Source organism: Pinus tabuliformis, chromosome 2_2 (genome assembly GCF_031772625.1).
Source record: "Pinus tabuliformis cultivar Carrire ecotype Pingquan chromosome 2_2, CPIR1, whole genome shotgun sequence".
NCBI classification, from domain to species: Eukaryota; Viridiplantae; Streptophyta; class Pinopsida; order Pinales; family Pinaceae; genus Pinus; species Pinus tabuliformis.
The window spans coordinates 646,171,507-646,243,595 of NC_142300.1; the positions used below are offsets into that span (position 1 = coordinate 646,171,507).

At 40.1% G+C, this 72,089-nt stretch overlaps 1 protein-coding gene across 1 annotated transcript; it reads right to left on the reverse strand.

Moving 5' to 3' along the window:
- Nucleotides 1-29,327: 29,327 nt before the first annotated feature.
- Nucleotides 29,328-56,299, reverse strand: LOC149194280 (histone acetyltransferase TAP1-like). The gene is made up of 5 exons (XM_089407438.1): nt 55,660-56,299; nt 31,654-31,753; nt 31,377-31,477; nt 31,066-31,159; nt 29,328-29,702 (listed from the first exon to the last, which is right to left on the reverse strand). The coding sequence occupies exons 1-5, from the start codon at nt 55,672-55,674 to the stop codon at nt 29,623-29,625; spliced, it is 390 nt and encodes a 129-aa protein (XP_089263564.1). The 5' UTR covers nt 55,675-56,299; the 3' UTR covers nt 29,328-29,622.
- Nucleotides 56,300-72,089: the final 15,790 nt, after the last annotated feature.

Sequence of the window (72,089 nt, forward strand, 5' to 3'; positions counted from 1 at the left end):
GTCATATAACATAGTTTTTGCAGCCCCAACTATGGTTTCTAGGTGAATCCTGGCCATATAACATAGTTTTTGTAGCCCCAACTATGGTTTTTTTTTTTTTTTTTTTTTTTTTTTTTTTTTTTTTTTTTTTTTTTCGCTCTGCTACCCCTTCCTACTGTGGATTATACGGAATTATCTATTCTCTCTTGATGCCTTCCTTCGCACAAAAATCTGTGAAGTCTTTATCAATATATTTTCCATCATTATCTAAGTGAAGCACCTTGATCTTCTTCCCAATCACATTCTCTACAAGAGCCTTAAACTCTCTGAAACAATCGAAGACCTCACCTTTGGTATTCAAGAAGTAGATCCAGGTTTTCTTGGAATGGTCATCAATAAAGGTGACAAAGTATTCGGCACCGCTGAGAGCTCTAGTGGACATCGGGCCACAAATATTTGAATGTATAAGTCCTAACACACCATCTTCCCTATTGTCACTTCTTGGAAATGTCGCCTTAACATACTTCCCAAGTACACATCCTCTGCACACATCATCGTGTTCTGTGCAAGCTTCTGGAACCCTTGTTACTGTTTCTCTCAGCATTCTGAGTGCTCCATGGTGTAGATGTCCCATTCTCCTATGCCGTAACTCATTCAACTCCTTTCCAATGCTATTGTCACTGCCTATTAGTTCCATTGGAGAGTCGAGCTGCAACCGATACAGTCTATTACTTCAAACTCCAATTTGTCTTACCTTCTTCCAGCTTGGGTGTTTGACATACACTTTCTTCCATACAAAGTGAATATCATACCCCTTATCCTATAACTAGGATACTGAAATCAAGTTCATAACCAATCTTGGTACATGTAATACATATGTAGCACTAGTGCTTGCTCCAGACTCTCTTTGAAAATTTGTGGTACCTCTCCCGCTAGAGTACATTTCGTCCTCTTTCCCATAGTAATCATGAAGTCCATCTGCTCCTCCTTGTAGCTAGAGAAATATTCTTTAACCCCTATCATGTGAGTTGATGTTCCACTGTCTATATATCAGGGACCTTGTGAAGTTGATCCTGACAAGCAAGCAAATTTGTCCTCCAACCTGGAAGACAAATCTAAAGCCTCCTGAATGTAAATTCTTCCCATGGTCATGCTGAAAAATTTATAGCGTGTTATTCATCTTTCCACCCGATGATGACTTCGCTCTATCAAACTACTATAAAACCCTCAACATCCAACCGGAAATATGCCCAACGAAAAGATCTAAGTTGCTCCCTTTTCTTCTGGAATCACTCGATCTGGAAAATCGAATTTTTCTGCCTCTCTGCTTAGAGAAATTGAACTTCCTCAAGCAACTCGACCTGCCTAGCAAAGGACTGCGTTGCTCTTGGGAATTTTAGCCTGCTGCTCTTACTAAACAAGGAAATTCCTTCTTTCACTTCTGACCTTCCCAACTGATCAATCAAGCTTTGATACCATGTAAAATTTTATCTATTGCAGCAATTGGAAATTATTCTTCTAACTGTAAAATTAATTATGCATTTTATTTGCTATTGCAAACAATGAATAAAATCACAACTGCAATTTTCAACATAAAAATACTGCGGAATATATATATATATATATATATATATTGGAAACTGTGAAATTTTAGCACACGCACAAGAATTTTGACACATTAATTTTTGGATAGTTATCCCTAGAAAAACCCAATGCAGGAAAACTAGTGCAACAGATAAGGGTTATATTATTATTCTTCAACAGCAATTATGAGTACAAAAATTTAGATGCTCAATTGGCAATCTAATCTGACGAAAATACTGACAAAATTATTGTGAGAATTTTCTCTGACCCCACAGTTAATTTATGCCCCTGAAATCATATTCTTGGCCTCACGATGAGCCTCCTGCATCACCCTTTACGCAATTCTTGTGGGGATTTTGACCTTCATTTATTTGCTTCTTCCTGGAACTAGAAAACTTCCTCCTAGATTGTTGCTACCCTCCTCTACCACTTGCTAATCACCCTCTGGCTCTATCTTCTCTGTTGAATCACTACCACTGAGAAAAAAAAATTGTTTGGGTAACTGAGTATCTGCATTGGTGTATTATCCATCTACCCATCGACTTCTTCTTATAATCCTTTGTTGGAGCACCAACGACCAAGATTAAAACATAATCGATGGCCCAGATTAATTCCCTATTGATTCATGTAAGTTTCTAGATGATTCTCACCTTATCTCAATTAATATTGATTAATTAACCATATTCCATAAGTTTAGACTTAGGAAATATTTTAAAAACAGTTAATAATCTAATTAAGATACTTCTAGGCGAAATTTAAACGATTTTTGGGTTCTGTAGGTCTCATGTATTCTAGCTTCTCCACCAAGTTTAGTGGCTAGAACACAACTGATGCTACAAAAACTAACAAATACTAGTTACATTTCTCAACACTGCCTCTTAACTAAGCAAGTATTCATAATTGTTCAATTAGTACAAGGTTGACCTCAATTTGAAGTGTTCAAGAAGAGCACAAGAAGCACAACAACATTTACAATGCTAGGGATACCCTGATTGCCAAGGTATCCAACACATCAAAGATCCAAGTGTCATGACACTATTTTTATACACTCATGTGAGGATTTAAGATACTAACAAGGACTGAAGTGCTATCCAAACATATGCCACTATAGGTAACATTAGGCTTCAACCTTAACACCAACCCTCAAGGATCTAGGTATCATATCTAAGGTTGGAGCTCCATAAGACCAATGATACCCTCCCTCACCGGGATCTAGACATCATCAAAGGTCGGTCAAGATGTCCTCTAAGTACCATCAAACAAGAAGTTTTATGGTACTTCATCTCTCCCTCTCAATCCAAGCAAGCTTGTTGAATATACAAAATTTCTTAAGGAGATGTCCACACAACAACTACATGTTCAATTATTAGAACATCTACTAGATTTTCAATCCTAATCAGTATCAAACTTCCAATATATATGTTCTTATATGCTAGCATGAAAACTTTGGGGTCTTCAACTATTCCGACATTTCTTATCCAAATACATCTTGATAGAAGCTTCCTTCTTCAACTTTCTTCAGTAGCACCAAACTCATACTCAAACTTTTTCAAAACATCCAATTCTTGTTCTCAACTTTATTAATCACAAAGAACCATTTTGTGGTGCTTTAGCCATTCTCCAATCTTACTCTTTTTTCAAGGTCTTTACTATAGATGTCACAATGTGCCCTTCCTCTTAACTGGGGAGATATATACTTTCTTTTATCAAGTTTATTCTCTTTAGGGTCTTTCTTTCACATCGTCATGTCTGTTAGCCCTGAGGTTCAGTGCTGACTTTTGGAAGATTGATAAACGGCTCGGTCTATTCTACTACTCTCCAAAGGGGCCCCACCTGGGCCACTTTCCCCTTTTCCTCTCTCCCCTCTCACATTTTACTCTTCCAATTTCCTAAATTAACCTCTAACCCCAACAAAACTCCCCTTTTTGGCCTTAGCCCCAAGCGGAAAAGACCAAAGCACCCATAAAACCCTACCATATGCCTTTGCGCGCTCATAACTCATCCCGCCTTCCCTCCACCATTAATCTTCTCCTGCCGATCCAACGGCCCACGTTCCCCCCGATAAAGGAAACCTGCCCGATCGGCCTCCACCGTCAAATCACCCCCGCCAGATCTAACGACCCTTGCTCATATCGCATGGGGAACTAGCACGAACAATACCCACGCAATATGGGCGGTTTCTCTCTCTCCTCTGCCGCTATGTGGCAGCGGATAAATGGAATCGCGCAACTTCTGACACTTACCACTTACCGCCCGATACCAGCGCGATGAAAACCGTTACCACCTAGATTAAACCACCCCGCCCGTTATCGCCCACACATCTTCGCCGCCCGATAACCATCTGATCTACCCGCTCAATATCTAACGGCTCGGACACATCCCGCTCTCATCACGATCGCTAGCCTCCGTCGAATGATCTCCACCATACATCTCTTTGATCTGATGGTCACCATTCACGATCATCCTAACCGTTCATCTGCCCATGCATTCCATACCCCACGTCCAGTCAATTACCCAACGGAGAAGACGATCGACTCTGTTAGTATGGCGACACTCTGACCCTGAAACAGAATTGAAGAAAGAGTATGGCCAAAGGAAGAAAGGACACAGCACGACTCAGAAACTGAATTTAACAGTGATGGAGCTCCACTGCCATGATCAATCCAACCACCTAAAGGAAAACACAGTACCAGAATTTCCCAGGTTTTCACCAAGGAGGAAGCAACTGTGTTCAAAGACGCTATCAGGCAGTTAATGGTGGTTGGTGGTCAATTAAGAACCCTCCATCCCTAAACGGTTAAGGCCAACGTAATGTTAAATTATAAATAGCCAGAACAAAGATGTAATCAGGGTTGGTATTTGATGTAAGGTTCAACTTCTAGAGACTGAAAACACTCTAACTTGCAGCGTCTCATCTTCATTTTCAGCGATGCAAGCTTCTTTTGCTGTTACATGCTCACTATCCATTTCTTTCCTGTTCTAAACTTATACCTAGAATGTTTTATTCATAATATCTTCTATGCCTAATGCTAGATAATTGTCATCTTATCTCTGTATTCGTAAATTGGATGTGTTGTCGAATAGGTCACCCAGGTTTCTTCTGTATCTAAGGCCGGGTAGCTATCATCCTACCTCTGCCTTGATATATTAGATTTGCAAGTTTCTTTACTAGTTGCAGCTGGCCATCACATGGTTGTGTGCATCTGCATGCGTGGTTAGTATTCTCCATATTCACCTATTTCCCTAAAACTGTTGAGCATTGGTGGTCTAAAGCCTTGTAATCTGAGGGTGTTCATGCATGTCTGGAGTAAAAACAGAGTAGAAGTGGTTATCTGGGTTGAACCAAACCATCATCCCTTCCAATAGATTTCTACAACAATAAGTTGATTTTATATGTTACCAGGGATCTTCGAGGTACAACCTAGGAGAGTTTCCTGGAGTGCTAACATAATTGGCGTTGTTTCTGGGGAGAGGAGATTGAATCTCAACTTCCCTGGGAAACGAAATAGATCCAGCTTTGATGATACACAAAGTCTGGACACATTTCTGGTTGTAATCATCTATCTGGCGACTCTACTACAGGCCGAAACCCTTGGTGACTCCACATCACAGTTCTGGCTCAGTTTGTGAGGCACACTCGGAGAAATCCTCAGAAATCACCAGCTAACCCAGTACCTGACCCTGAGAGGATTGTTAAGCAAAGAAAGACATCACGAAAAGGAGCATTAGGATCAGGTAAACCTAAACAATCTTATGCATCTCTGCAAGAAAGGCTCGTGACAGAGTATATACATGTTGAGAATTTAGCCTCTAGCACTAGAAGTGAAGAAAAATTTTCAGAGAGTCATAAAGCTCCTTATTCTTTAAGTCCTCCTTTAGATCTTAGCCCAAAGGAAACCTCCCCTCCAGTCCATCAGATTACTTCAACCCTGTCAGTCATTTCTCAGCTTTCTATCATTCAGATTGCCAGCGCTCTTTCATCTAACCCAACCATGGCAGGCCCACAAGCACCCCCTAAAATGGAAAGAATCATAGCTGCTAGATATGGGCCCTTGGTCTTGCCTACTCCTTTGAATGTCATGCATGCAAGAGAATATCATAAATACATGCCTAAGTTCACTGGGGCAATGGGAGTAACAGCAGAAGAACACCTCGAGTCATTCTATAGATATGCTGATAACCTAGATATCAGTGAAGATGATGTATGGATGAGAGTATTTGTCCAAAGCCTAAATGGAGAGGCTAAAAAGTTGTTTAGAGAATTGACCACTAGGTCTATAGCAAACATTGAGGCCTTAGATGATGCGTTTCTAAAGCATTGGGGGGATAAGAAAGATCTTCTCTATTATCATACTGAGTTTGGCAACCTCAAAAGGGAAAATGGGGAGTCATTCTCTGATTTCAATAAAAGGTTCAACCGCATATATAGCAAGATACTAGCTGAAGTGAAACCTACTCCCACCTCTGCCAAGCTCATTTATGCCAATGCCTTTGATTCTGATTTCTGTATGCTATTTAGAGAAAGAAGATGTGCTTCTCTGGCCGAAATGCAAGATGCAACATTGGAGGTAGAATCCAATATCATGGCTGCAGAGAAACTTAAAGGACATGATGATCGAAGGAGGCAGAGGGGTGAGTCTTCTTCTTCTTCATCTTCAGACCCCAAAACAGACAAAATGACCAAAATGATAGAGTCATTGGTTGCTGAAATCGCCAAGCTAAAGGTTGAGCAGATTGCAGGGAAAGGAAGGAGCCCTAATACATTTGCTCCTAGAACTCCAAATCCATACAGGAGAGAAAACGAACAATTGTAGATCATCCAGAGGGGCAAAGAGGCCAGTGAAGAACAGAAGGTGAGAACTCCTTTCCAGAACATAGTCATGGAGGAAGAGTAGTTTGATGAAGAGGATGAGATCCATTGCATGGAAGACAAAGGCAGTGCTTCATTTTTAACACTAGTTGCCAATGACGAGTCATTACTCAAAGACCAGACCAGCCAAGAGTGGGACAGAGAAGTTGTTCTGCAAACTGAAGATCAGCAGAGATATAACCTAAGGTCGAGGATGAATAATGTCAAGGAAAGCCCTACACAAAAAGCTATTGTCCCCACATAGCAACAGATTAGAAAATAGAAGCGACCAATAGCTAATCCCATCATCCTCAAAGCACCAACTCAAGAGGTAAGAGGCCCTGACAAGTCCCATTCCCCTTTCAGTTTCGAATCAGAAGTCCAGAAGTTGAAAATATACGTACCTCTGATAGAACTAGTAAAGAGTGAAGCCTTTAAGAAACCCATCCTTGATGCCCTTGAGCTCAAAGCCGCAGAAGCATCCAATGACTATGTGAATTTACAAGATAACAAACCTGCAGTGGTACTTAGCCCAATGACTGAACCCTTTGATGATAGCTCCCCATCCTATGTCTCCTTGACCATTCATGACAAAATCATTCACAGCTGTCTACAGGACACAGGTGCCAGTCATAATCTAATGCCCAAAGCTGTCATGGATGAGTTGGGCCTTGACATCACCATACCATATCATAACTTGTTCTCTTTCGATTCCAAGAAAGTGAAATGTCTAGGGTTCATCAAAGATCTAGCCATCACCCTAGCTCAGCTACCCATGAAAAGCATGATGATGGATATTGTGGTAGCAGATGTTCCCCCTAAGTTCGGCATGCTACTTTCCAGAGGATGGATTAAGAGGTTGGGTGGGACATTGCAAAACGACCTGTCCTATGCCATTGTCTCTATTTTTGGGGGAGAAAGCAGAATACTATACAGGGAAGCCCAGCTAGCCTATATCATCAGTCATGAAAAGTATCTCACTAATCATCCCGTTTACGCTGTGGAAACTGATTTTGGAGCGTGTATTCTCCAAATTGAAGAATCCCATAGGGCCTCAGTGCAGCTCAAGAAACCAGTATGCCAGTTCATGGAGAAGGAAGGGTCACAGTTTTGGGATATGTTCTTTGATGGAGCTTGCTCTAAGGAAACTGCAGGAGCAGGTGTGGTGCTAGTATCCCCAAAACAAGAAAGCATACATCTGTCTTTCAAGCTGACTTTTCAGATCACTAACAATATAGCAGAGTATGAGGCTCTGATATTGGGCTTAAACGTTGCTAAAGGGATGGGAATCAGAGAGATAAAGGTGTTTGGAGACACTGACCTCATCATTCAACAAGTGAACAAAACATTCCAAGCAAGGCACCCAACGCTGAAGGCGTACATAGATGAGATATGGAGGCTCAAACATTCTTTTAGTAGCTTTTGTATCTCATATATTCCTAGAGTCAAAAATCAGCGTGTTGATTCCCTTGCTGTGTCTGCTAGCATGTTCATCCCTCCCATGCCCCCTAAATTGGCTTATGAAGTTCAGGTAAAATATAGACCATCCCTGCCTGATAATGTTAAATACTGGAAAGTTTTTGAGGATGATGATGAAGTCAACAGGTTTCTTCAAGTCATTGAGGAATTCTCTGAAATGAAAATTGATCAAGAGAATGAAGTTGTGGAGGAACGTCCTCAGTCCCAGCTAAGAAACAAAATTGGTCAGGACAACATTATGCAATTTCCCAGTAACTTTAGAGAAGTTGTTTGACCATAATGATGTGCCTTATAAGACTGCCTAAAAAGAAAATGAGTCTGCAGTCCATAGACATAACATAGGGAGCCCAGATCACCCAAAGTACATAAATCTGTCCACCCATTTGTCCACTGCCCAAAGCTTTGAATATTGCACCTTAACGAAGCAGTTTGCTAATGTCTTTGCCTAAGAGTATAGTGACCTCAAGACTTATGACAAAAACATCATTCAACATAAGATTCCATTGGAGAAAGACACCATTCCGTTCAAATAGAAGTTGAGACCCATAAGCCCTCTACTACTCCTTTTAATTGAAAAAGAAATCAAGAAATTATTGGTTGCCAAGGTCATAGTTCCCCTAAGGTACTCGAAGTGGGTAGCCAACCTGGTAGTTGTGAGGAAGAAAAGTGGGGAAATCACGCTGTGTGTTGATTTCAGGAACTTGAACAAATTCTCCAAGAAAGATAACTATCCCCTACCCAAGATGGAACATTTGCTGCAGAAGGTTTCAGGGGCTAGAGTCATGTCTTTCCTAGATGGATTTTCAGGGTATAACCAAAGTTGTTGTACATCCATAGGACCAAGAAAACACTGCCTTCACTACTCCTTGGGGCACTTTTATGTACTCCAAGATGCCCTTTGGACTGATGAACGTTGGGGCCACCTTTCAGAGGGACATAGATATAGCTTTTGTAGGAGAGAAGGACAAGTTTGTCCTCATTTACCTAGATGATATAACAGTTTACTCCAGCAGTCATCATGATCATCTGCAGCATTTGAAGAAGGTGTTTCTGAAGTGCAGAAGGTTTGGGATTTCAGTAAATCCTAATAAGTAACAATTTGCTCTAGAAGAAGGCAAGCTTCTAGGACACATTGTTTCTGCTACAAGTGTCAAGATTGACCCAGAAAGAGTTAAAGAAATACAGACTTTGTCTGTCCCAAGATCAAAAAAGGATATTCAATCCTTTTTGGGCAAGATAAACTTTGTGAGAAGGTTTATTCCCAATTTTGCAGAACTGGTGAAGCACATCACTTCCATGTTGAAAAAAGGATCAGAGATAAAATGGACCGACCCAGCAAGAAGATCTTTTGAAGACATCAAAAGAGATATTATAGAAGCTCCCACTCTGATCAGCCTAGACTACGGCAAGGAGTTCCATATCTTCTCTTTTGCTTCCTGTGATACCCTTGCAGCAGTCCTGTTGCAGAAAGACGATGAAGGTACAGAGCACCCAGTGGCCTTTTTCAGTAAAACTTTAAGGGATGCTAAACTGAGGTATGACATTATCAAAAAATAGGCTTATGCTCTTATCAAGTCCTTGAACACATTCTGAATCTACATTATGCACTCCAAATTAATTGCCTATGTACCCTCTGCCTCAATAAAAGACATCCTAATGCAGCCAGATGTTGATGGAAGAAAGACTAAATGGATTGCAAAGCTCATTGAATTCAACATAGAACTGAAGCCCACCAAGCTTGTCAAAGGCCAGGGCCTTGCTCAGGTGATAGCTGAAGAAAATTGCAGAATGCTGGACATAAATTGCATAGGCACAAATTCAGATGTTGGACAGACAAGAGAAGCAACAGTGGAACAAGGGCAGAACCAGTCTTTGGCTGAAAAACTAGCTTCTTGTGAATGGTATTCTAGAATAGCTCAATTTTTGTTGAAGCTAGAAGTTCCTCCAAGCCTTAGTTCGAGCCAAGCCAGGACCGATAAGCTCAAAGCAGCCAAGTTTTTTATTCATGAAAACTTGCTTTATTGGAGGGACCCATCCGAAATCCTCATAAGATGTGTGGACAAAGAGCAATCTGTGGAGGTCATGCATCAGTTCCATTCCAACATTTGTGGAGGACATCATTATTGGAAAACCACAGCCCACAAGATCCTGAGAGCTGGGTATTATTGGCCCACTCTATTCTCTGATGTGTTTTCATTTGTAAGATCTTGTGACAAGTCCCAGAGGTTTGCAGGAAGGAAACTGTTGAAATATTTGCGCTTGAAGTCAATACATACCAGTGGCCTTTTCCAGTAGTGGGGTTTGGATTTCATAGGGGAGATTAATCCACATTCCAGTGGCCAGCACAGATGGATTTTAGTAACCACTAATTATTTCACCAAATTGATTGAGGCCATCCCCACTAAGAAAAATGATCATCAAGTTGTCATGAAGTTCTTGACAGAAAACATTTTCACCAGGTTTGGCTGCCCAAACAAATTGGTTACAAACAATGCAGCAGCTTTCAGGGCAAAATAGTTGGTGGACATGTGTGACTCAATGGGCATTAAACTAGTGCATTCCACCTCATATTATCCTCAAGGCAATGGCCTAGCAGAATCATCAAATAAAAGCATGGTAAGGATAATCAAAAAGCTGTTGGAAGACAACAAAAGGAGTTGGGATTCCAAACTGAAGTTTGCATTGTGGGCTGACAGAGTGACCACAAAGAAGTCCACAGGGAATTCTCCATTCAGGTTGGTATATGGCATTGAGGCTATTTTCCCAATTCAATTGACCCTCCCTGTGGCCAAATTCTTGCAAGAAGAGCAGAATGAGTAAAGTGACATGGCAAGGAGAATCAATCACTTGGCTGAATTTCATCAGATCAAAGATCAATTGATTGAGAAGTCTGCAGTACATCAAAAGAAAATCAATGAAGCTTTTGACAGAAAGGCAAAGATGGACAATTTTCAGGTTGGTGACTGGGTTCTCAAATGGGATGCATAGAAGGAAAAGAAAGGCAATCATGATAAATTTGATGCTCTCTGGACAAGACCTTTTGTCATCTCTCAGGTCCAGGGGAACAATACTTTCATGCTGCAAAGTGTGGAAGAAGAAACAGTTTCTGATGGCCCAGTCAATGGGCAGTTTTTAAAAGTTTATTTTGTTTAAGGCTCTCAGGCCTCAACATTGTAAATATGTTATTTTTACAGTTTTAGTGTAGGCTTAAATAGACTCCATGCCCAACGGAATACTAGGCAATGTTTCTGATCTTGTTTTTATGTAGAAGGTAGTGGTCTATGGTTCTTGAAACCTCATAGGGAGGATTTCATCCCCAAAAAGAGCCAGTGTTAGCCCTGAGGTTCAGCGCTGACTTTTGGAAGATTGATAAAGGGCTCGATCTGTTCTGTTGCTCTCCAAAGGGGCCCCACTTGGGCCATTTTCCCCTTTTCCTCTCTCCCCTCTCATATTTTACTGTTAGTTTTAGGTATGTTCTATGCTAGAGCAATTTATTTAAATTTTCGCAGTTAGCAATCACATCAGCGTTAAGATAAACTGCAGATAGAACATAAATATAAATCGTAGAAGACAAGCCAAGACAAGAGGACACAAGATGTGGCGTGAGCCAGGGACAAACCCCACAATGTGGGGAAACCCATGATCAATTCTTCTTTTATGTTCTTCAAATTTCAGCAGAGAAAAAGAGAGAGAGATAGTACGTTTACAAAAAAAGTCAACACTTTGACTTATTTAGATCTTGTATAGATCATTTTGTATTTTGTATAACGATGAGATCAGTTGAAGACATTCTACTTCTACTAATTCTCCAAGGTGACTCCTTCACCTATCATCGTGTTGCATCTAGTTCTCATGTTGTACCATTGCATACTGCACCATGCTGCACTAATCATGATTATCATCATTCTGCCCATGTCCATGATCTTATCCATCATCATGCTATCCTTTACGTCCATGATCTGTACCATACATGTTTTGCCTCTCCAAGACCAAGATATCAATCCTCCTTTTTGTTTCTTCTAGGGTCATCCTCATTGCAGCACCATTGAAGCTATTACATCATCACAGAGATCCTCACTGTTGCTTCTATATGTACAAGGACTATTGAGAGATAAGTCCACTAAGACCGTGTTCCTTCTTATGTTGGGATTGTCTCTGGGATCATGATACCCATCGAGAGACAACAAGTTACAGTTCTCACTGAGGTTTCATATTACTGTACTTCTATTTAACCACAAGTGCTTGAGCCATTGTACTTATCACCGAGACTGTTATCACTGCGGTGACACCATCCACTGCTTCATGAGTTTGTGACTGCACCTTAAACCCAAACTAGGTGCAGTCAAACCCTATTGTGGCTCCTTTCTTTGTGACTATGGCTCCTGTGGGTTCCCTCTTTATGACTACGGCTCAGTGTGGTTCACGTGGCTTCTCCTTTATTGACTGTGGCTAACTGCGGCTCCTTAATACAACTTCATGCCTTGATTGCGGCTCCCCTTTATGATAGCTTATAAGTGCCTCATGAACAGCGTTCCATGACTGCGTTGAACTGCGTGTAACTATCACCATAGGGAGGATTTCATCCCCAAAAAGAGCCAGTGTTAGCCCTGAGGTTCAGCGCTGACCTTTGGAAGATTGATAAAGGGCTCGATCTGTTCTGTTGCTCTCCAAAGGGGCCCCACTTGGGCCATTTTCCCCTTTTCCTCTCTCCCCTCTCATATTTTACTGTTAGTTTTAGGTATGTTCTATGCTAGAGAAATTTATTTAAATTTTTACAGTTAGCAATCACATCAGCATTAAGATAAACTGCAGATAGAACATAAATATAAATCGCAGAAGACAAGCCAAGACAAGAGGACACAAGATGTGGCGTGAGCTAGGGACAAACCCCACAAGGTGGGGAAACCCATGATCAATTCTTCTTTTATGTTCTTCAAATTTCAGCAGAGAAAAAGAGAGAGAGATAGTACGTTTACAACAAAAGTCAACACTTTGACTTATTTAGATCTTGTATAGATCATTTTGTATTTTGTATAACGATGAGATCAGTTGAAGACATTCTACTTCTACTAATTCTCCAAGGTGACTCCTTCACCTATCATCGTGTTGCATCTGGTTCTCATGTTGTACCATTGCAGACTGCACCATGCTGCACTAATCATGATTATCATCATGCTGCCCATGTCCATGATCTTATCCATCATCATGCTGTCCTTTATGTCCATGATCTGTACCATACATGTTTTGCCTCTCCAAGACCAAGATATCAATCCTCCTTTCTGTTGCTTCTAGGGTCATCCTCATTGCAGCACCATTGAAGCTATTACATCATCACAGAGATCCTCACTGTTGCTTCTATACGTACAAGGACTATTGAGAGATAAGTCCACTAAGACCGTGTTCCTTCTTATGTTGGGATTGTCTCTAGGATCATGATACCCATCGAGAGACAACAAGTTACAGTTCTCACTAAGGTTTCATATTACTGTACTTCTATTTAACCACAAGTGGTTGAGCCATTGTACTTATCACCGAGACTGTTATCACTGCGGTGACACCATCCACTGCTTCATGAGTTTGTGACTACACCTTAAACCCAAACTAGGTGCAGTCAAACCCTATTGTGGCTCCTTTGTTTGTGACTGTGGCTCCTATGGGTTCCCTCTTTATGACTGCGGCTCAGTGCGGTTCACGTGGCTTCTCCCTTTATTGACTGCGGCTAACTGCGGCTCCTTAATACAACTTCATGCCTTGATTGCGGCTCCCCTTTATGATAGCTTATAAGTGCCTCATGAACAGCGTTCCATGACTGCGTTGAACTGCGTGTAACTATCACCATGACTTGCATTCCATGAGTAGCATATATATCTCTGATTGAACAACATATGACCAGCAAGTAAATATCTTCTCTATTGTTGTGTATATATATGTTGTCATCACCTACGCATATATATATGTCTTGTTGCATTGTTTGCCTGCATATATAAATATATTGTTGCAGATAGGTCACAGTGTATCACTGTCCATTGACCAGCATACACTGTTCATTGACCAGAATATACATACATCGTATCACCCCAGCGTATATATGAACTCACATATCTCTTCATAAATTGTGTATAAGTGTTGTGTGTAACCACGTTGCCAGATCCACTATAGATTAGGGCCTGCATGTATATCTATGTTCTGGACAACGTATATCATGACTGCGTTGATGCGTATCTCTTCATGAACTGCGGCTAGGTTTTCCAAGAACAACGTATTACTTTTCTTCATTGTTGTGCGTATTTCCATACCTGACTACATTTCCCGTATAGACTATGGGTTCCATATATGACTGTAATTTAGGGCTTTGTTTACTACGTTTCTTCTCCAAGTCTTGTAGGCCAGCGTATTACTCTTGGTGTCTCTCTTCTACTCCAAAAACCCAAGACGTGGAGAGGAGGAGATCACTCAAGAATGTGTATCCAAATGACATCAAATCCTCATCTATTTATACCAAAAACGTATAGGTTGAATAGACATGACGTTTGGGCTTCTAGGACCTACATAAGAGCTGGTCGGCTTGATAATAATTACATAATCAAAATAAATTCATATCTCCATAAATACTTATCGGAATCGGATGATCTTTGGACCAATCCTACACCTCTCGATGAGAGGGATCCAATAAAAATATCAGCTACCATAAATTAGTTGACGCACATGGAGTTTGGCCCTAGTTGCCAATTTAACACTCCCTCTCAACTAGGGAGAACTCCATCCGTTGTTCTATATGTCTAACTATACTATCTCTGTCATCAGTGCCTTGCACTGCTCTGCCCAGCTCTGCTCAGCTCTACTCAGCTCTGCTGGCTCTGCTCTACTCTACTCAACTCTGTTGGCTCTGCTCTGCTGGCTCTGCTGGCTCTGCTCTGCTCAGCTCAGCTCTGCTGGCTCTGCTCTGCTTAGCTCTACTGAACTATGAAGAAGAAGAATTGATCGAGAATGTCTCATATCATTCTCCACTGACCCAAAGTCAGTTCCAGAGTGTGTACCACTGGTCCCAGACCAGTCTCAACCGACCCAAAGTCAGCGTCATAGTGGGTACCACTCCTACAACTGGTCCCAGACCAATATCGCAAGCTCAGAGAGTGTACCACTGGTCCCAGACCTATGTACCACTCTCACTGGTCCAAGACCAGTCCTGCACTGACATGAAGTCAATCTCAGAGTATGTACCACTGGTCCTAGACCAATCTCAACCGACCCGAAGTCAATGTCATAGGAAGTACAACTCCTACCACTGGTCCCAGACCAGTGCATTGATCCTAGATTAATGAAGGTCATCCTAGCATAAGGAGTACAGTAGATACCACGATGCATCCATCGGTACTACTATGGTCCCTATCCTCAATTCCCTGCTCGTTGATCAGATGAGAGGTACTTCCCATGAGTCCCAGACTGCATGGGTAAGATGCCTTGACAGGAGAACTTAATCAATCCTGTCCTCACAGGAGAACTAATCATCCTGCTACAATCGCCATGGAGAACACATCATCCAGGCCTCACAGGAGAACTAATCATCCTGCTACATTTGTCATGGAGAACACATCATCTAGACCTCACAGGAGAACTAATCATCCTGCTACAATCGCCATGGAGAAGACATCATCCAAGCCTCACAGGAGAACTAATCATCCTGCTACATTTGTCATGGAGAATACATCATCCAGACCTCACAGAAGAACTAGTCATCCTGCTACATTTGTCATGGAGAACACATCATCCAGACCTCGCAGGAGAACTAATCATCCTGCTACAATCGCCATGGAGAACACATCATCCAGGCCTCAAAGGAGAACTAATCATCCTGCTACACAGGATAGCGAATCATCCTATTCCACAAGAGAGCGAATCATCTTATTCCACAAGAGGGCGAATCATCTTGTTCCAGTGCACACCACCAGGGGAGGGTGAGTCACCCTGTGGTCGTATGTTGCTCTAGGAAGAACCGCAAGCCCCCAGAGCTCCCAAAGCTTAATGTATGCAACATGGAGGACCCTTGTACAAGGGTTTCTTGACGACTCCAAGTCGTTTGGTTAAATCACAATTTTGATCTTTCCCTTGGGCTTTGACAAAGTGTATCGACCTGTACATCATCTTAATGCGATGGAGCCTCCTTGCTCATCGACTTGCCATATCCCAGATAAGGTAGTATCTGATGTCTATCTGTTGGAGCAATCGGTGAATACAGGATTCCTCAATAATCGAATCCCACCTCTGGTTGTTACAGAGAATCACAGTGGTATGTGTACAAACAGCTCACTAAAGAGCTTCCCCAACCAGGCAGCATCTTACAAGATCATACTCGTAGATATGTATCCGATCTCGGTGGTGCTTATGACAACCGACTTCTGCTTCCTGCTCATCCATGATATCGAAGCAGAATCCAAAGAGAAATAGCACTAAGAAGTGCTCCAGTGATCCTCCACACTACCTGCCCAATCAATATTCGAATAATCATGCAGTTTCATATTTCTGGCAGTGTATCTCAATCCATGAGAGATTGTGCCCTGAAGACATCTCAGAAGATTCTTGGCACCAATCCAGTGAGGCTCAACCAAATATAAGCTCCTTGCAAAACATATGTCCGGAATCCAACTCCCTCTTACTTCTGCAAATGAGAGGGTCTACAACTGTCAAAAATAGTTCATCCGCATAAGATGTCGGTATGAGAAGTCTATCATCTATAGCCTTCAGATAATGGTTTGGATTGGTTTCACTCAGTGAATCTCAGCTTCATCAAACAACTATCAATTCTCTCATACTACGCCCCGGGTGTTTTGCTTCAAGCCATAGAGGGCTTTCTTCCACCTGCATACATGAGATTGCCGTTCATGAATCTCAAACTCCACGGGTTGTTTCAAACCTGTGGACCTGCTACATGAGGGGGATGGTCCCCTTGTAATATTTTCCTTCGGTACATCTCAAACATGTACTTTCTTGCTCTTTTTGAATTCAGGCTTCCCTGTCACCATCTGACTCATAGACCTCCGGTGTTGTGTGTCAATGGACATGATCTCCAGTGGACTTCCTATAACTTAATACAACCCTGAACCCAAAAGCATCTTTGAAAATTCTATTTTAAAACACGTACTTTTCCATCGACGAATGCCACCTTAAAACCTTCGACTTCCATTCCCGGGGTTCCCTGCTTCCTTGAAGGGTCGACCGTGTCCTTGATGACCTGCATCTCTGCCATTCAGACACTTCTTCATATAAGGGCCGCTGCATCATTCTAATAACATTTTTTGCTTCAACTTCACTCTAGGTGAATTATGAGGAACCCATTGATCCTTCTGTCTTGTCCCAACTATCTTTGGTGATTGCTCTTTCACTCTTGCTTGGACATTGTCTTCGCCTCAGCTCTGATACCATGTTAGTTTTAGGTATGTTCTATGCTAGAGCAATTTATTTAAATTTTCACAGTTAGCAATCACATCAGCATTAAGATAAACTGCAGATAGAACATAAATATAAATCGCAGAAGACAAGCCAAGAGAAGAGGACACAAGATGTGGCGCGAGCCAGGGACAAACTCCACAATGTGGGGAAACCCTTGATCAATTCTTCTTTTATGTTCTTCAAAGTTCAGCAGAGAAAGAAAGAGAGAGATAGTACATTTACAATAGAAGTCAACACTTTGACTTATCTAGATCTAGTATAGATCATTTTGTATTTTGTATAACGATGAGATCAGTTGAAGACATTCTGCTTCAACTAACTCTCCAAGGTGACTCCTTCACCTATCATCGTGCTGCATCTGGTTCTCATGTTGTACCACTGCATACTGCACCATGCTGCACTAATCATGATTATCATCATGCTGCCCATGTCCATGATCTTATCCATCATCATGCTGCCCTTTATGTCCATGATCTGTACCATACACGTTGTGCCTCTCCAAGACCAAGATATCAATCCTCCTTTCTGTTGTTGTTGGGGTCATCCTCATTGCAGCACCATTGAAGCTATTACATCATCACAGAGATCCTCATTGTTGCTTCTATATGTACAGGGGCTATTGAGAGATAAGTCCACTAAGACTGTGTTCCTTCTTATGCTGGGATTGTCTCTAGGATCATGATACCCATCGAGAGACAACAGGTTACAGTTCTCACTGAGGTTTCATATTACTATACTTCTATTTAACCACAAGTGCTTGAGCCATTGTACTTATCACCGAGACTGTTATCACTGTGGTGACACCATCCACTGCTTCATGAGTTTGTGATTGCACCTTAAACCCAAACTAGGTGCAGTCAAACCCTACTGCAGCTCCTTTCTTTGTGACTGTGGCTCCTGCGGGTTCCCTCTTTATGACTGCGGCTCAGTGCGGTTCACTGTGGCTTCTCCCTTTACTGACTGCGGCTAACTGTGGCTCCTTAATACAACTTCATGCCTTGATTGTGGCTCCCCTTTATGACAGCTTATAAGTGCCTCATGAACAACATTCCATGACTGCGTTGAACTGCGTGTAACTATCACCATGACTTGCGTTCCATGAGCAGCGTATATATCTCTGATTGAACAGCGTATGACCAGCAAGTAAATATCTTCTCTATTGTTGTGTATATATATGTTTCCATCGCCTGTGGATATATATATGTCTTGTTGCGTTGTTTGCCTATGTATATAAATATATTGTTGCGGATAGGTCACAGCATATCACTATCCATTGACCAGCATATACATACATCATATCACCCCAACGTATATATGAACTCACGTATCTCTTCATAAATTGTGTATAAGTGTTGTGTGTAACCACGCTGCCAGATCCACTATAGATTAGGGCCTGCGTGTATATCCGTTTTCTGGATAGCGTATATCATGACTACGTTGATGCGTATCTCTTCATGAACTGCAGCGAGGTTTTCCAAGAACAACGTATTACTTTTCTTCATTGATGTGCGTATTTCCATACTTGACTGCACTTCCCGTATAGATTGCGGGTTCCATATATGACTGTAATTTAGGGCTCTGTTTATTGCGTTTCTTCTCCAAGTCTTGTAGGCCAGCGTATTACTCTTGGTGTCTCTCTCCTACTCCAAAAACCCAAGATGTGGAGAGGAGGAGATCACTCAAGAATGTGTATCCAAATGACATCAAATCCTCATCTATTTATACCAAAAACGTATGGGTTGTATAGGCATGACGTTTGGGCTTCTAAAGCCTACATAAGAGTTGGTCAGCTTGATAATAACTACATAATTAAAATAAATTCATATCTCCATAAATACTTATCGGAATCGGATGATCATTGGATCAATCCTACACCTCTCGACGAGAGGGATCCAATAAAAATATCAACTGCCATAAATAAGTTGATCCACATGGAGTTTGGCCCTAGTTGCAAATTTAACATTTACCCTTCCCATTTCCTAAATTAACCTCTAACCCCGACAAAACTCCCCTTTTTGGCCTTAGCCCCAAGCGGAAAAGACCAAAGCACCCATAAAACCCTACCATATGCCTTTGCGCGCTCATAACTCATCCTGCCTTCCTTCCGCCGTTGATCTTCTCCCACCGATCCAACGGCCCACATTCCCCCCGATGAAGGCAACCTGCCTGATCGGCCTCCACCGTCAGATCACCCCCGCCAGATCTAACGGCCCTCGCTCATATCGCACGGACAATACATGTGCGATATGGGCGGTTTCTCTCTCTCCTCGGCCACTACGTGGCAGCGGCTGAATGGAATTGCCAACCTCTTACACTTACCACTTACCGCCCGAAACCCGCGCGATGAAAACCGTTACCACCTAGATTAAACCACCCCGCCCATTATCGCCCGCACATCTTCGTCGCTCAATAACCGTCTGATCAACCCGCTCAAGATCGAATAGCCCAGACACATCCCGCTCTCATCACAATCGCTAACCTCCGCCAAATGATCTCCGCCAAACATCTCCCTGATCCAACGGTCGCCATTCACGATCATCCTAACCGTTCATCCGCTCAGGCATTCCATACCCCACGTCCAGTCAGTTACCCAACGGAGAAGACGATCGACTCTGTTAGTCTGGTGACAATCTAACCCTAAAACAGAATTGAAGAAAGAGTATGGCCGAAGGCAAAAAGGACACATCACGACTCAGCGACCAAATTTAACAGTCATGGAACTCCACTACCATGATCAATCCAACCACCTAAAGGACAACACAGTACCAGAATTGCTCAGGTTTTCACCAAGGAGGAAGCAACTGCGTTCAGAGACGCTATCAGGCAGTTAATGGTGGTTGGTGGTCAATTAAGACCCCTCCATCCCTAAACAGCTAAGACCAGCATAATGTTAAATTATAAATAGCCAGAACAAAGATGTAATCAGGGTTGGCATTTGATGTAAGGTTCAACTTCTGGAGACTGAAGACACTCTGTAACTTGCAGCGTCTCATCTTCATTTTTAGCAATGCAAGCTTCTTTTGTTGTTACATGCTCACTGTCCATTTCTTTCATGTTCTAAACTTGTACCTGGAATGTTTTATTCATAATATCTTCTATGCCTAATGCTAGATAATTGTCATCTTATCTTTGTATTAGTAAATTGGATGTGTTGTCGAATAGGTCACCCAGGTTTCTTCTGTATCTAAGGCCAGGTAGTTGTCATCCTACTTCTGCCTTGATATATTCGATTTGCAAGTTTCTTTACTAGTTGCAGATGGCCATCACATGGTTGTGTGCATCTGCGGGTGTGGTTAGTATTCTCCATATTCACCTATTTCCCTACACTGTTGAGCATTGGTGGTCTAAAACCTTGTAGCCTGAGGGTGTTCATGCATGTCTAGAGTAAAAACAGAGTATAAGTGGTTATCTGGCTTGAACCAAATCATCATCCCTTCCAATCGATTTCTACAACAATAAGTTGATTTTATATGTTACCAGGGATCTCCGAGCTACAACCTAGGAGAGTTTCCTAGAGGGCTAACAATGTCATCAGAGAACTTCAACCTTCGAATCATTATTCCTTCTTACTTCTCATTGCAACAAGATCATATACTAATTAATATTGTCATCAAATTTTTTACAACTTCCTCCTTCCATCATGCTCAACATCAATTGTATTATATGAGTTGTCCAAGGTGGAGTTTGGCCCTAGTTGCCAAATTTAACATAGATCAATTTTCTCCTTTGCCTCTTTGAGCTTCTTAAATTGTCCTTTCTTATTGACATGAGCACAGTAGGCATTTGAGGTACTTTCTTCAGTTTCTTGTTTACCTTCTATCATGGATAAATGAGCTTCTTCTTGTATATAGGCAAACCACCTCTTTGAAGGATGGAGAGTTCTTCCAACTACTAATTCCTACTGCAAATTCATTCCACGATTTTGGAAGTCCTGGAAAGGCAACAATTACAAGTTCTTTCTTTGGGACTATCTCATCAATTTCTTGAGGTTCATCCTTTATAGGAGAAATTCTTACAAAATAGGAAGGCATTGTATCATCCTTTGTCATATTAACTACTCTCAGCTCATTCCTTAGGCTTGCCACTTACCCAATACTCTTGATCATAAACAGCTTAGAGAGGGGGGCATACATATTTATTGAGGAGTCTAGGGTGGATACGTAGGGAATCAAATTGTCTTCGACTCCATCCACAATTAAGTTTGTGGCAAGAATATCAATCTCCTCGTATTTTTCCTTTCCAACTTCATTTGCAGGTTCCTTGACTTTTCCTTGAACAAATTCCAATACTTTATTCTTAACAAGGATGAGGTCCATCCTTGTTTTCCAAACTCTATAGTTAGATGCTCCTTGAAGCTTGTTCTCAGATATCATTGATGAGGCCATATATGTACTCACTTGAAACCTTTAATTCCCATCAAGACTTCCTTCCTTTTATTGAATAGACTTCTCTTCTTCTTATGATCTTCTTGACAACTTCTTCTTTCCTTATGATGATGAGAGCTTTCTGATCTTACTAGCTGCCTTTTTACCTTCTCCGTCACCTTAGCTTTGATACCATGTTAGAAAATCAGAAAGATTTCCTCTAACTTGATAACTACTTGTGATTACTTGGTGATCTTTATTAGATTCTTGTACGTATTCTTTTATCTTCTTGCCATCAAGCAACTATCAAAACAAAATATGAGGAAAAACACAACAGGGACACAAGATATAGGCTCTCAACCAAGGCTAAAACCCCTCCTCTAGGGGAAAACCCAAAAATTCTCTTATTTTCCTTAGAACCAAATCAAATGAGATAACCAAGACCTTTGACTAGACCAAAAGACCTCCTTCAGCCCACCAAGTCAGCCTCCCAAGATGATTAGCCAAACACCAAAAGTCAACTCATGTTAAACTGCTTCAACCCTACAACAACCTTAGATCTCGACCCTATTATAGACCTGCAACTTCAGCTCTTTTTCTGCAACCCAGAAACTCACACATGTGAGCCAGAAACAAGAGGAAAACAACTTCTTGACTTCGCTAGGGATCCTCGTTCCTTCACTAGGGTTTATTCTACCTCTTCTAGGTATTTCACACTTCTTTTCTCCTCCTGCTACTGCAGATCGAAACTTTCTTGATGGATGTCCAAATGAGGTTGTAAGATTGTGACTATAAATTTTCCAAGGCATTCAAAGTTTTTTTGGGTATGTGTTGCTAACTGTGTGGATGTTGTTATGATAATCCCTTTAAAATGTGTTGTTGTAGCAACCAAGTTTGATTTCTATTTTTTTCTCAGTGATAAATACCAGGAGAATCCAACTTATTCCCAACCACTGACTATTTTATTTCATTTAAGCACTTAAAGGTGTTGGAACATATATTATCTTTAGAATGAGTGGCCAATGCATATAATTTCTACTGATATTTAATCTCATAAATACATCAATTGAGGATGTAGTGGAATCTGGTCTCCTATGGTGGCTCAAATGGGTCACAGAGAATATTTGCAACAGCAGATAACATGCTTTCCAACCACAGTAAATACAACACGTGAAATATATAAAACTTCCACAGGTATGTTCAACAGTGAGAGATGGGTAACGTGGGCCCTCAAATTAATTTATAATCCAGCAGTTATTGTTCGTGGTCCCCACCTGTACAACACGTCCACCGTTTTGCTGCAATTACTTGGGACATTGATGATAGAACCCTTTGTCACCCCCAGCAAAAATGAATCGGACCACTCCAAGCCTACACATCCTTTCTACAATACACATAGATTGTTCTGGAAGGTGTTCACGTTTAGAAGAAGACAAACTGCTTGGCACGCTCAGTAGTGATCAACACGACCCTACCTTGAGTGTGGTTGGGCTCCACGGTGTATATACTCTGCCCAGATTTCAATTTGTAGCCCCGGAAGATGTCTACACGACTTTATTATGACATTAGGCAGGCCCCACAACTATTTCACTCATGTTTGTCACCAATAAGCAGCTCAAGAAGCAATGAAACTCGGTTTTGTGAACTATGTTTCTGTCCCAACAACATAATGTATAGAACTCGGCCTCCACAGAAGTACAATTGTGCCACCTTGCTCCTAGTCTTCGAACTGGTGAATAAAGAAGGAACTTACTCTTCCAGAATTAAGGAAACTCGAGTTATTATGATAGAAGCTCATTCCTTGTGCACATCTATCCTCTCGTACTCCCTTTCCTTAATGGCTTGAATGACAGAATGGAGGGAATGTCTTCCCATAGTGTTGCCTTTGATTCAGATTTTCGGGTAGCTTCCCCATCTGCAAAAGAGATATAGAAAATACCAAATAACTTTTAAAATCAACAAATAGAACTTGGATACCTCATTTTTTCTTGCAAATCTCGTTCTCCACTGAAGCTCTACGGTGAAATCTAAGTGACTTCACTCTCAAACTAGGGGGTCTCACTGCAACACTGAAGTCTGTTATGGCAACTAGGGCTCCAACGCCCTTAGCTTCCTCTTCCAACACTCTCCAAGAGCTCTCTCTTCAAACTCACACAATGCATGAATGAATTAGAGTCTCCTCAATTCCCTTCTTTAATGAGTTTAGCAGTCTTTTCATCTTCATCTTTCCTTTTGTCTTTTCATCTTCACCTTCCCTTTCTCTGTTTATTATTTTTTTTCTTTTTATTAAATTCACTTTTATAGTCACTTTATGATACTCCACTTTATAAAGTTAAAGTGACATCCATCTTGCCTAGGAAATATCATCCTTTCTCCATCTTTAATAAAGTCTCCTTGTTAATTATTTCCAAAATTACAAAACTCCTAAGTGATTTTACATGCACAAAATTTGGGAACATTACAGACGCCCTGCCCCCTCTCCTCCCCAGACCCCCACCAAAAATTGCTTGTCCTCAAGCAATTGGCATTGTATTCCTAGATCCCACACATACCTAGGAAACTCTAGTTATAAATGATCCAGAATCTGCATATCTATCCGAAGATCCCAAATCCCCCTGTTGAATGCCTTTGCACAACTGAACCCCATCTGGTCAATAATTTCTTGTATTGATGAACCCATTCTACCTACTGGAGTAGTTGTTCTATCAACATTCATCGAAGTATCTGCAAATGGAAGTTTGACCAGTTTCAAATGGCCCTTTTGTTCAACCATTAACATGTTAGGCAAAACACCCCTATTACCTTCTACATCTCTCTGGTTTTTTTATGATGTTATGCTCAATGGTGCCTTTGATCTTTAAATCTTTAATGCTTTCAGTGATGTGACCAATATCTCCATGGGTCCTATGTTCAAATTCCTTGTTTTCATCCGTCAGTGAAGAATCAACTCCTTGATGCACCAAAGAATTATTGATGCAATGCCATTTCTCTATTTTTCTATCAGTCATCTTCTCTGAGTGGATTGCCATTTCTCTAGGGCATCTAGATTGTATTCAGAAATTTACTGCCAATAATAGAAACCCTCATATATGTTGCACCGGTTTTCCCGCATTGGTTTTTGCAGGGACTATTGTCCAAAACAAGTGTCTCAATGTGATTGTTCATGTGCTGGTGTTTCTCTTGCTTTTCTCAGTTCATAATTTGTGAAGTCTGCAGCTGAATCTATTTTGATATTTACTGAAGCATTGGTAAATAACTTATTAGTGTAAATAAGTAGGAGAAATAAATCAATCACTGCAGCATAATTTTTTCACACTTCGTCCTTGTTTATCAAACTGAAATTCTTGGGAACAAGAAATTCCCAAAACTCATTCGTCTTTTACCTTGGCACCTATTTGCTAACACATGCATGAAATTATTGAATTCCAATGCCTCCTTTTGTTGTACCCATCCAGTTCAGTGTCGCTAAGCAATCCATCATTTTATGGTACGTGTTTCCTTTGTAAGAAGAATCTAATAGATCAATTATAAGTTTTTTCTTTTCATTAATAGCCTTGGGAACCCATTCATCACTGTTTCTACATGCCGGCATAACCTCAAAATCTGCAACCGGTGTCAATCGTCCAACTTGATCTGCTTTCCTTATTACAAGATTGTTGAAGGAGATGCCACTGTGCACATTATCTCCTGCATCTTTCCCTATTGGTTCTTCAGATAACAATGGTTTGTCCCTCCAAAATCTATTGGAGACCTTCTTTGTCTTTTGATTCTTTTTCAATTGGAATAGGCTACAAAACCTTTTAAGTTCTTTTTTAGCAAACAGCTCTGGATCATGCTCAATTATCCTCTTAACAACATAGTCAATTGGAGGCACATAATCATCTGATCTTCTTGATTTTAAATGAAGAAAACTATAGAGTTTATCTACAATAGGATTCAATGTTAGCTCCAGTTCCATTGCCTCCTCTCTTCTAGGGGGCACCAAGTCAATCATAACATTGCTTGTGTTAGATATGTTGGGGGTCAAAATACCAAGAACAACATTTGATTGTCCTTTCCTCCACATGCACGCAAAATGGAAACATTATTTGTCGTTTGCATTGCCTTAGCCACTGTAAAAATGGCCACGGTATTACATGTTGTTGCGATAAGAATATTTGTATCTCTCATATAATAGTGCCTCAGAATGTTTGATGCATTTGTAAAGCCCAAAAGCTTCAGGCCCTTCTCAGGCTTGAATTTGAGTGCTTCTTCTTCTGCTGCATATGATAGAAGTGGTTCATTTGTAAATAAAAGAATATGATCCATGAGGCTTCCCATGATACCTGAGGCCCAATGTTATAGACATCAGTAGACAAAAATTAATTTACTGCTAGGCCAATTCTGCCATTGTCTATCATTCCAATTCTGCTCATGTAACTGCCAATGGTACAAGAATTGGAAAAAGCCTCTTTCATAGTTTTGTCCTTCTTTAATCTTTGGGCAAGTGTCATGTCATTCTGTAGTGGAATTGTAATAATTTCTTCGACAATGATGGAGCAATCTTCAACATTAGTGCCATCCACATCCCATACATGAACAAATGGTTGACAAACTAAATCAACATTTTCCTGGCGAAATTTGATCTTTTATGTTTTTCTGTTGTTTGTCAAATAATCATCTATGGGCTTGCACAGTGCTTCATCACCATCTTGAGGATGATCTCTGGGGAGGCCAACTTAATATCCTTCTCCACATTCTTTTGGGTTTGTGGCCACTGATTTATCTTTGAGTCTGCAACCTTCCTTTTCCTTTCTTGCTTTTTTTGACCAGACCCAAGCCTCTATATTTTTTGTCACTTTAGTGAAAGCTTGACTGTTATTTTCGAATTTTTGAGTGGGAAGCATTTCTCTTGGTTACCTTTAACCTTTAATTTCGGTCCTGGAAATTTTCTCCTTGATATCACCCATAACTGGCCAGAGTCATGCTATGGTGTCATAAAATGGAGGGTTTCCCACAGGTTGAGCCAAGATTAGGTCTTTGATATCACTGTAAGATTATGACTATAAATTTCCCAAGATATTCATAGTTTTTCTAGGTTTGTGTTGCTAACTGTGTAGATGGTGTTATGATAGTCCCTTTAAAATGTGTTGTTGTAGCAACCAAGTTTAATTTCTATTTTTTCAGTGAGAAATACAGTCATAAATACCAGGAGAATCCAACTTATTCCCAACCACTGATTATTTTATTTAATTCAAAAACACTTAAAAGGTGTTGGAACATATATTATCTTTACAATGAGTGGCCAATGCATATAATTTCTACTAATATTTAATCTCAGAAATACATCAATTGAGGATATAGTGGAACTTGGTCTCCTGTAGTAGCTTGAATGGGTCCCAGCGAATATTTGCAGCAGCAGATAACACCTTTTCCAACCAGAGTAAATACAACAATGTGAAATATATAAAACTTCCATAGGTACATTCAATAGTGAGAGATGGGTAATGTGGGCCCTCAAAAATTTTTATGATCCAATAGTTATTAGGGTAACATGGGCCCTCAAATAAATTTATGATCCAATAGTCGTTATTCGTGGTCCCCACCTGTACAATGCCTCCACCCCTTTGCTCCAATTACTTGGGACATTGGTGATAGAACCATTTGTCGCCCCCAACAAAAATGAATCGGACCACTCAAACCATACATGTCATTTCTACAATACCCATAGATTGATCTGGAAGGTGTTCACGTTCAAAAGAAGACAAACTGCTTGGCACACTCAACAGTCAGCAACACGACCCTACCTTGAGTATGGTTGGGCTCCACGGTGTATATACTTCGCCCATATTTCAATTCGCAGCCCCAGAAGATGTCTACATGGCTTTATTATGACATTAGGCAGGCCCCACAACTATTTCACTTGTTTGTCACCAATACGCAGCTCAATAAGCAATGAAACTCGGTTCTGTGAACTATGTTTCTGTCCCAACAACATAATGTATAGAACTCGGCCTCCACAGAAGTATAATCGTGCCACCTTGATCCTAGCCTTCAAACTAGTGAAGAAAGAAGGAACTCGCTCTTCCAAAATTAAGGAAACTAGAATTATTATGACAAAAGCGCATTCCTTGTGCACATCTATCCTCTCGTATTCCCTTTCCTTAATGGCTTGAATGACAGAATGGAGGGAATGTCTTCCCATAGTGTTGCCTTTGATTCAGATTTTCTGGTAGCTTCCCCATCTGCAAAAGAGATATAGAAAATACCAAATAACTATTAAAATCAACAGATAGAACTTGGATACCTGAGTTTTTCTTGCAAATCTCGTTCTCCATTGAAGCTCTACGGTGAAATTTGAGTGACTTCACTCTCAGACTAGGGGGTCTCGTTGCAACACCAAGTCCACTATGGAAGCTAGGGCTCCAAAGCCCTCAACTTCCTCTTCCAACTCTCTCCAAGAGCTCTCTTTTCAAACTCACACAATGCACGAATGAATTAGAGTTTCCTCAATTCCTTTCTTTAATGAATTTAGGATTGTCTTTTCATCTTCGTCTTCCCTTTTGTCTTTTCATCTTCACCTTCCCTTTTCTCTCTTTATTATTTTTTTTTCTTTTTATTAAATTCACTTTTATAAAGTCACTTTATGATACTCCACTTTATAAAGTTAAAAGTGACATCCAACTTGCCTAGGAAATATCATCCTTTCTCCTTTAATAAAGTCTCCTTGTTAATTATTTCCAAAATTACAAAACTCCTAAGTGATTTTGCATGCACAAAAATTGGGAACATTACAAAGGTCAAATAGCACTGCTTTTATAGTCATTCTGTAAGGTCGAATTCCTTCAATGAGGCCGACTTGACTTGAGAGCAGACCAACTTGGTGGAGGAGGCATAAATGACACTTTAGACTCAAAAATAAATTTATTTCTTGACATTACAAAGGGTCTATTACATAATGACAAAGGCAATGATAGATGACACAAACCCTAGAAGCCTTCAATGGAGGCTTTGACCTAGAAACAAAATAAGCAAAGCATGAAACCCATGCTTGTAAATGAATTTCTTTTATAATAATTTTTTCTTTTGACAAATACATTACATCATGACTCAAATATAATTATAAAGACAATACTAGTTACATTTATCAACACAGTGCACACTTGCGGTGATATTACAGTCTTAAAATACTCATTTGGAATTGAATATATCTTTTTATATTGATTCTTAGCATTAATGGTCTTGATTAACATAAAGATTAACATTAATGGGAACCAATTTCAAGGCATTTTGTGATGGAATCAAACCCATAAGACATCACACAGAAAATAGAAATTCGGGTGATTTCCATCCACCGGCATATTTTAATAGTGTTTTCCCCCTTTCAACATTCATTAAAAATGGGGCATTGTACCCCTTGAGTGGAGAATTCATTTGCAAGAATAAATCATCTTTGCTTCCACCATCTACCACTAAACGCAGGTATTTTGGCACAAGTGACTTGATGTGTTTTATGTCTATTATTTTAGTTCTCCTGATCATTTCATTGATAATTTTCAATATAATTTTCCATCATATATGCCTGTGTGTATATGCTTTAAAAACCATGTTTCCCCCTTTCATACAATTTTTGGGGGTACTACATTTCCATGTTGTCAATGTTTTGGAAACCTGTACATGTTTTTAAGTGTCATATAGCTTAAGCCCATGGCCTTTAATGTGAAAGAAAGTATCATCTAAAATCCATGGCTCAGATCTGTTACACACAATATTACAACTCTGGCTAATATTGCTATAAAATCAATGATATCTATTGAATGATAAGAATGCAATGGAAAGATACAGCAGTCTCAACTATTGAAACCTGCATTTGGACTTATACTTACAAGTGATCCTCAAAATTTAGTCCGCTGTAAGCTTAATATTACTATACAACAGAAGCTAAAACTTTGGATACCAAAACATGCCCTTGATTCCTTCTGGGTCAGCCTCGAACCCTAAATTCCGATAAAAATCTACTACTGTCAAAAAGAATAGGCATACATTAGAAGATGATTCATGAATGAACTATCGTAAACTTTAGTAAAGTTTTAAGCTGTTGATTACAAACGTAATTGCATTTTCAATATTAAGAAAAGCCTAAACTGACAAAAAATGACAAAACGAGGAATGGATGAATAAAGAAATTCTCAATTCATGAATGAACTATCGTAAACTTTAGTAAAGTTTTACAGTATTGATTACAAACGTAATTGCATTTTCAATATATTACGAAAAGCCTAAACTAACAAAAAATGACAGAGGAATGGATGAATAAAGAAATTCTCAAAACTATTATTTGAAAAGCAGAAATTCACATCCTGTACTTCTAGTAAATGGAGAACTATGAAATGGGTACAAAGGATTTCTAATATCTCAGACCAATGATATACAGAGAAAACGGCATGAAAAGTAGAAGCTCTGAAATGAATGGCATACAGAATGCACAAGATTTGTAATCAAAAGTGTATATGGCATTAATGGCATGGATACAGGTAATGAACCATAAAATGCAACCTGAGAGGATGCTTAAAGCTATCATGTTACTAACAAACCAAATGATTTGTCAAAAAATTCCTTCATTTCAGCCAGCAAAGTTCATAGTTTTTCAAGTGAGCTTTATGTCTCATTATGGTACCCATCAGGCACTCATCATGTGACCAACACATAGGTATTAGCCATATGGTTGATTTGGCAGGTAGAGAGAAGCTAAAAAGAAGGATCAATGAAGGTGAATAGCCAATTCCTTTTATGCATGTCAAATGTAGGAGGCTCAAACTAGCAAATTCTGAGGGATTGCCCCATTGTTTAACTTTTATTGCATACGACTACTAGGCTTCTACTTGATTTTCAAAAGTCACCTTAATGTCTTCTGCCTTCTATGCCATATTGAAGCATCATATTCATACATATAAATTTTTCTGGTGGTTATAATATAGGGTATTATCTCATGCCCATAAACTACCAAGGAATAGGTCACTGAGACTAGAGAGTACAATCAATGGCTACAAAACTGTGGGAGTGTCATGAAAAGTCCTCGATGCTAAAACTAAAAGCTGACGCAACAAAGATATACAAGACACCAAATGCCATACACTAGACCATATATACATCCTCAAATGACATTAATTGTACAATTTAATTTTGTAAACAAGTTAAAAAATAGAAGGCATGCCTGCCATAGTGCGAGAGTAGAAAATAGTGATTCTTTTTTGAGAGATTGCCTAAACATGCATGGACATAAATAAAACTAAAACTACATTCCATTCAACATCTAAAACAGTCGTTTGACACCAACCACAATGTAATAAAAATCATGGATTCTCAAAAACTTCATGGATATACCTTGTGCATCAGCAAATAAGGTTATATTGCCAATATCCCTTCTGAGCAATGCACGTATCATTTGCTCTACTAGAGCCTTCCCAAGTCCCTGACCCTGGATGAAATTATCCCATTTGGATTGATCAGAAAATTACAGAATGCAGTTCTACAGAAAATGCATCAAGTTTGCAGAATGGGAGCCATTTTATCTTTATAGTGATCTTAACTCCTCAGTGACTTCATTTGCCTATATCCATAAATTAGAACACATTGAGCATCACTTCAATATTGTCTCTCTTTTAACTATTAAGGTTGCACAAAACACTTATTACCTGATAGCGAGGATCCACTAGAACATCCCAAATTGTAGCATTGAATGCATGGTCTGAAGTGGCACGAGCCATGCCTATAAGTTCCCGTTGTTCCTCACCATCTGTTAAATAAAAGATTGTTTACATGCTAGTGTTGTCTACAAATGAAGTCAACGAGTACAGTAAAAATAAAAACATTAGCAAGATAAGCAGCATAAAGGAATTTTCAGTAAAATTGGCCTCACTCAATAAAATGGATTTTACATGCTTAAATAGAGCATACAAAGAGATCAAGCACCTGAATCCGGTAACTGTCTGATCAAATGCAAGGAAGCTACCATGTAACTATTTTTCAATGCTGCTTCTACCTTTGTTAGTGGTCTCCTTGGCCAGCCTACCTGCTCTAACCACACCCCAATCATTGACAAAAGCATCATATGTACGCAATTTGGAGCTAAAAGTTGAAATTACAAGGATCAAAATTAATTCAACATCCATGAATAGAGCTACAATAATGATAATAAATAATGTGTGGCTATCACTTTGTAATGCACTCACATAGCCTTCTTGACTGTATCAGAAAGAACACTTTGAAACCCTTACCTCTTAAGAAGAATAACAAGTCAGCCCCCATTCATGAACTGTTGTGTGAATTTTCTAGGCAATTTGGGATACTAATGGTAAGGATCTTCATTGCATGGCCAATGACGCCTTCTCCTCTGGCAATCGGGCAGCCTCTCTCAATCAAAATGTTATCAAGTTGATTCTAAAGAATCCATCACAAGACACTATTTAGTATTGGGGGATGGAAGCCCATTAATCTTTTCAGAGTCTCCTACAAGATTTGGCTGATGCCCATGCTCTCCAAATGCGAACCTAATCTGCTAAGGGTTATGGTGTGGAATATGAAGAGTCATTGGAGTCCAAGAGACCACTTGGAATATGAAAACCAAGGGTTATTAGACATTGTATAAAAATGTATATCAATGTGAATAATACGCATTCAACAATTATATTAATTTGCCTATCCATTTGCATGTGTGTTTCACATGGTATCAGAGCAGGCGAATTCCCTCCCTCCTCAAGTTTGAGCCACTGGATTTGTGGCTTCTTTGTGCATGTCAGTTTGGTCATCAGTTTTGCATTTCATGAATGTCCTGTCAGCTAAATTCTAGCTGTGATTTCTGCCCAATTTTGTAGCATCTCTGAGAAACATTCCTTGCACATTTACACTGTCCTGTAGAAATGCACCTGTTCATCCTAGCTACCAAACACACGAGCCTGTCATATCTGTGTCTGCACAGTCTTGAAGAAGAATATGCCTCCATCTCTACATCCCTGGAATTTATGCAGCTTAAAATGACTCCCGGTTCAATGGGAAAGAGATTTTGGGGTAGGTAGAGGCTTCCAATATTCCATTCTATTCAGTCCCAAGCTTTTGCATACCTGCTCTGGTTAGTTCTGTGTCACTCCTGTGGAAATTTTCAGAGATCCTCCATAGTTAGAAACTCTCCAGTAGAAAGCTCGTCACTGCCTCTCTCTTCATTTTTTATTTGATCGTGGAGTTGTGTGTCATTATGAAGGTTATTGGAGAGGTTAGACCGCGAGGGACTGATGCAAAGATCACTTGATTATAATAGTAATACGCACACTAAGCTTTTAGTTGTTGATCTACAAATTCAATGTTATGAATAAATATATAGGAAATAATGTAAAATAATGTAAATGATAATAATCATAAATAATTTTTAGTTAATTAGTAAATAGGTTGAAGAGGCATGTCTAAATGAGACATGACTCCCCATGAAGAGACACGTGCTTGGTATATAAGCATGTCTCTCATTCTCATAGTAAAATCATATTATTCGCACATTGTCCAAATGAAGAGGAGGCATCATGTATTTATATGCAAATGTTGAGGATGAATAGATGTGATTGTTGGGTTTCTGAGCCTACATGAGTTTGCTGGCCGACCTTGACAATTTGTCCATAATCAAAATAAATTCATAATTCCATTTGTACATGTCAGAATGGGATGATCTTTAGATCAATCCTACACCTCTCAGAGAGAGGATCCAATAAAAATATCAACTTCCTCATCTTAGTTGTCCAAGGTGAAGTTTGGCCCTAGTTGCCCTAGTTACAAGTTATATTTTCACACTTGCTCTTCTTGGATGAAATTGGAGTTTCTTAATGCATTATGATGTTTGGATTTTCTCTATTGTTTTTGGAGCTTCTATTTTTGCGAAGATGATGAATGGATATACTCTGGTCTCTCTTGTAAGTGCAATTTAATGATATTTTATCTTCTTATTTGTCTAATGCATCGAAATTTTATCATTGTTCTTGTACATACCCTAAATGATGCGAAAGTTTTTTTAAGTCTTGAATGATCGATATATTGCATGCGTTGCTTAGTAAGAGAGGGAGTGAATGTTCCTAGAGGCACTGAAAGAGGTTAACAAGCCTTGAAACTTAATCTTGCAAATCAAAGTATAAATCCCTAATGACCTAGTTGTTGCATTTGGAAAGGCTAGCGAAAGTCATCTAGGGCTCCTTAGCATATGAAAATTCAAAATCTAGGTGTATCTTGACTCCATTAGGCCCAAGAGACAAGGCATTGATCCTCACATTCCTTTGGTGGTCAATACAACCTCCTATTTTCTTCCTTCCTTCCAAAAAAAAGCCATAACCCTAGTAGGCTCCCTAGGGCATCATACGAATTCCATTGTAGCCATCAAAACTTGATGAATTTGGTCTAGAGTTGCACTAGTGAGTCCTCAAGATATCCTCTAAGTTTTAGGACATTCCAACGGTGGAATCTCAAGATATCCCAAGTCCTAGCTTGAAAACCATTTCCCTAGTTTGCCTTTTGGTTAGTGGCTTCAATAGGATCATTGCACTCAAATTCCAAAAGAAAGGCATTCCTTTGATCCTATTCTCCTCACCATCCTAGTCAAGTCCATTGATTGTTGTTCAACCTCACACCCTTGACTTAGTTTGGGTTTGTTGTTGCCTCGCTTGCACACCTGGTTAATGTGGGAAAAATCCTCAATCCCACAAGGTGTGACTTGGTGGCAAACTAAGAGAAGGGGTTGTCACCTATTCCCAACTCTCTCCATTAAATCTCTGTCCTAAGCTAAGGGGGTGGTCCCTAATGAAGGTTAGTAAATGAAATGTGAGTTTCTAGGAGATTAAGTTAAATGGAAAGCTTATCAACAATAGTAAATTGATCCCACAATATGAACAAGTAAAGAAATATATGAGCAACTTTCAATAATTCATTCAAGAAAATATGTCATCATAGACCAATGCTTAAACAATAAATTGCTCAAAGTAAATAACATGCATTTGCTCAAATGAAAATGGTTACAAGCGATCCTACAAAAGAGACAATGTTTGATCAATAATGAAATATCACTTGAAAGATGGAAATATTGAAATGGTGTACTTGTAAAGAAATGCTCAAAATAACAAAATAATACCATTCAATAATCATGAGCTAAACAAGTACATGAGATAGTCATTTAACAAGTAAAGTAAAGATTGTAAATAATACCATTCAATAATCATGAGCTAAACAAGTACATGAGATAGTCATTTAACAAGTAAAGTAAAGATTGTAAATGAAAGATCCACACTACTTGCAAAATTCTATTTTGAAAGAAAGATAACTTGCAAATGAGATTCCACAAACCAAAGAATATTACTTGCAATGAAAAATAAAGATCGTACTTGTTAAAGGAAAGTAAACAATATCAATAAACTATGAGGCCATCCGTCATGACAAGTCTATGAGATAAATAGTATTGCAAGTAAATCTAAAAGATGTCCCAAGTTGATGAAGTTAAAATGATATGCAATCTATCTAATGTGGAGTGAAATTATCTTTGTAGATTTTAAGCTAAATGTCTATCTAGATGTAACATTTCTCTCAATTGCTTTGAAACAAGTCTCTAATGTGAGTTGTGGAGGGGCACCCAAGAAAATACAAATGAGGTTGTATTAATGACACCCAATGTTGCATGAAGCGGGGACGAAATAGGGATGTTTTTTGGAAGTGGGGACGCGGAAGCATCATTTTCCGAAAATCTAGGAAGCGAAGCGTCTGCTATATATATATATATATATATATATATATATATACACTCAAAACAAACATCCCAAATACCAAATTAGTTGTAGAAGACATGAAAACATGCATATTTTTGCATAAATCAAGATAGATATGGCATCCATGATTCCATTGTAGTTACTGGTATGTACATCAACCATCTATATTCTAGCAATTACAAACATACATCAAATTTTTAAGCATATTATAAAACATAGAGCATATTATGATTTATCTAGCAAGTGAGCAACTATCAAAATTTGTCATGTCCAAAATTCAAATAATAATATTTACAAAATATGTCACTTGGTCACCGCCAAGACAAAAAAGGTTCAAATTCACAAGCCTACAAGTCTAATGATTAATCTATGACAAAAGTAGTAAATTGTGAATATATCTACTAATCTCTCCTCCTTCCACCACGAAGAGAACGTGGCGGCGGGCCTCCACGTGGTGGCAATGAAGAAGATGGTGCCTGTGGAAGTTATGGCAGTGGCACTGAAACTAATGAAGATGAACCCCCTGATGTTGGTGTTGAACCATGGAACCTAGGAACCAAGGGACCAGATGGGGGTGGCATCTTAACAAGATCATCATCATCCTGGAATTGCTCAAAAAATTCATACAAAAAAAACATTAGTTAACAAAAAAATAAAAAACATGAATTAGAGAAATGCTTTATAAGGAAAATTCATACCACAATGGACATACCTAGATAAGAGCATCCTCTAATTGCCTAATCGCAACACTCCATCCTCCAAATTGGGCTCCTCTAGATTCTTGTCCCAAATGTTAAGGTCTTTATTAGTCTTTGCATCATCACAGTAATGGGACAACAATCACAAGTTGTAATGAACATAAACCGAGCTCTCTGCCCGGTTTAAACTCAACCTATTCCTTTTAACACAGTGGATGAAAGAATAAGAGCTCCAACACCTCTCTGCAGAAGAAGTGTTTACCACCTGTGAAAGCACCCGCAACGCCAAACTCTGTAGAAGTGGAGTAGCCCCTCCATGCATGTTCCACCACTCAAGGGACGAAAAAGTCTCTCGATCTCTAATTGCATGCATGCTCCCAAATGGACCAGTGTTAAGCGTATAGTTGCTCAACTGTCTCCGTACCATGGCAGCCTCCTCCTCATCAGGGATTAATTTACTCAATGCAATCATATATTTTTTGTGAATCTCTTGATCTTGGTGTGGTTTTCTCCTACTTCCGCCCCCCCCAGGTGCTGGTGTTGAAAGCCATGATAGATGATAGTATTTAGGTGTCAAAACATATGCTAATGCATGCAATGGAACATTTAGCATTTCCCATCGGGTTTCCACCTCTGCGCGAATATAATTGTACAAGGTGATATCTCTAGGCTCAACAATGTCTTTAATCTGCCCCAACATCCTATCCATTTGCAATTACACCTCCCCAATTATTGGTCAATCTGAATCTCCAAACTTGATCATGTAATAAATTGGTTTGGTGAATTGCAAAACATATTTAACCTATGACCAAAAGTACATGTCAAGAATAGTGTCCTTGGCTACATTAGCACCATCTCTATCAGTGTTAATTTCATCCCATGTTTTAGCACACACCATATTAGTTAAAGCTTGTATCACCTTCACTATCTGCCTAAAGGTGAGGTAATAACTGGCAAATCTTGTCTTTGCAAGTTTAAGCAACTGCAACTTGGAGTAAGTGCCATAGAAGTAGTTTACCCTTGTATGCCCTGTGATGAATTTAATGAGTTGCTTCCCTTTCCTATAAAGCTCATTAATCCACCCACATTCTTTATGCTTCACAATATCATGCATCAAAAGGTTCAATGTGTAAACCAAGCACCCAGACCAAAAGATGTGTGGATGAGTACGCTCAATAATTTTTCCTACTGCCTTACAATTTGATGCATTATCTGTGATCACTTGAACCACATTATTCAAACCAACATCTTTAATTGATTGCAATAGGAGATCTGCAATGTTTTGTGAAGATGCACTAATGGAGGAGGAGTCATGACATGTAATAAATATTGCACCACTAGCAGAAACACCAAGAACATTTATCAAATGTTGGTTTCTAATATTTGTCCACCCATCTGATACAATGGATACCCCACAATCTACCCACTCATTTGTAAAATGTGTCAAAGCTCTTTGAACCTTTGCTTTTTCTCTTTCTAATAACATTGTTCTAGCTTTCTCATAGTTGGGGGACTTGTATCCTTTTGGGGCTTCATTGATGGCCTTTACCATTTCATGCCAATAGGGAGAGCGAAGCACATTGAATGGTACACCGCAAGCACAAAGAAATCAGACTATCTTTCCATCCACATCATCCCTCCCAACAACATTAAGGAAATCCCCTATTGTTCTTTTACCTCCAGAGCTTCTAGAAGTACCATGAGGAGATGAGCTACCAAATCTAGAGGTTGCACTTGATTCAGAATGAGTTTTTTGTTTCTTTCTTTTTTGTTGTGCAGTGTCCTCTATTTGGATGTATTTTCTTCTTTGTTCAAATGAAATGTTTGGGCAAATTTGTATCCCCACAACACCCTTTTTATCATCACTATCCATCACCCCACAAAGATGCCTCCTCACACGGGTATATGAACCACTAAATGGTTTTCCTCCATGACAACCATGAGGGCACAAAAATTTGTAGCTTCCACCACACTTTCCCCCTTCAAGTTTGGTCACATAGTTCCACAAGGGTGTTAATGTAGCTTTCCCCTCTAGTGTTTCAGTTTCCCCTTCAGGTTCAACTTCATCCCCTTCCTCTTCAAACCCTTCCTCCTCATCATACATTGGGTCACTCATATTGGGACCACTGTCCTCTTGTGCTTCTTCCCTTCTATTCCTACTCCCCCTTGCCATCATTAAAACCAAAAGTGGAATGATACATAGAAGCCAAAAGAACACCATCTTGGAATATGGATATAGGTGGTGGACAACCTGCAAGTAAATGAGCAAGTAGAAACAATGGAAAAGAGTAGGAGAGGGAGGAGAAAAATACAAAAAAAAATGTCAAAAAATAAGGGAGTTTGGGGTTTGCACTTACCTCTTTAGCTCTTGTAGATGAAGTCCTCCAAGCTCCTACTCCAAGCTCCTCCTCCTTCTCCTAGCTCCTCCTTCACTCCTCCAAGATCTCTTCTCTTCTCCTCTCTTCTCTTCTCTTCTCTTCTCCTCTCCTCTCTTCTTTTCTCTTCTCCAACTCTCATAAACTGAAAGTGAGTAAATGAGGGATGAATGGAGGCTTTGATCCCTTCATTCCTCACCCTAACCCAAGGTGGACCCACCCCCAACAAGCCAACTCACACAAAAATGAAAAATTAAAATTAAAAAAACAGTGATTTTTGGGCCGCATGGCGGAAATAAACATTTAAAAAAGGAAGCGCGTACGGAATCATACGCGATTCGTACGATGCCCTCCGAAGTGCAATGCTTCGTACGACCGAAGCGTCATATGAAACGTGCTTCGGACACACGCTTCTAGAATTTCCAGGAAGCGTGTTTATCAATTCGAAACGCATCTTGATTTTTCCGAAGCGCGTTTCGGACGGCGGTTCCCCCACACATCCGTACAGATCGTGTTTCGGGGTTTAGATCCAAGGGGAACATTTCCTGCAACACTGATGATACCTCCCTTGGAATATCCAACCACCCGATGCCTCCAGCATTGCAAAGATTGTGGCTCTAACAACTGCAAGGTCACCATGTTAACCACAAGAGAGGGTCTATGTTCCTCAAGTTTGAGAGAGAGGGGATCCTAAAAGTCTTTCAACCAAGCTTATGCTTGGAGGTAAATTAATTAGAGATGCAAATTAACACTAAGGATGCATAAATGAGATGCATGTGAACATTAGTATTTAGAAAGAAATTGTAATGATAGAAAAATTCTGTTAATTTATGGTATGTTCTATGCTTAGAGTAGTTTACTTATTTTTCTTATTATTATCCACATATTAGCAATCACATGTACATCAAGTGCAGATAGAACATTTAAACGATCAACAGAAAACAAGCCAAGACAAGAGACACAAGATGTGGCGGCTAGCCAGGGACAAACCCCAATATGGGGAAACCCTTTGATCAAATCTTCTTTTATCTTCAATAATTCAACAGAGAGAAAATAGTACAAAAGTCTGATTTATATCAGCAGCATTAGCCCTAAACTAGGGCAGTCAGTAGATGTCAAACCGGTGGCCGGATCACCTTGATTCCTTCACCAAAAAATGTGGCCTTCCAAGCAGAGTCAGTTTCACCTACTGCGCAGTCCAGAGAGAGAGAATGATGGTCAACGCTCGTCAAAGTTCCGATCTGCAGTTGCAGACCTAAATTTTGCGTCCTTCCTTCCACACGTGTGAGAGAAGTGTCTTTTCTGCGCAAGAGAGAGAAGTGACTCTTTTTTGCGCAGGAGAGGGAGATGTGATGAGAAGTGAAGTGTGCAAATGAGGAGAATACTCCTTGTATTTATATGGAAAACGTTGATGATGAATAGATGCGTCTACTGGGCTTCTGAGCCTCATAAGTTGCTGGCCGACTTTGACATTTAGTCCATAATCTAAATAAATTCATATCTCCATAAATACTTATCGGAATCGGATGATCTTTAGATCAATCCTACACCTCTCGACGAGAGGAATCCAAGAAAAATATAATCAGCCATGAATAAGGTGACCCACATGAAGTTTGGCCCTAGTTTCCAATTTTAACACTCCCTCTCAACTAGGGAGAACTTCATCTGCAATCTATCGGACTGTCACTATTGTCCATCCATCAAATGCATTGTCTAGTATGGCTTGACCCTTCTTGTTTTACTCTGCTTTGCTTTGCTCTGCACGGTTCTGCTCTGCCTTGCTTGAATTATGAAGAAGAAGAAATGATCGAGGATGTATCATACCATCCTCCACTGACCCGAAGTCAGTCTCAGAGTGTGTACCACTCTCACTAGTCTCAGACCAATATCATTGATCCCAGATCAATGAAGGTCATCCTAGCATAAGGAGTACGATAGATACAACGATGCATCCATCGATACTACTATGGTCCCTATCCTCATTTCCGTGCTCATTGATCAGATGAGACGTACTTCCCATGAATCACAGACTACATGGGTAGGATGCCTCGATAGGAGAGCGAATCATCCTATGCAGTGGATGCCACGAAGAACTAATCATCCTGGCCTACAGGAGAACGAATCATCCTGTTCCACAATCGTCATGGAGAACACATCATCTAGGCCCACAAGAGAACTAATCATCCTATTCCATAGTTGCCACAGGGTGTCACAGGGGAAGGTTGAACCTTTTACCCTGTACCAAGTGCACCAACAGGGGATGGTGAGTCACCCTGTGGTCATATGTCGCTCCAAGAAGTACCCCGCGCCCCCTGGAGCTCCCAGAGCTCAGTACATCATACTTGACCCTCATCAGAGGGTCTCTGAACGACACCAAATCGTTCTCGAAAAGTCAGGAATTTGACCTTTCCTAGGGGCTTTGTCAGAATTTCGGCAACCTATTCATCTATACCGATATGTTGGAGACTTATTGCTCCTTGCTGCACCATATCTCGAATATAATGGTACCTGATATTGATATGCTTGGAGCGATCATGAAATACGGGATTTTTTGATAAATGGATCCTGCTCTAGTTGTCATATAGGATCACAGTGGTATCCAATGTAAATCCAAATAGCTCACCGAAGAGCTTTTGCAACCAGACTGCCTCACAAGAGGCCATGCTAGCAGCAATATACTCTACCTCAGCAGTGCACAAAGCCACCGACTTCTGCTTCCTGCTCATCCAAGATATCGAAGCAGATCCCAAGGAGAAACAGCGCCCGGAAGTGCTCTTACGGTCCACCACACTGCCTGCTCAATCAACATCAATATATCCAAGTAGTCTCACATTTCCGACAGTGTATCTTAACCCATAAGTAATTGTGCCACGAAGATATCTCAACAGATTCTTGCCACCAATCCAATGTATGTGGTGAAGTTCAACCATATGTTGACTCAACGTGTTGATTGCAAAGCATATATCTGGACAAGAGTTCACTAAGAACATTAATGCTCCGACGAGTTGATGATACTCGGTGGCATTTCGTAAAACAGGTCTAGCAGCACTACCACTTAACTTTTTGAAGTCAAGCTCCATCGAGGTAGTTACAGGCTTGCAGTCCACCATACCGAATCTTTCCAATATCTTCACCACATATTTTCCTTGAGATAGGAAAATTTCCCCTGGCTTCTGCCAAACTTCAAGTCCTAGGAAATAGTGCATCAGTCCTAGGTCCTTCATTTCAAATACAAAAGCCATCTCCCTCTTACATTTGAGAATGAGAGGGTCTGCACCTGTTAGAAAGAGGTCGTCAACATACAGCGCCAGTATGAGAGGTTTGTCATCTTCAACCTTAAAGTAAAGCTTGGGATCAGCTTCACTCCTAGTGAATCCCAACTTCATCAAGTAGCTATCGATCCTCTCATACCATGCTCGAGATGCTTGCTTCAGCCCATAGAGGGCCTTCTTCAACCTGCACACATGATATTTTCGATCATAAATCTCAAATCCTTCGGGTTGCTCCACGTAGACCTCTTTTTTGATCAAACCATGCAAAAACACGGTCTTAACATCCATCTGATGCAATTTCCATCCTTGTGAAGCTGCAAGGGCTATGATCGAGCAAATGGTGGTATATCTGACAACAGGTGCAAATATATCGTCATAGTCTATACCTTCTTTCTGGGAGAAGCCACGAGCGACAAAACGAGCCTTATACTTTTCCATACTTCCATCAGTTGCATGCTTTATCTTGTAAAGCTATTTAGAAGTGACAATTGTCTTGTCCAGGGGTCTGGGAACCACTTCCCAAACATCATTCTTCATAATAGACTCATATTATTCGGTCATAGAATCCTTCCATACTTGATGCTTGACGACATCTGAGAATGATGAAGGCTCATTTTGAATGATCGTGCTCATGATGGTCAAGTATCCCTGATGCCTGTTTGGTTTCTTACTTTCATGGAAGGTTCCTCGGGGTGCAGCGTGTCCTTCAGCATCATCAAGTGTCCCCCTAAGCCATGAAGGCCTCTTCCTAGAAGAGGAAGGCTCAGGTGGAGGAGGATCAATAGGATCCATGGGTTTTTCCACATCGGGCATTGTTTCATCATCTTTTTCTTTAGGTTCCCTGGTGTCAGCTTCTTGAGAGCATCTCACATTAGGAAGATTGTTCACCTTGCTGGGAGCCATATCTTCATCAAAGGTGACATCATGACTAATCACGACTTCCCTTTGACTGGCTACATAGATTCTATAGCCCACGAAGATTCCTTTCTTTCCAAATGCACCCAATTTATTCCTTTTCTCTATCGGCACATGAAAATATACAGGGCTTCCAAAAATTCTAAAATGAGATACATCAGGTTTCTTACCGGTAAACATTTCTTCAAGAGTTTTGGAACCCAATGCTTGATGGGGGCATCGGTTTTGTACATATATGGCAGTATTTGCAGCTTTGGCCCATAGAAACTTCAAAAGTCTTTGATCATGAAACATAGCACGGACAGCTTCCACAATCGTACGGTTCTTCCTTTCCGCCACACCATTCTGTTCAGGAGTGTATGGTGTAGTAGTCTCCCTCTTAATGCCAGCCTCTTTACAAAAGTCATGAAACTCATTAGATTCATATTCAATCCCATTATCAATCCTTAAGATCTTGATCTTCTTTTCGGTTTGATTCTCGATCAAGGCTTTGAAATGTCGAAACCAAGAGAACACTTCATCCTTCTTTCTCAAGAAGTATATCCAAGTCTTGCGAGAATAGTCATCTGTAAAAGTAAGGTGATATGAATATCCTCCCAAGGAGTTCATAGGCATCATACCAGATATGTCTGAGTGAACTAACTGCAATATATCGTAGGTATTGCTTTGGCTTGAGGGGAATGGTCCCATTTTAGCTTTCCTTCGGCACATCCGGGACATACACCTTCTTGCTCTAATCTGAACTCAGGCATCCCGGTCACCATTTTTCTTACATCAGGTAGAGCTTTATAATGAAGGTGAGCAAACCTCCGATGCCATAGTTTGGACTGAAGAGATGTGTCACAAGACATGACACCTAGTGGACTTCCTCCGACCTGATATAATGAATCAACTCGAAACCCAAGAGTGAAGGCATCTTTAATATTGTTTTTCCATGCACGTACCTTGCCATCGTTGAAAGCCACCTTGTAGCCTTTGTCTTCCATTGCCGAAATGGACACCAAGTTCTTTTTGAGATCAGGTACATATAATACATCCTGTAGGTGGATTGTATTACCTTGATTCAATTTAAGAGAGACATTGCCTACACCTTTCACGAGATATTTCATATTATCTCCAAGGACAATTTCCAGGTTGGTTTCTTTCTCTATTAGATTATGGAGAACTTCTTTGTAACCAGTGAAGTGCCTTGAGGCACCACTATCAATAAGCCAATTCCAAGCGAGTCCCGAGGAGCAGAGGTAGATAGAGCAGCTGGTAGATAATATTCATCTTGCTTATTTTCAACAGTTTTAGATTCATACCTGGAATTTCTTGCCTTCTTGAATGGTTGTCCTCTTCCTTGATTTCCAACACTCCTTTTACCTCGGCCATTTGACCTACCATTTCTTTGATTGCCTTGAGAGGGATTTTGATCATCATCCCGATGTGAGTTCCTTTTATCAGGACACTCCCTTGCATAATAACCTGGTTTATTGCAATGGTAACATCGTCCTTTTCCACCCTTTGGTCCAGCGTTTCTTTTGGATTTAGCCTCAGAATTGTTTCTTCTTTTAGCATGAGAAGAAAAGGCAGTGGGATGACCTTTAAGTGTGGGCATTTCCTGTTCTTCCATCCTAGCTTCTTCTTGAATGCATCTTGCCATTAATTCCTCAAATTCAGGAATTACATTATTGTTGAGGATAGTAGTCCTGAATATATACCATTCAAATGGTAGTCCTACAAGAGTTGTGAGTGCCATTTCCCTGTCAGGAATTACTTCCCCAATAGATAGGAGATCGTTCTTGATCTCGGTGATTCTTAAGAAATATGCTTGCATATTTTCATCTTTTCCCTTCTTAATTTCCTTCAGCTTATTTCTAAGAAACAGAACTTGATTTGCATCATTAACTTTAAATAAACTCACCAGTCTATCATAGATTTCCTTGGAGGTGTTCAGCTCAAAAACATAGGCCACCAAGCGCTTGTCAATAGAGTCCCGGATGATCTTCTTTGCTTTGACTTCTCTGGATTTCCATTTGTTCCTGGCAGCAACGAGTGCATTTGATGGAGGCTCAACAATATTGCCTCTCACATGGTCCAACACTCCCTGATCTTCTAAAGTCAAATCGAGAGACATCTTCCATCCGTGATAGTTAGACTTCTCACGGAGCTTGTCTTCAGCGGGGAAGAGTGTTGAGGACCCCATAGTTCTTTTAGGATAGCCTTGCCAATCTTCTCTTCGGTGATTGCTCTTGCTCTTGCTCAGGCTTTGTCTTCACCTCAGCTCTGATACCATGTTAATTTATGGTATGTTCTATGCTTAGAGCAATTTAATTATCTTTCTTATTATTATCCACAGATTAGCAATCACATGTACATTAAGTAAAGTGCAAATAGAACATTTAAACGATCAACAGAAAACAAGCCAAGACAAGAGACAAGATGTGGTGGCTAGCCAGGGACAAAAACCAATATGGGGAAACCCTTTGATCAAATCTTCTTTTATCTTCAATAATTCAGCAGAGAGAAAATAGTACAAAAGTCTAATTTATATTAGCAGCATCAACCCTAAACTAGCGCAGTCAATATTTGTCAAACCGGTGATCGGATCACCTTGATTCCTTCACCAAAAAATGTGGCCTTCCAAGGAGAGTCAGTTTCACCTATTGCGCAGTCTAGAGAGAGAGAATGATAGTCAACGCTGGTCAAAGTTCCGATCTACAGTTGCAGCCCTAAATTCTGTGTCCTTCCTTCCACATGTGTGAGAGAAGAGTCTTTTCTGCGCAGAAGAGAAAGAGATGTGATGAGAAGTGAAGTGTGCAAATGAGGAGAATACTCCTTGTATTTATATGCAAAACATTGATGATGAATAAATGCGTCTGTTGGGCTTCTGAGCCTACATAAGTTGTTGGCCGACTTTGACATTTAGTCCATAATCTAAATAAATTCATATCTCCATAAATACTTATCGGAATCGGATGATCTTTAGACCAATCCTACACCTCCCGACGAGATGAATCCAAGAAAAATATAATCAGTCATGAATAAGGTGAACCACATGAAGTTTGGCCCTAGTTGCCAATTTTAACAAATTCCAAGTAAATGTCACCAATATCTTTCAATCAAAATAGAATGTGCAACAGTGAGCTTGATGTAAAGATGTAAAATCACAATTCCAAAATGCGTTGCTTGCAATGAAGTAGATTTTGCTCAAAATGGAATAAAAAAAGTTTCAAAAACTAACTAGCAATGATCAAAGTGCCATATGAACATGAATGATAAAGATATTGATGCAATACTCATGAACTTGTAAAGCAAAGTGAAATAGTTTAAATTTGACAATATATGATGCTTGCTCAAATAAAACTTGCATATATTGTGAGTGAATTGCAAAAGTAAATCGAAATGGAAAAATATAAACTAGAATCAAGCATGTGCTATAAATGGAAGAATGTAAATGCTATGTTAATCATGCACAAAATTAAATTAGTAAATGCAGAAAATTAGAGCAACTATCCAAAAAAATTAGTCAATCCATGTTGGGTCCCTATAATACTAGTGATTACCCCATTACTATTGTAGTTATACCCCTTATTTATATTGATGTACCCATGTAGTGCCCATATTGTTACTATTGTGCCACATAGAAGCCCACTATTGTTATTGTTGTGCCCTACAATATTATTGTTATGTAGGCTCTGATTGTATTGGGACCACTTAGACTCCTATATATAGAAAGGAGGTAATTTCATTTGTATCATCCAAGAATTGTTCATTTATGTAATGTAAAGGAGGTTGCCCCCTCGAAGAGGCTGAATTATAAGGCGTGGATCTCTCTTTTCTATCTTTTTGTGAGCTGGTTTCATAACATTTGGTATCAGAGCTTTGGATTCTAGGGTTTCGCTGCTCCAAACAGGTCATCGTGGCATTTTCGCTATAACTTTTTTTCTGGGACGTTTCAGAAGTCGCAAAAAAAACCCATTTGAGAAGAATTGGCGCTGAACCTTGGGTCCGAATTTCAGAGCTTTTCTCGCGACATTTTCGGAGATATGATCTGAGGAAGTTGGTCTTTTGGCAGACTCCTGAATTACATTCAAAACAGGTGACCTGGGGAAAATCGTCATAACTCTCTCTCTGAGGATCGGATTGAAATTTCGTAAAAAGGTACAGAAAGAGGACGGACTGTAGTTTCTTGTGCGTGTGTTTTAGATTCAAAGGTGGAAACAGTGACTCGTGGCACGTCGTACAAGTTCGCTCTACTGAACCAGTCTAAAAGCAAGTAACTGTGGGAGATTTCACATAACTCTTCCTTGGAGAATCCAATTTGGCTCAGACTTGTGGCATTGGAAAGAGGACGCAGAAGGCTACTACAGGTAGCAATTTCAGAATTGGAGGATCTGAAATTACAGAGATACATCAGATTCAATATCAGGCTTCTATAAAGTGAAAAAAGGTGTGTAGTTTTTTTTTTAAATTTTTGTGTAAGCTTGGTTTAACGGAATTCAAAGGGCATAGTAAAACTTTATTATCGGTAACTGATGCCCCGAGGAAAAAAAATGAAAACACCTAGTAAGGAACCTGAAAGCTCTAGCATGACTCATGAAGAAGAGGAAGAAATGCTACATGATATATCAAAATTACAAGAACAAGTGCAACAAATGTCACGCTCACAAAAGCTAACAGAAGCTAAGATAAGTGGCGTGGAATCTAAGGTAAATGGCATGGAAGCTAAGATGGATGGCATGGAAGCTAAGATTGATGCTAAATTTGATGGCATGGATGATAAGATGGATGAATTGAAGAAGTTGCTACAAGAAAGGGTCACTAATGGTGAAAAGGTAGTAAAGGAAACTCATGATGAGAACAAAAGAAATGTTAATCATGATACCATAGATGCTAATGTTGGATCGAAGACTCATCATGTTCCAAAAATCGATATGAGGAAGTTTGATGGCAAGGATCCCGCCACATGGATATTACAGATGGAGCAATTCTTCGATCTCAATAATGTGCAAAACACACAAAAGGTACGTATGGCAACTTTATATTTGGAACCAAATCAGTTTGTATGGTATCAATGGCTTTGTTCTCGTAAACAATTTATCACTTGGGCAATTTTTACGGAAGAATTGATAGCACATTATGAGGATACAAAAAGCAACACTTTTTTTAGCCAATTGATGAATCTCAAACAAAAGGGTTCAATAATGGAGCACATTGAGGAGTTCCAAAAATTGAACATAAGGGTAAAAGATATTCCAGAGGAGCATAGGATTGATGTGTTCATAGGGTCTTTAAAGGATAATATCCAACATGATGTGCGCCTTTGGGAACCTGATTCATTAGAGAAGGCATTCAGGTTAGCAAGAAAAATGGAAAGCAAAATTATGGCAACTAGGAAGCATACCATTCACAACTATAAAGAAGGAAGTGTTGTTGCCCATAGTCTTCCACAACCTACAAGGTTGACACCACAACAATTGGAAGAAAAAAGAGCAAAAGGGCTTTGTTACAATTGTGATAGCAAATACACAAAAGGTCATAAGTGTGCTGAGAAGAAATTATTCTACATAGATTGTGAAGAGGAAGAAGAAAAGGAGCAAGAAAGGTCAAAAGAAGAGGATATATTCCAGGAACAAAGCCTAGATGAAGAACAAATAAATCCGACCATATCTTGTAATGCATTGGCGGGAATTACCACTCCTCAAACCATCAAGATAGAAGGACAAATCAAGAAGAAAAAGGTAATAGTGTTGATTGATTCAGGAAGCACCCACAATTTTATTCATTGTAGGGTAGCAAAAGAATTGAATTGCTTCCTATATCCAGCACCAGAGTGTCAAGTGATGATTGCAAATGGAGGAACAATAAATTGTTCTGGAAAGTGCCATAATATCAAGCTATCCATGGGAGAATATGTATTGACTAGCCCAATGCTTTCCATTCCAATGGGAGGTGCTGATGTTGTACTAGGAGTCCAATGGCTACAATCCTTGGGTACAATAGCTTTTAATTTTCAAGAACTTTTCATGAAATTTTCTGTGGAAGGAAAGGAAGTTGAATTAAGGGGTATTGCAGGGAAACCAGGAAAGATAATCAGCTCTAATGGAATGACAAAGCTTCTAAAAAAGGAGCAAAGAGGTGTAATTGCACAATTATGTTCGCTAGATGTTTCCACATTGGAATCATCTATTTCTCCAGATCTCCAAAAAGTCCTGGACAATCATTCCAAGGTATTTGAGACTCCCAAAGGTCTCCCACCTATGCGTGATCATGATCATGCTATTCATCTGATTCCAGGAAGTGTTCCTCCAAACATCAGGCCGTACAGATATCCATATGTCCAAAAAAGTGAAATTGAACGTATGGTTGCAGAAATGCTAGAGGCTGGTATAATTCAACCGAGTCAAAGTTCTTTCTCAGCTCCAGTAGTATTGGTGCACAAGAAGGATGGATCATGGCGCATGTGTCCAGATTATAGGGAGCTCAACAAGCTCACTATTAAAGATAAGTTCCCCATTCCTGTTATTGATGAATTACTGGATGAATTGCATGGATCAATTTACTTCACCAAGTTGGATCTTCGTTCGGGATATCATCAAATCAGAATGAAGATTGAAGACATTCCGAAAACAGCATTTAGAACTCATGAGGGTCATTATGAATTTTTGGTCATGCCTTTTGGCCTTACCAATGCACCTTCAACATTTCAAGGTTTGATGAATTCAATTTTCAAACCATTCCTTAGAAAATTTGTGTTAGTATTTTTTGATGATATACTAATCTACAGCAAGTCTTGGAAGGATCATGTTGAACATGTTGACAGGGTGCTACAACTATTGGAGGAGAAACAATTATATGCAAAAAGATCCAAATGTTTCTTTGGAGTCCAGGAGGTGGAATATTTGGGTCATATTGTATCTCATGAAGGAGTTAAGGTAGACCCTAGCAAAATTAAAGCCATTAAGGAATGGAAAATCCCCACATCCATAAAGCATCTGCGAGGATTTCTTGGGTTGACAGGGTATTATCGCAAGTTTGTTAAGAATTATGGGAGAATAGCAGCACCTCTAACAACATTATTGAAGAAAGATTCATTTTCATGGACTTCGGAAGCAACAAAGGCCTTTGAACATCTTAAAGAGGCAATGTGCCAAGCACCGGTCTTAGCTACACCGGACTTCACAAAAACCTTTATTGTGGAATGTGATGCTTCAGGAAATGGAATTGGTGCTGTTCTAATGCAAGATGAAAGACCCATTGCTTTTGAAAGTCGTCCAATCAAGGGAAAGTTTTTAAGAAAAGCTATTTATGAGAAGGAAATGTTGGCAATACTCCATGCACTTAAGAAATGGCGACCCTACCTAATGGGAAGACACTTCAAGGTAAAAACGGATCATGATAGCCTTAAATACTTTTTAGAACAAAGATTATCCTCTGAAGAGCAACAAAAGTGGGTCACAAAGATGTTGGGTTATGACTTTGAAATCATCTACAAAAAAGGGAAGCAAAATGTGGTGGCAGATGCACTCTCAAGAAAGGATGAGGATGTGGAAGCATTGTTGTGTGCCATTTCTATTATCCAACCAGATTGGATAAACGAAGCAAGGGAGGAATGGAAGAATGACGAAGAAGTGTGGGCACTTATTCAAAAGCTACAACAAGATTCCAGTACTTCTGATACATTTAGCTGGAAAAATGATTCGTTATGGTACAAAGATCGCTTATACCTCTGTAAGAATTCCCAGCTAAAACAAAAGATTCTTATGGAATTGCACACTTCTCCCTTAGGAGGGCACTCAGGATTTTTAAAAACTTACCACAGGGTTAAGAAGGAATTTTTTTGGGATGGCCTTAAATCAGATATTCAAAAGTTTGTGGCGGAATGTTTGGTTTGCCAGCAAAATAAAGTTGAAACAATTAAGACACCGGGTCTATTACAACCTTTATCCATTCCAAGCCAACGTTGGGAGGAGGTTTCAATGGATTTTATCACAGGTTTACCCAAGTCTGAGGGAAAGAGTGTCATCATGGTGGTAGTTGACAGACTTACCAAGTATGCACACTTTTGTGCATTATCACATCCATTTAAAGCCAGTACAGTTTCTACTGCATTTATGGAAACAGTTCAAAAGCTACATGGAAACCCAAAGATTATTGTAAGTGACAGAGATCCCATTTTCACTGGAAATTTTTGGACAGAATTATTTTCTTGTCTTGGTACTCAGTTAGCTCATAGCTCATCTTATCATCCTCAATCTGATGGGCAAACTGAGATAGTAAACAAATGTTTGGAAGGATATCTTCGTTGCTTTGTATCTGATAAACAGACACAATGGGTCAAATGGTTGCCTCTGGCTGAATGGTGGTATAACACTTCCTTTCATACAGCAACAAAAATGACCCCATTTATGGCACTTTATGGGTATCAACCACCATCCATCACATCATATTTAAGAGAAAATTCTAAGGTTCAGGCAGTGGAACATCACATCGAACATCAACAACAAGTCCTCCAACTCTTAAAGGATAACCTTGTGTTGGCACAGAATAGAATGAAACAACAGGCAGATCAACATCGCAGTGAAAGAAGTTTTGATGTAGGTGATTGGGTATTCCTACGGCTACAACCATATAAGCAAATGTCCCTCAAGCAAGCTAAGAAGGATAATAAATTATCACCAAAGTATTATGGTCCGTACAAGGTGTTGCAAAAGATTGGTACTATGGCATACAAATTGGAGCTTCCTGCAGCTTCTCGATTGCACCCAGTTTTCCATGTTTCATGTTTAAAGAAGGTTATAGGCGACAAGCTCCCAGTTCAAACAATATTGCCAGAACTTGACGAGGAAGGAAAAATTATATTGGAACCAGAAGCAGTCATAGAAACAAGAACTCGACAGCTACGAAATCGATCAATTTCAGAGTATCTTATCAAGTGGAAGAACTTATCCGCTGAAGATTCCACATGGGAGGATGAGAATTTTATGCAGAAGTATCCTGAACTACTCAAGCGTTGAGGACAACACTTTTTGAAGGAGAGGGGCATGTTGGGTCCCTATAATACTAGTGATTACCCCATTACTATTGTAGTTATACCCCTTATTTATATTGTTGTACCCATGTAGTGCCCATATTGTTACTATTGTGCCACATAGAAGCCCACTATTGTTATTGTTGTGCCCTACAATATTATTGTTATGTAGGCTCTGATTGTATTGGGACCACTTAGACTCCTATATATAGAAAGGAGGTAATTTCATTTGTATCATCCAAGAATTGTTCATTTATGTAATGTAAAGGAGGTTGCCCCCTCGAAGAGGCTGAATTATAAGGCGTGGATCTCTCTTTTCTATCTTTTTGTGAGCTGGTTTCATAACAATCCACAAACAAAGCTACTCCCTCTAAATGGAGAGATGGGATACCATGGGAAAATTCCCAAGTTCCCTCGAGAGAAATCAGCCCTTTTATTAGATTAGTTACAAGGAAGTGAGAGCCTCTAAAGGCTTCAAGCAAATTCAAGGAAGTCTTTACAATGTAAGCTTTTTGACCATAGACTTTCCTTGATGAACAATTGATACAAATGAGGCCAAAGGGAGGCCTTTAAAATATGAAAATTGGAAACCTGCTATACAAAAATCAGATTTTGAAACGAAGAGGAATTACCGTAGGACGAGAGAAGCTAAGCCTCCTTCAAGCCCATAACCTAGTAAAAAGATGCAGCCCTCAAGAAGAACTCAACCTAGCCAAAGAATGAAGTCTTAAAGGAAAGCTGCCCAAAGAGTGCAAAAATTCCTGCACAATATGTGTTAGTAGTTTTAGCGTGCTCCTCCCTCAAACTTGCCACCAAAAGGGACATTGATTTCTGCTCAGGAGGCTGCAAAACAAATTTAAAATAAGTGGAGAGAGCATGCAAGAAGAGAAACAATAGTCCTCGACTAATATACAAGAGCTAGACCAAGTTATGGGAGTAGAACTCCATACTTGTCTAGTCTAAAATATTGCTCTAAGTAACTCATATAATCATTGAAAGCTCTAAACTTTGATCAAGAGAAATATGAAATTTTAATTTTAATTGATTCTAATAGAGTACAAAAAAGGAAAATCCCCTTTGTTTTTCATTCGATGAGGTCCTTCTTAGAGAATCAGAAAGGCAGAAAGATTTTCCTATTCTTGATAATTACTTGTGATGTTTCTTATTATTATGATTCTTTATATCTTCTTTCTTTTAGTTCACCAAGCAAATACCAAAGCAGCAACACATAAAACAATAAACACCAGATGTAAGCACTATGCCAGGGCAAAACCCCCGTCGAGGGGAAAACCCAACAAGAAATTTTTCCTTTCAATAGTATTCTTTGAAACTCTTCACCCTAGACCAAGGCCAGACCTTCCCTCCACATCAAGTTAGCCTCCTAAAATTTCGACCCCTTTCCAGCAACTTTGACTAGGCAACAACTTCCGGCAACTGGCAACTTTCGGCAACAATGAAACTTGGAAGACTTCAATCTCCCAATCTAGGAGACAGAACAAAGAGAGAGGCACCAAAATTTCAATTTTTCCTTTCTCTTTAGACTTCTCCAAACTCACACTTACTTAGGCTTCCCGACAACAGAGCTCAGAGAAGGGGCACTTTTCAGCGACAGAGGGAGTTTCAGCATCAAAGGTGTCTCTAGCCTGACAGAGATGTCAGAGTTGGGAGATCAGTTACTTACTTCTCAATAACTGAGTTGCAATGCATTAGTTAGCAATGGCAGTTCTATGGGTAGCACGATGCAGCATGATGAGAGGAGTTGTCGTACGGATGCAGCAGTGGCAATGGCATGGCCATGGATAGCAGTACAGAGGATGTTGGGCAGCAGGCCTAGCATCAGCACCAAGACCGATGCCGGACAATCAGGGTTATGCTCAATGAAGATTATTACTAGAGCACAATCCTCGCTAAGAGGGGGTGTTGATTTGGGGTAGCATCAGATGTGCTCTAGCCACGAAAATTGGTGGAGAGGCTAAAGCACATGAGATCTCCAATACCCAGAAATGGTTTGGGCAAATTCTAAACAATTTGGGAGATATTAAAATAATGAATATTTTTAAAGGAGTCCCTAAGTCTAAACTTAGGAAAAATAAAATATCAATGTGAATTAATATAACATTGTGTTAGAAGGGTTCAAAAGTCATGGATCAAACCAAAGTTAATCTTAGCTGTTGATTAGGGACTTAATCTCGGTCGTTGAATTGTCAACGTGAAAAGTATAAGAGGAGGTTTGAGGGTCACTTGGAGAACACAATGAGTTGATCAAGAATTCGATTTTTTGAGGCAGGGCTTGCTGAGGAAATCGAAGGAGTGATTAGATTTGCAACTGAGGGGCATTGAATACAAACGAGAGAGGTGAAGAGGGTACCGGGAGCATCAATGCAGAAGTTGGGAGAAAGGGGCGTAGAGCCAGCTAGAGGCCACGCAAAGCCAGTCAGGCCCTAGAGAGAGCCAGCGTGGATGACGCAGAGGCTCTAGAGGTTGCCGTAGGGCGAGTTGGGGTGACGTTGGGTTGACGCTGAGCCAAAGAGGCTGACACGGTCCCTAGAGGCAAGCACTAGAGATTTTGTGGGGCAAATTGGAGCTGAGAGTTGTGGTATTTGTCTTCAACTAAGAGGTACTACTGTCGAGATCATTCTCTGTTGGGTGAGCCGATTAGGCACCCAGATTGTATTCTGAAACTGCTTAATAATAAAACCCTCAGATAGATGCACCAGTTTTCCGGCATTGGGTTTTTTCTGTACATTAGTCCAAAAACAACGGTGTCACTTATGTGCTTGTTTTTCCTTCAGTTGATGATCTGTAATGAGCATGTACTTGTATTGATTTTCAGTATTTACATGGCAAATAACTTGTTAATTAAACAAAACAAGTAGGCAGAAATAAAGCAGAAAGTACATGAAGGATTTCTAACAGTTAAGACTTAGAAATCCCACAAGCCAGGGTCACAACTTGAACCTACTGCCTGAGCCTAGAGCTAGAGTCAGCCATACCCAGATTCAGAGTTGCAGCTAGAGACAGAGCAATGGCCCATGGTGAATGGTGATAAACCTGCCAAGAATTTTATTTATGAGGTCATGGATTAAGGCAAGAAGGTAATATAGGCAACATATGGTGATAAAAGATAGAAAAGCATTGGTGATAAAAGATATAAAATCATTGATGATAAATGCTACAAAATCTGTTGACCTTTAAATGCAGTTGTCTATTACATGAACCCAAGTAATTTCAAGGTCTTTAAGTCATATGATTCATTACTTTAGAATCTATGCATTGCAAAAGTTTAGCAGTTAGCCAAGGCTTCAAAGTTTGAAACTCATTTGATGAAGCTTATTTCTTGCCTTCCAAAGGTACCATTATACAAGAGATTTTGAAGCCATATGCCACTTTCTTCTCATTGATTATACACCTTAGTGCATCCACTATGTAGGAGCTAGAAATGGAGCCTACATACATAGGAGAAAGGTGCCAAGTTCAATGAAGAAGTTAGGAGCATTGGGTTGCAAAGGAAACTTTGACAATTTAGACATGAAGGTAGCAACCTTGCCTTGGTCTAGCATAAATGTTTGGACAGATTGAAGTGCAAAAGGAAGTCATTATTTTGGGCATGACAAACTGCATCATTTGTTAGCTTTTAGGGTAGCAGCAAACAGGTGTTCTATACTCTATGGTGTCTATGAGGCTAAGGAACACAATGTAGAAAATTTTGTTTGGCTGTAACCCAACCCAGTTTCAAATTTTTGCATATATTTAATGCCCAAACCTCATCACAACATATGAATGATATACAAGTTAACATGCATTTAACTCTAAACATTTAAAGGCTACTCTACTCTCTGATTTTATACAGCTGATACAAAATATAAATGCAAGCACACACTCAAAAAATAGACACAATATTTTTGGTCTAATTACCCTGGAAAACCCCATAGGGGGAAAAGAAGTCTTCGAACATTTGATTGCTTTTAAGGAGATTAATACATAGAGAAAATTAAACGTATCTCCCTTATTATCTTGTTGACGTCCCTGCTAGGTTACATTGAAAATTGGGCCCCCTCTCAATCATAAACTCAGACTGACTTAGCCTTGTTTTCTATGCAACTAACTGTGACTTGATTTGCTGCCAAACAAACCAGAATTGTCCTCGGAATTTTTGCCACCTATCTGACTACAAACAGCCTCGAACTGTGTGCTAGAAGAAGCCTGAATTCCTCAAAGATAAACCCAGTTTTTTAGTATTCGGACAAATTTCGAATTCTGTGTGAGTTTCTGCCTTTCATCCTCCACGAATTTAACTGAGATTCACCGTCAGCCAGCCTCCAATCACAGTGATAACCCTCAGCTAAACTCTCGGCCTCCTCTCCAATAAAACTCGGCGTAATTCCGTTGATCCAAAAAACTCCAGAATCGTGCCAGAACTTAGCTAAAAGCTCAGAATTCGTGCCATTGTTCAGCTAGAAGCTCAGTCTCCTAGTTCTTTTTGTTCGAACTACTTTCTTTTGCCTGCAATCTCTACCTCCTTTCTCTTCTTGCTCTCCTTGCTCGCTTCTCAATGACTCGCATGAGAATGATAGAGTGTAATCACTTCCTTTTCCATTTTTGTCATCCTCCAGTGACGAGAACCCTAACCCTTAGATCTAATGGCTAAGATTAAATCTCAGCTCATTAGATCAAGGGTAGAGATCATTCCCTCTCTTGAACCCCTCCCTCATGTGATCCCCCTCAATTAATGAGCCTCATAATACTTTTCAATGTTTTGTACCATGTCCACTTTTTCTCTCATAAGGTCACTTTTAAAACATAAAAGTCACTTTAATAATATAAAGTGTACTTAGTATTTTTCTCATAAACTAACTTTTAATACACATGTGACTTTAATAATTTAAAGTACAAGATACATCTCCCAGAAATAAGCAACTTAGCCACATAACATTAACTAAACTCATAATGTCACTAGAAAAAATGGTCACTAATGTTAATTTTTAAAGCTAGATTGTTCTCTGTTGTAGATAATTGTAATTTTAATTTTTTTCAACATTTTTCTCATTGCATTCACACCATAACATTATATCACCATTAGCAATTATGTAGAGAGAACAATAACATCAACAATGCAGCGTAACAGTAAGGAATAATAGAATAAAAACATACACAATAGAGACACTAAGGTTTAGGTTAGAGACCAGGGGAAAACCCCACAAGGGGAAAATCCCATCACATCTATGTCATATACAACACTGTCATTTTATTGTCATATATCATTGTCATATCACTGTTGTCATATAGATATCCCTGCCATATGTCTCTGACTTGAAGGATACTTCCATTCATTATAAGGTAATGCCATATATCACTGAAAATAATATATCGCTGAAGATTTCCATACATCTATGCCATAAGCTTTACTATCACACATTACATATACATCATTGTTTGCCATACATCACAATTACAAGGACACTGCCACATATACTATTGTCATGAAGGATATTGACATGACTCGTATGACACAATCACAAGAACATGCCATGCATTACTATCATAAAGAATCATTGGCATATATATCACTGCCATATAAGTCTGTCCAAACTGGACTTGCAATACCTAGTATTCATCAACAAGAAAGAAGCAAACTCATACCTTTCATGACCAACCAGCTACCCTAAATCTCTTACTAACTTGAGCACAATCCTAAGGAGATTGGCCCTCTAATTAAGGCTCCTATACCAAAATCTAATTTGGCGTGACCAAACCTTCAAACTACACAAATTCACTTGTGTTGTCCCTGTTACATCTCAAACTAGCAAGGGACCTAAGGGGGATCCCTAAAGGGAAAATGCTAGGCCAAGGGCAACAAATGGAGACTTAGCCCACTGTCACCTCAGCTAAGGCTCCTTTCTATTTATAAGCTTTCATCGATGGGAGGAGACTTGATATATTATGGAGTCACCAACAAAGAATAAGTCAATGAAATGATGGGAAGTGACCCAAACAATCCCTTTCCTGAAAGAGTTAGAAGGATAAGGCTTGCTTGCTTCCTAAGCAAAGTACAATGTCTTCTAGGGAAACGCAAGAAGGATTTAAGGGTTAGGTTTATGGGATATGACTTATAAAGGAACTTCCCAATCCCTAAAATCTTTATTGTAATTGGTTTCCTAGATGGTTCTTGAAGAATTGTCTTTTTACAAGAATGGGACCACACAAGACCAAGTGGACCCGATCTAGGATAGGGGGAATGAGTATAGCAACCAATGATGTTCTTACCCTAGACAAGGTGGGGGAAAGGATCAAAGAAATAATTTTCACATGAAGGTGTTGATTTGATCCTATCAGGTACTAGCCTTTGGAATGCTAAGGCAAAGTTTTGTCTCAAAGCTAGGGGTTGGATTTTGTTGGACACCTAATCCTCAATGGGTTAGTGTGGAAGCCGAATAGACAAAAGGAAGTCCAAGAGACATTGGGATGTGAAACCCAATGGTCAAACCATATACTATAAATGTATATGATTTGTTAATAAAATTGTACTCTCATGTTTTGTCCTTCAGATTCTGTTGCTGCCCATGTATGTTTAACATGGTATCAAAGTGGGTACCTTCCTAACCTGCTCAATCTCATATTTGAGCCACTTGTTGTGTGGCCTCTCTATGCATATTTGGAAAAGCGTCCTGTCCTGTTGATCTGACATTCTGGATGCTTTGTCATCTATTTTTGAGTTGGGCCCTCTCCATACAATCTTCTTGCAAAAACGTTACATTTACCTGAGAGCTAATCCTGACAGCTATTAATCATTCACCTGTCGATGCACCTTATTATAGCCTGCCTTCTACAGTGTCCTTCCTGCAAAAACGTTACATTTACCTGACAGCGAATCCTGACAGCTATTAATCCTTCACCTGACATTGCACCTTATTATAGCCTGATACAACGTTCCTATCTGCCATGGCAAGTGGACCAGGCATTTTCAGACCAGCTTCAACCTGCATTTGTTCATACATTGGCAACATTTGATAGCTCAGTTGGTGCATTGGAATTAGCATTGAAGACCGGATTGTCTTGCTATTCTCCGGGCATTCAAAACTGGACAGCAAAGAGCAGCGTATGGAGCTTGCTACAAATAGAGAGAGCAATGGAATGTTGCTACCAAGTCCACCAATCCTGCTCGCATCGCTCAAAATCCTATATAAGGAATAGGAAGAAATATTCCAGAGATTTGCACTAGGTCACCCGGCCCAACCTTCCTCGTAAGTTCTCCTCTTATGTGTACTATCATTGATCTAGGTATATGCCCTTTGGGCACATGCTCTGACAACTCCTGAATTTTAGCCTCTTGAAACTTCAAGAACTTCGAGGCTCTCAATTGCAGAATGAGGTTGCCCTTTGCATTATTTGTCCTACAACGATTTGATGGGCATTCAAAAAGTGGCATGAAACTACGAGATGTGACTTCTTGATATATTTCAAATCCGCATTCTTCACAAGTGTAGACAGCGACCTACATCAATGGCTTGACATCTGAACAACGAGTAACAATACCAACAACTTTGACAAGCTGTCCGATGTGGCAGGTCTTCACTTCCCTTAGTGTGAAAGCCTTCTCTTTTGCAAAGTCATTAATATGAACTTCAAAGAAACGCTTGATCTCTGGTGGCATCTTTTGAAAAGGGTCTACATTGTCTGCATTTTCTCCCGCTTCTTCCCATCTCTGTCTCATTAGAATATCATAATCATCGTCCCTTGCAATAAATTTAGTGGGTTCGGGCAACAATTCATCTATTTCTTCCGCAAAAATGCCGACGTACCAACGAGTATTTTTTCTTACTATATCCAAGAACTCCTCATCCAACCCCTTGTAGCTGCTGATGTCATCGAGTTCAATATCAACAGAATGGATTTTCCTATTTGCAACATCTTGCAGCAGATCCATGTACTTCGTAACTCCATTCTCCGCTACAAAATTCTTCAAGAAGTCTTTGCAGAACTCTTTGTCGGCTTTGAAGTCTTTCCATAAACGCTTTCCAAACTAACGTCTACTGCTTCAGTGGGATCGAAAAGAATTGATGGCCGTGTGAAAGGCCTCTTTTTCAAATCCTCAACTTGCACATGGGTGGAGGCGATAGCTTTAAGTTGTGATTCTAGAGAAGTTGCCATAGCTACGATTCTAGAAAAGTCCCCTCGAGCTGGAACTTTGGCGGCTGCAAAAAGAATAGCAGGGTCTTACTTCCTCTTGCACCTAGATTGTCTCCTATAAAAAAAAAGGGGGTGAGTTCAACTCTAATGTAGGGACAATTCTTCATGAAGATAATTCTCAGATGAATGGGCTATTGATTGCTATTATTAAACCTTCAAATTAGTGGGACGAAATTTATCAAGTTCTGGTGCAGACTTAACAATGGACAATTTTATGAAGTTTACTATCATTCCCTTGGCATAGCAGGCAATCCTAGGGCTGTAGCAGACTCTCTAGAAGTTGAATTTGTTATACAAGTGGCTGGGTCAAGTTCCTTTTCAATTTGTGCACTGTATTTCTTGAATAGATGACCATGTAAAGTTTGCATCCTTGCTGATATATATTTCTAAGTATTCATAACAAAGAAACAAGTATTTTATTTGTTGTATCATTTGAGTCTCATTGTTTGGGAATGCACAATATACTTTCCTTGTATATGAATGCAACCAACCATCGTTGTGTGTGGATTTGGAGAATAATTGTAGAGTTAAAATCTTGCTTTTGGTTCATTCCTCAAGGAATAATATCACTTGATTGTTGTAGTTTTCTGGGAGAACAAATTTTGAGAATACCTTGAAGTGATATTGGTTCATAGTTGGTTTAAAGTGTAAGATTGGAGAAAATGACCAGAATCAATGAAGTATTAGAGTTCCTCAAAACTCTGGTATTGTCTACTACCCATGATACATTAAAAGTCAGCAAAGTTTCTCTCACAAACATTAATGCCTGTCTACAAAATGCAGAAGAGAAAATTGATTTTTTGCAACTCGAATCTCAGTTACAGTAAGAAGAATTAAAACAAAGGAGTCATTCTGAACCCGTTTCTATTCAGAAGATTGAAACAGACTCCCATAAAGCAGCAAGGTTACATGCAAATGCAGAAGTTCAGCGTGCACTTCCCAAGCCCATCATCAGACCTTGGGAAGAGCTTGTCCATAACAAGCACAGAACTGGTCTTGGATATGAGAAGGACATGCCCTTTCATATTCCAGACTACTCCAAGCCTATTCAATTTCAAACCGCTGGCTTTCTTGAAGATGATTCATCTTCACCTGTTCTTCATGACAATTCACCTTCAACTGTTTTAGATTCTGGTTCTCTTCCACAGCGACAACAACAACAACAGCGGATTGTGAAATGCCAAAACTGTGACCGCGTTGGCCATCTGAAAGATCATTGTTTTGATCTTCATCCATGTAAGCACTATCATAAAACCAGTCATTCTTCAAACAGATGCTTCAGAAACAAACCTCCTGCAAGAACAAAGATTCATCTTGGATGGATCGCTTCTTGGCAATGGGCATCAACAGCCAAGAAGATATTTCAGTCACATGTCAGAACTTGTTCAAGAGTATTGAACACTCTTGCAGTTGAGTTTTCTCCGTCATCTCACCTTGTATCTGACAGGGCGGGAAATGATGGTCATCTACAAGCTTCAAAGCCACATCAAGCGAGCCTGAGCCACCACCTGCCACACCAGTTTCAGAGTTGTAGCCAGAAACAAAGATGACCCTGAGCATGCCTTCAGTTGGTAATCTGAGACACTTCCTCTAGCAGAAGACTTCAACTTCTTGCTGGTTTCGGAAGAACTCCAGGAATAGAATTGGGGACACTTCCTCTAGCAGAAGACTCCAGCTTCTTGCCAGTTTTGGAAGAGTTCCAGGAATTGCATTAAGCATTCCAGAGTTCTTGGTCATCCTTAAACCATCACAGGTTGAGACTTCCCTTTTCAGGTTGAAGTTATCCCTTTATGCGGGGTGAGACCTCCCTTTCATGGTTGAAGGTTTTCCTCTTCAAAACAATAGAAGCACTTCCTCTAGCAGAAGACTTCAGCTTCTTGCCAGTATTGGAAGAGCTCCGGGAACTTCACTAAGCGTTCTAGTGTTGGTGGTCATCCTTAAACCAACACCTTTTATACTAGCATTTCAGAGAGCACATTCAACCTAGTGTTGTCATGCATTTTTGCACATTTTGTATTACAGCTCTCTTCTTGGACTCATACATAACCCTTTGGATTAAGGGGGGAATTTTGGACACCTAATCCTCAATGGGTTATTGTGGAAGCCGAATAGACAAAAGGAAGTCCAAGAAACCTTGGGATGTGAAACCCAAAGGTCAAACCATGTACTATAAATGTATATGATTTGTTAATAAAATTGTAATCTCATGTTTTATCCTTCAGATTATGTTGTTGCCCATGTGTGTTGAACAGATTTTCTCCCAACTCCACCATCGGAATGGCTTCAAAATTGGAGGATACCTTGAGGAAACACCATCGCAAGAGACCCTAGGAGATTGAACTTTTTGGAGAGATAGCTTGTCAAGAAATTGATGCCCTAGGTGCCCCAACTTGGCTAGACCTAGAAGAAGGTGAAGGAATGTGATTTTTGGTGACCACCTATTGGTAGATCAGTGCCTTAGTCTTTGGGAGAATAGAATCTATGATGAATATGAGTAGGATTTCTTCGTTCCCAATCAAGGAGGCCTCAAAACCACTTCGCTAGCCTTCTAGGTCAAGGAGAAGCAATCTTGTAGCTTTTATACTTTGATGCACAAAGCGAATGGCTTATCAAGGTCAAATTCTTTGATAGAATTACCCCTAGGAGATTTTGTTCATATTACATGGCCCACACATTGAGAGATGTTATAATAGAGACAAAATTCCACAATTTTAAGCAGTAAATTCATGCAGTGATTAGCCCTAGAACAGCGAAAATCCCAATCCAATGTATATGACAAAGTAAAACTAGAATAACATTAAAAGTGTGTACTTACATGTAACAGAATATATCCAACCATTCACAATTGACAAGAGAGAACCTACAAGAGAAGATAGACCAATATCCACACATCAAAATTCATCCATAAAGATCCAATTTATCCTCTAGAAAAAGTGTGAAAATCTCAAAAGAGAGAAAAGATCCAATCCAAAGTGATGATGAGCAAATGAGCTCATATCACTTGTATTTCTACACAAACTAGAAGTTCGAATTAACCTCCTCGGCCTGCATAAACCCCAAAAATAAATTAATGTTCTAATAATTCAACTTTTGGTGACAAGCCCACCAAACTAGCTCATAAATGGAAAAGTGAGCCTCTCAAGAGGTCAAATAATAATCTATGCATGTTGTAGGTCCCTCTAAGAGGCCTAATGAGGTCCATCAGTGCCACAATGAAAAATAGGACCCTCAAAAGCAGCAGACAAGGGGTTGTTCCCTTGTAATAACCTGTGGTGCTCCAAATGGCATGTGGGGATACACAAGTGTCCTCATGGGCCTCCAAACAAATCGAAAATACCTGTAGATCGACTGCAGGAGCTAGGATGATGGTGTAGGTGATGCCACATCATTGCGCAAGTCCTGGATCATTTGCCAAGTGTATGGTGTAAATTTGGGGCCACGGGTGGGGACTTCATAATGGTCTTCCCTTCCATAATGGGCTTTGGGATGTGTCAATGTCTCCTAAATTCAAATGGGGTTAACCAATAATCCTATTAAATGGTTTCTAATTTTAAAGGGGATAATATGGTCGAGATACATCCTTCAAAAGGTGGTGCCATGTGGAAGATAGGTGAATGAAGTAGGGAATGAGAAGGGGCAGCCCTGGATCACATGCTGGGGTACAAGGGTAGCTAATAAGAGGTATTCATGTTGATTTTTGGTAGCATCGGATGTGCTCTAAGTCTCAAATTTTGCAAGGAGGCTTAGGGACATGTATTCCAAAGAACCTAGAAAGCGTTTTGGAAAATTCCTCCCAAAAACAGTTTTATTAAATTAATTAATTGTTTTTAATGGCACCCTAAGTCTAAATTTAGGAAAAATAAAATAATTAATGGGTATTAATCTAACTATGGGTGTAACTTCTAGAAGAAAATGAGGATCAAGCAAAAATGATCTTAGCCATTGATTACCTTCTAATCTAAGTCGTTGAATGTCAACGAAGAGATTATTTAAGGAGGCTTGAGGGTCATTTGAAAAGACACACAGAGAGTTCAGAAGTTCGATTTTCTGAAGCAGAGCAATTCCAGAGAGAATTTCGATAGCAAGTTGTTGCAGTGAGGGGCACGGATAGTATCTGAAAGGAAATCTTTCTCGTTCAAAGGATACTCAGCAGAGAAGGAAGATGGAGATCCAGCAATGGCAACGCTGAGCTAGAGGGGTTGACACAGAGCCATGCAGAGGAAATGCAGAAGCCAAGAGGGAGTTCAAAATTTGCAGAGGGAATTCGAGTTTTAGGAGCCAAGAGCCGGGGTGTGAGACTAGGAGGTGGAAATTGAATCACCTAGGTAGCAAATCAATCAACCAGACGATTGATGTTGTCCCGAGTGAGCTTGATGTTGGGCTGATGCAAACACAATGCAGAGGCAGCCAGAAAAGTCGGGGGCAATCTTTCTGGGGCTGGATTAGTTAGGATTCCCAATGATAGTGTGAGGTAACCTCACAAATCTCTCTGTCAGGATTATTCTCTGTAACTAGATTGTCGGGAAGGCTTCTAGAGATGTATTTAGATTTTACTACTGCATAATAATAAAACCCTCAGATCTGTTGCACTGGTTTTCCCACATTGGGTTTTTCCAGGGACATTTGTCCAAACATAACTGTGTCACTTGTGTGTATCAATGTTGGGTTTTAGGAATTTTCACATGGTATCAAAGGAAGTGCAGATGAAGCAATAAGAACAGTGCCAGAGAACCCAATGCTGAGCAGAAAAGGAGGTCGAAAAAGTTGCAAGAGGTAGCAGTTCGAATTCCCGGAGGGGTTTGCGCAGTGCAAGCCGGGAGGGCAAAATTTCGAGGCAGTCTCCCTCTAAGTGAGTCTACAAAGGGAAGGGCTTCCAAATTGAGATCTTTTCGTGGCAGAGGGAGCAGCATTGAAGCCTCAGTGTGAGGAAGAGCTGGTAGGACGCAGTTTTTCTGCAGGCCAGTTTGTTGGCTAGAAGACGTCAGAAGAGAAGAGAAGCACTGTGAGGGAATTTTTTCCTCAGAAGACTTCCCACCAAGAAGTCTGTTTTCTTATTGGGTGAGCAGTAGCAGTTAGAAGCAGAGAGGAGTAGTTCAACAGTTTTTGTGGCAGAGATGGCAACCAGTGGTTTAAGAGATCAAGACAGGTTGGATGAAGCATGCAACTACGTCATCTAGAAGGCAAGGATGTCATTCCTTCTAGATGAGCATGCTCCCAAGACATATGTCGACAACGTGGTGGTTGTGCCTGCAGATGTAGATCCGTTGAAGATGTACAAGGCAGAATTGGTGAAGGCAAAGAGAATCATCCTCGACGGAGTGAAGGATCATGTGGTCTGTCACATCGCTGGCAGAGGGACTACTAAGGAGATGTGGGATGTGTTGCCTACGGTGTATTAGGGATCTTCCGAGCATCGGAATATGTACTTAGAGCAAACGTTGAGATCTGCACAAGATGCAGAAGGGGGGGCACGTAGATCCGTTCCTCACGAAGCTTCACGAGACTCGAGATGAGTTATCAGTTATGGGGTCTACAGCTCAAGATTTCGAGTTGGTTAGATTGGCACTCAATTCTATGTTAGATGAGTGGCAAGTCTTTGTCCAGAGTATCCTAGGCAAGGCAACTTTTCCGAATTGGGATGACATGTGGGCAGCTCTCAAGCAAGAGGAGTTGAGGAGAGACTTGGTCAAGTGTACACTTGACGGAAGTAGAAGCAGTGGGTCGAAGCCCAAGGAGGAGGATGAGAATGCAGACCTTGCATCGAAGGGGCAGCAGGAGCAGCAGAGGCAGAAGAAGGATGTCTCGAAGCTAAAGTGCTTTATGTGTGGTGAGATGGGTCACTACGCAACACAGTGTCCTCTCAAAAAGAAGGACAAAGATGAGAAGCAAAATCTAAAGGTTGCACTGACAAAGATCGAGGAGGAGTTTGCCATGACAGCCAAGATACCTCCAAGAGGGAGGTGGGATGATTTAGAGTTATAGTTCGAAAGAGCTAAAGATGGGCAGGATCCTTGAGGAACCCACCTCTCATATCAATTCCTTGCTATGGGAGCCCAAATCAGAAGTAGCAGGATGGACTAGTGTCAGATGGTGCCGAGTAGTGTCGAAGAGACAGTTGCAGTGGCTAGGAGCACCAGAGACTGAACAGTGCAGAGCAGAGTTAGCAGCAGTGCAAATGGCACAGAGCAGAGGTCAGTCGCAGAGCAGATGGCACAAAGCATAGGTCAACAACAGCGCAATAGATTCAGAGGGTCAGCGTAGAGACTAGCAGCAGTCATGCTTCAGCATTCACATGGTATCATACTGAACACAGTTAGTTCAAAAATTTGGGATGTTTTTCCATTGTTGATGTAGTTGCAGCAGTAGTTTGCAGTGCGGGGGCAGTTGGCAGTGGCAGTGTCAGTAGTAGCACGGATGTAGAAACTCAGAGGGAGTTGCAGCAATGTTGACACTAGCAAGGTCAACAGCAGTATAGATGCAACATTTGCGAAGAGGTTGGTGGACAACATGTCAGACATCAGTAGCGCAGAGGCATATGTTACAGAACAGAGTAATTCTTCAACAAGTTGCATTACTACAACACATTCCTCGCTAAGAGGGAGTGTTGATTTCTGGTAGCATCGAATGCGCTCTACTTCTGAAATTTTGTAGAGAGGCTTAGACACATGTATTCCGTAAAACCCAGAAAGCGTTTTGGAAAATTCCAACTAGAAAAAGTTGTATTAAAATAATTAATTATTTTTAATGGGACCCTAAGTCTAAACTTAGGAAAATAAAATAATTAATGGACATTAATCTAACTGTGGGTGTAACTTCTAAAAGAAGACCCGGATCAAGCAGAAATGATCGTAGCCATTGATTAGCTTCTAATCTGGGTCGTTGAATGTCAATGAGTAGATTATTTAAGGAGGCTTGAGGGTCATTTGGAAGGACACACAAAGAGTTCAGAAGTTCGATTTTCTGAAGCAAAGTAGGTGCTGGAAGAATTTCAATAATGAGTTGTTGCAGTGAGGGGTAGGAATAGTATCAGAAGGGAAATCTTTCTTTGTCGAAGGATACTCAACAGAGAAGGCAGAGGGAGAGATTCAACAGTGGCAGCGCTAAGCCAGAGGGGTTGACGCAGAGCCACGCAGAGGTAGCGCATAAGCTAAGAGGGAGTCTGAAATTTGCAGAGGCAATTCGAGTTTCAAAAGCCGAGAGTCGAGGTGTGAGACTGGGAGGCAGAAATCAAATCACCTAGGTAATAAATCGACCAACCAGAGGATTGACGTTGTCCCAAATGAGCTTGACACTGGGCTAACGCAGACACTGCGCAGAGGCAGCGAAAAAAGTCGGGGGCAACCTTTTTGGGGCTGGATCAGTGAGGATTCCCAGTGATAGTGTGAGGTAACCTCACAAATCTCTTTGTCAGGATTATTCTCTATAATTGGATTGTCAGGAAGGCTTCTAGAGATGTATTCAAATTTTACCACTGCATAATAATAAAACCCTCAAATCTTCTACACCGGTTTTCCCGCTTTGGGTTTTTTCGGGGACATTTGTCCAAAAATAACTGTGTCACTTGTGTATCTTTCTCTATTGTCCAGTTTCTTGTTTCGGCATAAAATTTAATTGGTGTAGGCTGCAGTGTATGTATTTCGATGTTTGTCATAGGAAACTGCAAATAACTTGTTTATGTAAATCTAACAAGTAGAAGAAATATGATCAGTGTTGTAGTAGGAATTCCCGAGTTTTAGGAATTTTCACAAATCCCACACTTGGGTTTATAATGTATAGAAGGGAGCAATCGTGGTGCATGAGGTGCCCCAGCCTTTATTTTTCCACCTTTCTTTATATTCTTTTTTCCTTTTTATGGTTTTCTATGATTAACTACTTGAGGCTCAAGGGGGGAGAGCATGATGTATAAGATATAGCAGTGGATACCCACTTTTGAGGTGGGGCGGTTCATTGCCCACCAGGGGTTGGGACAATCATGGGTTCTTATATGATGAAGGAGGCTCACAGAACCTATAGGAACCAGGGTGATGGCCATGATGATGGAGTGGAGCTCATGTATTGGCTTTTTCCCACGTGCTAAATGTGGTTGTCCTGCCCATCTTTTGCATTTTGTGGTACATTTCCCTGTTGAATGTGGCCATATATGCTTTTATCTTTTCTTTTTAGCTGCATCAACCTTCAGGCTTCATTCCAAGCCATGACCCAAGGTGTGGGCAAAGAGAAGGGGCGTGCTAACCCTATGTGGACCCAATGGAGAAATGCGGGCCTAGGTGTTTTACTTGATCACAATCAAATCAAGGACTAGCTTATTGCAGAACCAAAAACTAGCCAAAACAAAACTCTAATCTTTTTGTTCTTTTTGTAAAATGGAAATCAACACTTTATAAGCAAGTAATTCGAAATTTGACCCAAAACAACTTAAATGGCAAGCTGCTCACACAAGGAGACTTTACGACAGGCCCGACTTCTAAGAAGGCTGACTAACCAGAGAGATCTTAGGCTGGACAACTTTCTACTATCAAAGTCACTACAGAACCTATCCGAAAATCAAACCCTAGGTCTAAACTTCGTTGAAATCCACTAAAACACTCAAAGCTCACAAAACAAGTTCAGGTGAAAATTTTTGACAGGGTACTAAAGGATCTGGGCAGAAAACACTAAGGAAAATTAAAATCTAAAAGCAATTTAAAGCAAAAATGGAATTTTCTTAAATTTTACAGGAAGACGCAGGCCACCTGTTATAACAGGTGCGGGCCCGCTCTGTGCAGACGGCAACAGCGCGTCCAAAGACGCACTGTGCAGTACTCAGAGGGTGCGTCCTTCTGGAAAAATGAAGAAAAACCAAATCTAACTAAATCTAAAGCTAAGCCACCCAAATACTAATTCTCACAGTCAAAAACCAGAAAATAAAAATGATTTTCTCAGAGCAAAGTTCACACAAAGGAAAAGACTCTCTCATTAATGGATTCCCCAGCGGAGTCGCCAATTTGTCACACGGAATCAGTCGTTTGTGCGGACACAGCTGACCTTCCTAGAAGTCTAAGACATTCTAATGACAAACAAGACAAAATGGAATGATCTTTCTCTAAATATACCTTTTATAACATGAAAACTACGAGTGTTTAGGCTTACCTTATTCCAAAACGCTGTTGTTGTAGTCCGTCCTTGCCGATCCGGATGAGCTCCTCCTTCATGTCAATTCCTGCAACCACAAACAATCAAACAATTACCAAGCACTTGTATTTCATATAATAAAACATATATCCAACATGCAGACCAAGGAACACATGAAATAACTCATTAACACAAGCTATTGAGAAAAATAAACCAGTTTGTATTAATAACGAAACAAAGAAACTCTTACAACCTGGCCTTGGTGTTGTGCAAGTTCCTCCCAGGGTCCATCAAGGGTTTTCCTCTACTTTGACAAAGCTCACCCACTTCCAAGTAGAATCAAGCAAAGACAATCTCTCCTCACAAGGCTCTAAATGGGAGTCCTAATTCCTGCAGCATTTACCCAAAGAAAATGTATAGCTCTAACCTCTCCTCCCTCTGGCTCAATGTCTTTATTTATAGTGCTGTAAAGAGGTTATTCAGGTCCACCATCAATGGGATAATCCCCCTCTTTGGGTGGGATAGCTCCCTTATTGATGGGATAAGTTCCCCCTTAATAGAGATACATGAACCAACTGGAGGCGCATCCATTTCATCAAACCGACCTCTAGAATGTTCTAGAAGTAACCACAAGTAACTTTTTTAAGATGAAACTCGCGCATTTTGCCTTTTACAGAAGGACGCACCTGTCCCTTAACATACAGAGCGTCCATGGACGCAACTTTTGTGAACATGGTAAGCGTCCCCGCAGGTAAGGCTAGAGAGAACCTGCGACCCCAGAGATAAACATAGTTTTTACAAGACTTTCTCTCTTCTTTGAGTTTGAGATGGATAACAGAGGCATAAGACTTGCCTAAAAGGGTAGCATGACTGTTGATTTGAGCCATACTAACTGTAAGTAGTCAAGGTGACATTTTTTAGTGTAACAGATTGCCCCCTAAAGTGCGAAGCCTGGAATAGATTAGGGTTTTGTAATTCTAGGAAGGGTGAAGCGCTTTATCATTTCAAGGATTGTCTTGTGGATGACCTGGTTGGAACCTGCAATTTTCAACACAAAATACATGTATAAGATTATATCATCACTGAGGTAGGCATTCCCATACTCAGATTCAAAACTTTAACTAATGGACTAACTATTCTGATACAGGAATGATCTTGCAGTACATCATTTTTTATAGACTTTTGTAGACACAGTATGGACGCAGCCATCTGTTTATGATTAGTCTACATAGATAATGAATACAAAACTCCTCGCAGCCTGGATGGTAAAAACTAGATCCAGGGTCTTCACTTCTACTTCCCGAATTGGTACGATTCTAAGCATGTGATTAAATGATTTGATGTCGAACATGTTAGAAACCACTTGATTACCAGTCAATGATGTAAACTGTTAACAAGCGTGAGAGAGACCACCAGTAATGTCAATGGTTCTCAAAGTACCAAGCACAACCCGTGAAATGTGAATAGATGTTTTGATGTCGAACACTTCACGGAATCCTTTGATCGAAAGTCAATGATGTAAACTGACGTCAAAGGCGAGAAACCTGCCATTGATGCATGCAGACTTCAAGGTACTGTCGATTCCTAAGTCATCTTTCTAGATAATGTGTCGATGTCGATAGAAAGCGACCCGTTGCAGGCAAGCCTGCAACACGAAATCATTGTTCAAGTTGAAGAAATGTTGCTGTAAGGACTGACTCAGGGATGGTCAAATGGATGACAAGTATTTTGCAGATGAAAGTTTTGCTTGCAGACCTCTTGAACACATAACGACACGACAGATGGCTTGGTGACGAATAACTCAAAGTTAATCCCTGGAACCCGGTTAAAGACTTTCAAAGTGATTTGGTCAACTGTGAGGTAAAAGATTTCCCAACCCAGGTGAATGAAAAAGTGTCGTGTTCAAGAGTGGTAATAAAGTTTCTTTTGAGATAAAGGTAACAAATAGGTTCATTCTTCTCTCTTTTCCCCCACCATTTCTGGCAAGTACCTCTTTATTTTTAACAAGCTTGAGGAGGATAACATATGCTTGATTATAAGCTCATCCTTCGGACGAGTCCAACCTAGTTTAAATTCGAACCCTAGGAAGGAGTGGTTCGTTCCTGTTTGTAATTGAACAGGTCCTTTACTGTAAAAGTTTAACGAGCCCAGTATAGGAACAACTCGGCGTTTTTCAATTTTAGAGAGTCTGAAAAAACTTAAGGAAACTCCACGTTGAACTTTTTCGTAAATTTGTGTCCCTCAAGCCCGAAAAAGTATAAAATAATACCTGGGGGAACCGCTTGATCTTGCGACCAAGGAGTACTTTCATAATAGTGTCGTCGACCTGAAAAGTAAAAAGCGATCAAGGACACGTCGTTTTATTTCCTTATCGAGTTTGAAACGACAAAAACCCGGCAATCTTTTCCTGATTTTACGGTCAGAAAAGAGCTAAAAGGGGACCGTCTTTTAATTCCGTTTTAACGAGTGTAAAAGAAACGCTCGGCGATCTTTTCATGTTTTAGGAGTCAGAAAAGGGCTTAAAAGATGACTCTGATATTTTTATTTGTGAAAAATGACAATTTCCCTCGAAATCCCTTTGTCCTGCACAAAAGCAACACATTACTCATACCTGTTTAAAATAGGCAAAAATACGTCGAAAAACATCTTTTCATGGTAAAAAATGAACTAATTCATCCAAAAAACCTATAAAAAGACCTTTTACCATGTCATTTTTACCGTTTGACTTTGGAGGTTGAAAAAGGAGCTTTTGACAAGAAACTTCCCGTGGTCGCTGCGGAAAATCTGACCGTCGGAATCGAACGCCGTTTCATCCAGGTATTTTACACATCCTACTCTGCATTTCTATCCGTTTAGAATTAATTTTTAGGTCTTAGTTTCATTTTTTGGGGGGGTTTTGGTTTTGGAATGCGCCTCTCGGCGGACGCAGGTGCCCTTCGGGTGACCTGCGTCCCCCGACTTTTTCTCATACGGGAAAACGGTCGGAAGACGCAGCCCGCCTTCAGGCCAGCTGCGTCCGGACGCCCTGTGCTACAAAGCCAGGGTGC

Bases quoted from the DNA above. Each gene is read 5' to 3' on its own strand.
- LOC149194280 (XM_089407438.1), bottom strand. The intron at 31,478-31,653 runs GTGCTTGATCTC...TTTATTTAACAG, and splicing joins CAGACAGTTACCGGATTCAG to ATGGTGAGGAACAACGGGAA. The intron at 29,703-31,065 runs GTATATCCATGA...TCTTTTTGACAG, and splicing joins CTTATTTGCTGATGCACAAG to TAGTAGATTTTTATCGGAAT.